Source organism: Topomyia yanbarensis, chromosome 1 (genome assembly GCF_030247195.1).
Source record: "Topomyia yanbarensis strain Yona2022 chromosome 1, ASM3024719v1, whole genome shotgun sequence".
Taxonomy (NCBI): domain Eukaryota; kingdom Metazoa; phylum Arthropoda; class Insecta; order Diptera; family Culicidae; genus Topomyia; species Topomyia yanbarensis.
In genome coordinates, this window is record NC_080670.1 from 99,183,363 (window position 1) to 99,254,054 (window position 70,692).

Consider the following 70,692-nt stretch of genomic DNA (forward strand, 5'->3'; position numbering starts at 1 on the left):
ATCGAAAAAAATCATTTTGATTGACTCCTGAGGTCACTCCACATATAAATGGCCTTGACTAGCTACACCAGGACACGTTGGCAGGATCATAAGGATCTGTTCTGTATATTGGTTGTATCTAGAATTTACTTCAGAATCCCATCCTCCAGGATTTTTTGTGCTTGGGTTAATAAAAATCGAAAAAAATCATTTTGATTGACTCCTGAGAGCACTCCACATATAAATGGCCTTGACTAGCTACATAAGGACTCGTTGGCAGGATCATAAGGATCTGTTTTGTATATTGGTTGTATCTAGAATTTACTTCAGAGTCCCATCCTCCGGGATTTTTTGTGCTTGGGTCAATAAAAATCGAAAAAAATCATTTTGATTGACTCCTGAGGTCACTCCACATATAAATGGCCTTGACTAGCTACACCAGGACACGTTGGCAGGATCATAAGGATCTGTTCTGTATATTGGTTGTATCTAGAATTTACTTCAGAGTCCCATACTCCAGGATTTTTTGTGTTTGGGTTAATAAAAATCGAAAAAAATCATTTTGATTGACTCCTGAGGTCACTCCACATATAAATGGCTTTGACTAGCTGCATCAGGACTCGTTTGCAGTATTATATGGATCTTTCTGTATATTGGTTGTATCTAGACTTTACTTCAGAGTCCCATCCTCCAGGATTTTTTGTGCTTGGGTTAATAAAAATCGAAAAAAAATCATTTTGATTGACTCTTGAGGTCATTCCACATATAAATGGCCTTGACTAGCTATATAAGGACTCGTTGGCAGGATTATAAGGATCTGTTCTGTATATTGGTTGTATCTAGAATTTACTTCAGAGTCCCATCCTCCAGGATTTTTTGTGCTTGGGTCAATAAAAATCGAAAAAAATCATTTTGATTGACTCCTGAGGTCACTCCACATATAAATGGCTTTGACTAGCTGCATCAGGACTCGTTGCCAGGATCATAAGGATCTGTTATGTATATTGGTTTTTATCTATAATTTACTTCCGAGTCCCATCCTCCAGGATTTTTTGTGCTTGGGGTAATAAAAATCGAAAAAAAAATCATTTTGATTGACTCCTGAGGTCACTCCACATATAAATGGCCTTGACTAGCTACATAAGGACTCGTTGGCAGGATCATAAGGATCTGTTCTGTATATTGGTTGTATCTAGAATTTACTTCAGAGTCCCATCCTCCAGGATTTTTTGTGCTTGGGTTAATAAAAATCGAAAAAAATCATTTTGATTGACTCCTGAGGTCATTCCACATATAAATGGCCTTGACTAGCTGCATCAGGACTCGTTGGCAGGATCATAAGGATCTGATCTGTATATTGGTTGTATCTAGATTTTACTTGAGAGTCCCATTCTCCAGGATTTTTTGTGCTTGGGTCAATAAAAATCGAAAAAAATTATTTTGATTGACTCCTGAGGTCACTCCACATATAAATGGCCTTGACTAGCTATGTAAGGACTCGTTGGCAGGATCATAAGGATCTGTTCTGCATATTGTTTGTATCTAGAATTTACTTCAGAGTCCCATCCTCCAGGATTTTTTGTGCTTGGGTTAATAAAAATCGAAAAAAATCATTTTGATTGACTCCTGAGGTCACTCCACATATAAATGGCCTTGATTAGCTGCATCAGGACACGTTGCCAGGATCATAAGGATCTGTTCTGTATATTGGTTGTATCTAGAATTTACTTGAGAGTCCCATTCTCCAGGATTTTTTGTGCTTGGGTTAATAAAAATCGAAAAAAATCATTTTGATTGACTCCTGAGGTCACTCCACATATAAATGGCCTTGACTAGCTACATAAGGACTCGTTGGCAGGATCATAAGGATCTGTTCTGTATATTGGTTGTATCTAGAATTTACTTCAGAGTCCCATCCTCCAGGATTTTTTGTGCTTGGGTTAATAAAAATCGAAAAAAATCATTTTGATTTGATTGACTCCTGAGGTCACTTCACATATAAATGGCCTAGACTAGCTGCATCAGGACACGTTGCCCGGATCATAAGGATCTGTTCTGTATATTGGTTGTATCTAGAATTTACTTCAGAGTCCCATCCTCCAGGATTTTTTGTGCTTGGGTTAATAAAAATCGAAAAAAATCATTTTGATTGACTCCTGAGATCACTCCACATATAAATGGCCTTGACTAGCTGCATCAGGACACGTTGCCAGGATCATAAGGATCTGTTCTGTATATTGGTTGTATCTAGAATTTACTTCAGAGTCCCATCCTCCAGGATTTTTTGTGCTTCGGTTAATAAAAATCGAAAAAAATCATTTTGATTGATTCCTGAGGTCACTCCACATATAAATGGCCTTGACTAGCTGCATCAGGACTCGTTTGCAGGATTATAAGGATCTGTTCTGTATATTGGTTGTATCTAGAATTTACTTCAGAGTCCCATCCTCCAGGATTTTTTGTGCTTGGGTTAATAAAAATCGAAAAAAATCATTTTGATTGACTCCTGAGATCACTCCACATATAAATGGCCTTGACTAGCTGCATCAGGACACGTTGCCAGGATCATAAGGATCTGTTCTGTATATTGGTTGTATCTAGAATTTACTTCAGAGTCCCATCCTCCAGGATTTTTTGTGCTTGGGTTAATAAAAATCGAAAAAAAATTTGATTTTGATTGATTCCTGAGGTCACTCCACATATAAATGGCCTTGACTAGCTGCATCAGGACTCGTTTGCAGTATTATAAGGATCAGTTCTGTATATTGGTTGTATCTAGAATTTACTTCAGAGTCCCATCCTCCAGGATTTTTTGTGCTTGGGTTAATAAAAATCGAAAAAAATCATTTTGATTGACTCCTGAGGTCATTCTACATATAAATGACCTTGACTAGCTATATAAGGACTCGTTTGCAGTATTATATGGATCTGTTCTGTATATTGGTTGTATCTAGAATTTACTTCAGAGTCCCATCCTCCAGGATTTTTTGTGCTTGGGTTAATAAAAATCGAAAAAAAATCATTTTGATTGACTCCTGAGCCTTGACTAGCTACATAAGGACTCGTTGGCAGGACCATAAGGATCTGTTCTTTATATTGGTTGTATCTAGAATTTACTTCAGAGTCCCATCCTCCAGGATTTTTTGTGCTTGGGTTAATAAAAATTGAAAAAAATCATTTTGATTGACTCCTGAGGTCACTCCACATAAAAATGGCCTTGACTAGCTACATCAGGACTCGTTGGCAGGATCATAAGGATCTGTTCTGTATATTGGTTGTATCTAGAATTTACTTCAGAGTCCCATCCTCCAGGATTTTTTGTGCTTGGGTCAATAAAAATCGAAAAAAATCATCAATCATTGACTCCTGAGGTCACTCCACATATAAATGGCCTTGACTAGCTATATAAGGACTCGTTGGCAGGATCATAAGGATCTGTTCTATATATTGGTTGTATCTAGAATTTAGTTGAGCGTCCCATTCTCCAGGATTTTTTGTGCTTGGGTTAATAAAAATCGAAAAAAATCATTTTGATTGACTCCTGAGGTCACTCCACATATAAATGGCCTTGATTAGCTGCATCAGAACACGTTGCCAGGATCATAAGGATATGTTCTGTATATTGGTTGTATCTAGAATTTACTTCAGAGTCCCATCCTCCAGGATTTTTTGTGCTTGGGTTAATAAAAATCGAAAAAAATCATTTTGATTGATTCCTGAGGTCACTCCACATATAATTGGCCTTTACTAGCTGCATCAGGACTCGTTTGCAGGATTATAAGGATCTGTTCTGTATATTGGTTGTATCTAGAATTTACTTCAGAGTCCCATCCTCCAGGATTTTTTGTGCTTGGGTTAATAAAAATCGAAAAAAATCATTTTGATTGACTCCTGAGGTCATTCTACATATAAATGACCTTGACTAGCTATATAAGGACTCGTTGGCAGGATCATGAGGATCTGTTCTGTATATTGGTTGTATCTAGAATTTACTTCAGAGTCCCATCCTCCGGGATTTATTGTGTTTGGGTTAATAAAAATCTAAAAAAATCATTTTGATTAACTCCTGAGGTCACTCCACATATAAATGGCCTTGACTAGCTGCATCAGGACTCGTTTGCAGTATTATATGGATCTGTTCTGTATATTGGTTGTATCTAGAATTTACTTCAGAGTCCCATCCTCCAGGATTTTTTGTGCTTGGGTTAATAAAAATCGAAAAAAATCATTTTGATTGACTCCTGAGCCTTGACTAGCTTCATAAGGACTCGTTGGCAGGACCATAAGGATCTGTTCTGTATATTGGTTGTATCTAGAATTTACTTCAGAGTCCCATCCTCCAGGATTTTTTGTGCTTGGGTTAATAAAAATTGAAAAAAATCATTTTGATTGACTCCTGAGGTCACTCCACATAAAAATGGCCTTAACTAGCTACATCAGGACTCGTTGGCAGGATCATAAGGATCTGTTCTGTATATTGGTTGTATCTAGAATTTACTTCAGAGTCCCATCCTCCAGGATTTTTTGTGCTTGGGTCAATAAAAATCGAAAAAAATCATTTTGATTGATTCCTGAGGTCACTCCACATATAAATGGCCTTGACTAGCTATATAAGGACTCGTTGGCAGGATCATAAGGATCTGTTCTATATATTGGTTGTATCTAGAATTTAGTTGAGCGTCCCATTCTCCAGGATTTTTTGTGCTTGGGTTAATAAAAATCGAAAAAAATCATTTTGATTGACTCCTGAGGTCACTCCACTTATAAATGGCCTTGATTAGCTGCATCAGAACACGTTGCCAGGATCATAAGGATATGTTCTGTATATTGGTTGTATCTAGAATTTACTTCAGAGTCCCATCCTCCAGGATTTTTTGTGCTTGGGTTAATAAAAATCGAAAAAAATCATTTTGGTTGACTCCTGAGGTCACTCCACATATAAATGGCCTTGAGTAGCTACATAAGGACTCGTTGGCAGGATCATAAGGATCTGTTCTGTATATTGGTTGTATCTAGAATTTACTTCAGAGTCCCATCCTGCAGGATTTTTTGTGCTTGGGTTAATAAAGATCGAAAAAAATCATTTTGATTGACTCCTGAGGTCATTCCACATATAAATGGCCTTGACTAGCTGCATCAGGACTCGTTGGCAGGATCATAAGGATCTGATCTGTATATTGGTTGTATCTAGATTTTACTTGAGAGTCCCATTCTCCAGGATTTTTTGTGCTTGGGTCAATAAAAATCGAAAAAAATTATTTTGATTGACTCCTGAGGTCACTCCACATATAAATGGCCTTGACTAGCTATGTAAGGACTCGTTGGCAGGATCATAAGGATCTCTTCTGCATATTGGTTGTATCTAGAATTTACTTCAGAGTCCCATCCTCCAGGATTTTTTGTGCTTGGGTTAATAAAAATCGAAAAAAATCATTTTGATTGACTCCTGAGGTCACTCCACATATAAATGGCCTTGATTAGCTGCATCAGGACACGTTGCCAGGATCATAAGGATCTGTTCTGTATATTGGTTGTATCTAGAATTTACTTGAGAGTCCCATTCTCCAGGATTTTTTGTGCTTGGGTTAATAAAAATCGAAAAAAATCATTTTGATTGACTCCTGAGGTCACTCCACATATAAATGGCCTTGACTAGCTACATAAGGACTCGTTGGCAGGATCATAAGGATCTGTTCTGTATATTGGTTGTATCTAGAATTTACTTCAGAGTCCCATCCTCCAGGATTTTTTGTGCTTGGGTTAATAAAAATCGAAAAAAATCATTTTGATTTGATTGACTCCTGAGGTCACTCCACATATAAATGGCCTTGACTAGCTGCATCAGGACACGTTGCCCGGATCATGAGGATCTGTTCTGTATATTGGTTGTATCTAGAATTTACTTCAGAGTCCCATCCTCCAGGATTTTTTGTGCTTGGGTTAATAAAAATCGAAAAAAATCATTTTGATTGACTCCTGAGATCACTCCACATATAAATGGCCTTGACTAGCTGCATCAGGACACGTTGCCAGGATCATAACGATCTGTTCTGTATATTGGTTGTATCTAGAATTTACTTCAGAGTCCCATCCTCCAGGATTTTTTGTGCTAGGGTTAATAAAAATCGAAAAAAATCATTTTGATTGATTCCTGAGGTCACTCCACATATAAATGGCCTTGACTAGCTGCATCAGGACTCGTTGGCAGGATCATAAGGATCTGTTCTGTATATTGGTTGTATCTAGAATTTACTTCAGAGTCCCATCCTCCAGGATTTTTTGTGCTTGGGTCAATAAAAATCGAAAAAAATCATCAATCATTGACTCCTGAGGTCACTCCACATATAAATGGCCTTGACTAGCTATATAAGGACTCGTTGGCAGGATCATAAGGATCTGTTCTATATATTGGTTGTATCTAGAATTTAGTTGAGCGTCCCATTCTCCAGGATTTTTTGTGCTTGGGTTAATAAAAATCGAAAAAAATCATTTTGATTGACTCCTGAGGTCACTCCACATATAAATGGCCTTGATTAGCTGCATCAGAACACGTTGCCAGGATCATAAGGATATGTTCTGTATATTGGTTGTATCTAGAATTTACTTCAGAGTCCCATCCTCCAGGATTTTTTGTGCTTGGGTTAATAAAAATCGAAAAAAATCATTTTGGTTGACTCCTGAGGTCACTCCACATATAAATGGCCTTGAGTAGCTACATAAGGACTCGTTGGCAGGATCATAAGGATCTGTTCTATATATTGGTTGTAGCTAGAATTTACTTCAGAGTCCCATCCTCCAGGATTTTTTGTGCTTGGGTTAATAAAGATCGAAAAAAATCATTTTGATTGACTCCTGAGGTCACTCCACATATAAATGGCCTTGACTAGCTACACCAGGACACGTTGGCAGGATCATAAGGATCTGTTCTGTATATTGGTTGTATCTAGAATTTACTTCAGAATCCCATCCTCCAGGATTTTTTGTGCTTGGGTTAATAAAAATCGAAAAAAATCATTTTGATTGACTCCACATATAAATGGCCTTGACTAGCTACATAAGGACTCGTTGGCAGGATCATAAGGATATGTTCTGTATATTGGTTGTATCTAGAATTTACTTCAGAGTCCCATCCTCCAGGATTTTTTGTGCTTGGGTCAATAAAAATCGAAAAAAATCATTTTTATTGACTCCTGAGGTCACTCCACATATAAATGGCCTTGACTAGCTATATAAGGACTCGTTGGCAGGATCATAAGGATCTGTTCTATATATTGGTTGTATCTAGAATTTACTTGAGTGTCCCATTCTCCAGAATTTTTTGTGCTTGGGTTAATAAAAATCGATAAAAATCATTTTGATTGACTCCTGAGGTCACTTCACCTATAAATGGCCTTGACTAGCTGCATCAGGACACGTTGCGCGGATCATGAGGATCTGTTCTGTATATTGGTTGTATCTAGAATTTACTTCAGAGTCCCATCCTCCAGGATTTTTTGTGCTTGGGTTAATAAAAATCGAAAAAAATCATTTTGATTGACTCCTGAGATCACTCCACATATAAATGGCCTTGACTAGCTGCATCAGGACACGTTGGCAGGATCATAAGGATCTGTTCTGTATATTGGTTGTATCTAGAATTTACTTCAGAGTCCCATCCTCCAGGATTGGGTTAATAAAAATCGAAAAAAATCATTTTGATTGATTCCTGAGGTCACTCCACATATAAATGGCCTTTACTAGCTGCATCAGGACTCGTTTGCAGGATTATAAGGATCTGTTCTGTATATTGGTTGTATCTAGAATTTACTTCAGAGTCCCATCCTCCAGGATTTTTTGTGCTTGGGTTAATAAAAATCGAAAAAAATCATTTTGATTGACTCCTGAGGTCATTCTACATATAAATGACCTTGACTAGCTATATAAGGACTCGTTGGCAGGATCATGAGGATCTGTTCTGTATATTGGTTGTATCTAGAATTTACTTCAGAGTCCCATCCTCCGGGATTTATTGTGTTTGGGTTAATAAAAATCTAAAAAAATCATTTTGATTAACTCCTGAGGTCACTCCACATATAAATGGCCTTGACCAGCTGCATCAGGACTCGTTTGCAGTATTATATGGATCTGTTCTGTATATTGGTTGTATCTAGAATTTACTTCAGAGTCCCATCCTCCAGGATTTTTTGTGCTTGGGTTAATAAAAATCGAAAAAAATCATTTTGATTGACTCCTGAGCCTTGACTAGCTACATAAGGACTCGTTGGCAGGACCATAAGGATCTGTTCTGTATATTGGTTGTATCTAGAATTTACTTCAGAGTCCCATCCTCCAGGATTTTTTGTGCTTGGGTTAATAAAAATTGAAAAAAATCATTTTGATTGACTCCTGAGGTCACTCCACATAAAATTGGCCTTGACTAGCTACATCAGGACTCGTTGGCAGGATCATAAGGATCTGTTCTGTATATTGGTTGTATCTAGAATTTACTTCAGAGTCCCATCCTCCAGGATTTTTTGTGCTTGGGTCAATAAAAATCGAAAAAAATCATTTTGATTGATTCCTGAGGTCACTCCACATATAAATGGCCTTGACTAGCTATATAAGGACTCGTTGGCAGGATCATAAGGATCTGTTCTATATATTGGTTGTATCTAGAATTTAGTTGAGCGTCCCATTCTCCAGGATTTTTTGTGCTTGGGTTAATAAAAATCGAAAAAAATCATTTTGATTGACTCCTGAGGTCACTCCACATATAAATGGCCTTGATTAGCTGCATCAGAACACGTTGCCAGGATCATAAGGATATGTTCTGTATATTGGTTGTATCTAGAATTTACTTCAGAGTCCCATCCTCCAGGATTTTTTGTGCTTGGGTTAATAAAAATCGAAAAAAATCATTTTGGTTGACTCCTGAGGTCACTCCACATATAAATGGCCTTGAGTAGCTACATAAGGACTCGTTGGCAGGATCATAAGGATCTGTTCTGTATATTGGTTGTATCTAGAATTTACTTCAGAGTCCCATCCTCCAGGATTTTTTGTGCTTGGGTTAATAAAGATCGATAAAAATCATTTTGATTGACTCCTGAGGTCACTCCACATATAAATGGCCTTGACTAGCTACACCAGGACACGTTGCCAGGATCATAAGGATCTGTTCTGTATATTGGTTGTATCTAGAATTTACTTCAGAATCCCATCCTCCAGGATTTTTTGTGCTTGGGTTAATAAAAATCGAAAAAAATCATTTTGATTGACTCCTGAGAGCACTCCACATATAAATGGCCTTGACTAGCTACATAAGGACTCGTTGGCAGGATCATAAGGATCTGTTCTGTATATTGGTTGTATCTAGAATTTACTTCAGAGTCCCATCCTCCAGGATTTTTTGTGCTTGGGTCAATAAAAATCGAAAAAAATCATTTTGATTGACTCCTGAGGTCACTCCACATATAAATGGCCTTGACTAGCTATATAAGTACGCGTTGGCAGGATCATAAGGATCTGTTCTATATATTGGTTGTATCTAGAATTTACTTGAGTGTCCCATTCTCCAGGATTTTTTGTGCTTGGGTTAATAAAAATCGATAAAAATCATTTTGATTGACTCCTGAGGTCACTTCACCTATAAATGGCCTTGACTAGCTGCATCAGGACACGTTGCCCGGATCATAAGGATCTGTTCTGTATATTGGTTGTATCTAGAATTTACTTCAGAGTCCCATCCTCCGGGATTTTTTGTGTTTGGGTTAATAAAAATCGAAAAAAATCATTTTGATTGACTCCTGAGGTCACTCCACCTATAAATGGCCTTGACTAGCTGCATCAGAACACGTTGCCAGGTTCATAATGATCTGTTCTGTATATTGGTTGTATCTAGAATTTACTTCAGAGTCCCATCCTCCAGGATTTTTTGTGCTTGGGTTAATAAAAATCGAAAAAAATCATTTTGATTGACTCCTGAGGTCACTCCACATATAAATGGCCTTGACTAGCTGCATCAGGACACGTTGCCAGGATCATAAGGATCTATTCTGTATATTGGTTGTATCTAGAATTTACTTCAGAGTCCCATTCTCCAGGATTTTTTGTGCTTGGGTTAATAAAAATCGAAAAAAATCATTTTGATTGACTCCTGAGGTCACTCCACATATAAATGGCCTTGATTAGCTGCATCAGGACACGTTGCCAGGATCATAAGGATCTGTTCTGTATATTGGTTGAATCTAGAATTTACTTCAGAGTCCCATCCTCCAGGATTTTTTGTGCTTGGGTCAATAAAAATCGAAAAAAATCATTTTGATTGACTCCTGAGGTCACTCCACATATAAATGGCCTTGACTAGCTATATAAGGACTCGTTGGCAGGATCATAAGGATCTGTTCTGTGTATTGGTTGTATCTAGAATTTACTTGAGAGTCCCATTCTCCAGGATTTTTTGTGCTTGGGTCAATAAAAATCGAAAAAAAATCATTTTGATTGACTCCTGAGGTCACTCCACATATAAATGGCCTTGACTAGCTGCATCAGGACACGTTGCCAGGATCATAAGGATCTGTTATGTATATTGGTTGTATCTGGAATTTACTTCAGAGTCCCATCCTCCAGGATTTTTAGCGCTTGGGTTAATAAAAATCGAAAAAAATCATTTTGATTGACTCCTGAGGTCACTCCACCTATAAATGACCTTGACTAGCTGCATCAGGACACGTTGCCAGGATCATAAGGATCTGTTCTGTATATTGGTTGTATCTAGAATTTACTTCAGAGTCTCATCCTCCAGGATTTTTTGTGCTTGGGTTAATAAAAATCGAAAAAAATCATTTTGATTGACTCCTGAGGTCACTCCACATATAAATGGCCTTGACTAGCTGCATCAGGACACGTTGCCAGGATCATAAGGATCTGTTCTGTATATTGGTTGTATCTAGAATTTACTTCAGAGCCCTATCCTCCAGGATTTTTTATGGTTGAGTCGAATCAAATCGAGGTAAAATCACACCAATTCTGTTTTAGTCACATTTCAAATTTAAATCGAAACGACTTCTCCATATCAGCATTATTATACAAAAACCGGTTTGTTTCGAGCTACGCAATGTCAGAAATAGATACAATTACGCCTATAGTTGGGTAGAAGTGATGTCCCTTGGTGAATGGGCCTTGGTGGATAACTAATCGTACTAAAAATTTAGAACAATTTTGCTTGGAGGATGAAACTTGGTGGATAACAAAACCGATCGCGATTCCAAGAAAACAATAGAATAGACCTTTCTCGTCAAAAAATTTTATATGCTAGAATGCTTCCTTTTTTATCCCCGATTCGTTACTGCATATTGCCGCGATGATTTGGTACCTCTAACTATTGAAAAAATCAAAAATAGTGCGAACTGCTCATTTAACCCCATATTCCTATCTTGCCTCGTTTCCCCGTATTTTTACACCATTTGGATGAATTTCCTGTGGGGAATAGTAAAAGGATGCCAAATCTGCATATATATTAGTAAATCTGCAGATTTTGAAATTTCGCTGCAGATCTTTTGCAGATTACAAATATTTTGCAGAACAAAGCCTGTGCCAGCTAATTTTAACCAGCCTTTAACATTTTTGATCATTTAAACTATCAACACACTACATTTCTATGTCAAATTTATTGAAGATTTTTGTGGCAATCTGCAGACTTTTATATTTTTACTGTAGGCTATTGCTTAATAGACCTGGCAGGTGCGGAAAACTCGCTCACCGCCATGAGCGTATATGAATTTGTTTCCTTATAAGGGCCCCTTACACGGGGTGCTAGTAATGTCATTACTGAGCAGTAATGTCACTTTTAATGATCGTGTAAGGTGAGTAATGATGGATTTTCCATACAATTTTAGTAATGTCATTACTTAGTAATGACACTTTTATTGTACGTGTAAGGGGCCCTATACATCGTCGGGGGTTTACGCTCTCGTTAAAAAGATACAGACCCACACAACTCGTTCCGCATCACACCGTATGCGATTACGAAGGGAGAGAGAATCGAAAATCTCAAAATTTTTTAACGCGTTCCGCATTGCCGATGCAGTGAGGTAATGAGTGCCATCGAACATATTCGGCAGCGAACATGTTCGTTCGGAAAAATGATCCAAATCTTCGTGTGCAATCCTGAAACTAAACGATTGAAATATATAGCTGGCAATATCGGTAGGAGTCAGTGTCCGCCTGGACACCGCACGGAGTGGCAATTTCTGCTATGTAGGTTCAACTCGCAGTCATTTCCTTGCTGCGTGTTAATTTTATCATGCGCTATACATGTTATCGCTCGAGTTGAACTCTACCATTGTATGTACAAATGCCGTACTTGCGATGTAGACAAGATGTGTGGTAATGTACCGTAAACCGGGGTGACATTGATCACTTTTCGAAGTAATCATTACATATTTCTAGACGCAACACATTTTTTTCAAGTTTAATATTTTTAAACCATGTACTGATGTATGGAGAATAAGATTGGATGGTTTTACCTAAAATTGTCCGCTTACAGCTGTTTTTCCAAAAATGATTTCAAGTTGAAATCCGTTTTCGTATTCCGGGGTGACTTTGATAACTTGCATGTTCACCCACATTAAGTTAGCATTGTCAATTTTTTTCATTGAAATGCTTGTTTAAACTGATTCTGGAAAGATATTCATTGTTAAATAGATGTTAATTGGTATTATACAAAGTATTTCAATGTACTGTAAAATTCGAGTAACCAGAATTCCTATAATTCGTGTCCAACTAGAATAAAAGATTCTGAAAACCTTTAAAGCTGCTAAAATTGTTTTATTTCAGTGCTTTATCGATGTACAAAAAGTTTCATCCATTCTAACACGTTGGAATATTGAACAATAAAAACAATAAAAAAAATGAATTTTAGCTTAAAATAATTTGAAATAATTGCCGACTAGTTTTACAAAAAATGTATTTAAAATAAACAAACTCTTAAAACTAAAGTTGGTACATCCCAATCTAAAGGAAAATAAAAACTCGCTTGTAATTTATTACTTTTGCTCAAATCTGAGATTTATTTGTTTTATAAAAAATAGACACTTTACGAAGCTTCGTAAAAATAAGGTAAAGTCAAATTTCGGTTTTTTGTAATTTTTGTACCCAAAAACCGAACAATATACTCAAAAAGTATAACAAATCAGTATTTTATAAGTTTAGAGTAAAAATCAGTTCAAATTAAAATGAATCGGTAGATTATTCTGGTTTAATAACCGATCTAGGAAAAAAGTTTCGAGTGATCAAAGTCACCCCGCTGATCAAAGTCACCCCGGTTTACGGTACATTGGTTTAGATTTATTTGTTTGGATTTAGTTTAATTTTCAATGTTCAGGCGCGTTCGGCTCCTTCCATGCGCTACATTCGAGAGGAAACTTAGATTTGTTTTCTTTTCTATGCCAATAAATAATCTCGAAAGTTGTGCGTTTTATAGCGTATCATTGCGAGAATATAGCTCACTACTTCCGATGATATGCATTTGCATAGAATTGACAAAATATCGATCAATTTTCTTGTTTTTAACTGTAATGATAATATCTTTTACTTCAATCATATGATTATCCACGTTTGGCTTGAGACGAAGCTGGCCCAGGTTATAACTCAAATTGATGTCAAAATAAATTAAGTGATAACAGTTTCGGTTGAAACCTGACTCAGTTTCAAGATCAAACAAAAACACATTCGTGCTAGGGCATACGAGTCCGGCGCATAAAATTCATACCTTTTTGTGTGCATGAAATTAGGTGTGAATAAACAGATAGAAAGGGAATCATATGTATCAACTAATAACAATATAATAACAATATAATAAAATATAATAGATAAATCGAAATTTTAAAAACAGTTTACCAAACGAAATTTTCACTGAAATGCTGTTAAGTTTATTAAGTGTCTTGGAACTAATAATTGGAATGTGGATTGCGTGAAATTTAGTAACAAGGATCACCGTTCTGGCGGAGTAACTATTGGTGTTTGTTTCACGCAACGTTCACAAAAATAGATAAGGCTAGTAACTGGGACTATAACCATTCATGTATGCGCTTACAGTTGTATTATCTATGGCATTGCAGTTATTGATATTAGTCTGAAAGGATTCCGCTGGAGCAGTGCTTCCAGGGACATTTTCAGTTAGCAGTGAACATGAAATTTGTAGATATTTTCGTTATTGCATTATTATTGAAAACTGATAAAAGCACATAAATGTAGACTATCTTTGTCTATCTTTCCTGTGCTATGGGCTATTGAACAATTGGGTAGGCCATAGCACTCTGATAGAAGCATCACTCTTGATAATCAGAGGTTTTTAGTGTTTTTTGATACAAACAAATCAAAAAAAAAGTTTAGCATGAAAGGTTTCGAGTGATCGGTGTGAATGCATTTGTTCATAGACATCATTCAAAAACCGGGGATGGAAAACGTGTGCAACTTTCGTAGCCATATATTTTTCCAATCATAATAACTGGCCAACAACATTTCGATCCGCCTCAAATTGTTTAAAATCACAGTCACAGTATTTTCATATCGATTGGAATTTCTGAATCGGACAAGATCAGTTGAGTTTGAATCGAATATTAATAATAGACCCCATGTTATATAATACTTTCAGAGAAAATTGGTTAAAGATACTTTCCTAAGATTCAAATTTGAAAAATGTTACATGGTTAATTTTACGAAGATGCGAATTTTAATCCAGGTCGCAATTCTATGATTGTGAGTATTGTGTGAATTATATTAGAATTTAAACTAAACTGTTCTCATTAGGGTCAGACCCAAAAGAATGTGAAAAGCCTTCAGACAATACAGAAAAGCTGTTAGGAAAACTTGGGGTCTCAAACCGAATTACATGTTTGAGTTTATATAAAAAATTGTTTAATAATGTTCTTGTGTGGTGTCAGATGGAAGAAGTGATGACAATCCTGTAAAAGCTTAGCTATCTGCTGAGAATGGTGTTCATTGCGATAGCTGGGGCACTTACGACACAGAAATGCGTAGAACTGAAGAACTTATAAATACTATCAATTTGGACAGTCTTCGGCTATCTTTTCCAAGCAACTTGATTTTTGCAAAGATTCTAGAGGAATTCTATTGTGCTTCGGAAAGTAAACATTAAGTAGTAGCTTATTACTGAAAGAGAAGCACATACCACAGAGAACAGACGTCCATCTTTAGCGTTCAACAAAAATCACTAACGTTGTCGAAGCTAATTGGGATATCTCCACCCGGTGCGTTACTGTCGTCATGTTTTTAGTGACCGAGTTCGATAGATTGAAAATCGAATTGTAATGCCTGAAGATATTTAGGTTTGAAGAAAACCATTTTTGTTGTAAAAATCACTGTCCAAACAAAAGGTTCTTTTGAAAATTTTCTCCAGAAATAGTCTTGTTATCCAGTGTAGCGCATTGCGTATTTGACTCCTAAAGTGCACAGACTTTGGTTCTTACTATAAAAATTGATTCCGTCAGACACTAGTTACACTGTTACCAGTTATATTATACATAAATAATACATTTCTATGCATTGTGATAAAAAAATATAACACGTATAGCATAAAATATAGTTAACCCTTAACGCTGTTTTAAAACAATATTACGCAAAACATCTCAAAATTATCACAGTAATGTATTGAAACTATGAAACAATTTTCACAAAAGTTTAAAAAAAATTATTTGCGCCTTTGAGGGTAATCCCATGTTTGGAAATAAAGTAAAATGTGATATCAATTGATACAAAAATATCTATTGCACATTTTTAAAAGACCTTTTATGTACAACAATAATGTTGCCAAAAACGGAACCCATTTGTTGCCAAAATCTGAGTGTACCGAAAAGGGAGCATGCAAAAATCGGAACGTGCCAAAAACGGAATCTTACTGTACTATCATTGAACAGCCACCAAGAAACATAAAAAACACATATCGTCAATACTTCCACCATTCCATTACACGCTGAAAAACCTTGTCAATACGCTCCAGTATTGACAAAACAACTGAACGTGTAAAGACCGCTAATATGGAACACAAACAAGATCAAACATTCTTTACTAGTATATATGATGATTGACAGCAGGAAAAACAAAAAGCACCACAAAAAGTATAAGCAATCAAAACATCGGGAAAACAATATTTAGAATAGATGGATAAATCGTCGTACCCGGAACATCACGTTCCAAATCCATTCTTGACCGCTCGTCATTCCGAATTAGATCCACATGACATCACTGTGAACAGCCTAGTGAAAGAAACCGATTCCACGCACCCCGGCTTGGCCAAAAAGTCAACTTACTGTACTATCATACTACAAATTATGCAAAACATCAAACTGTCTTGAAAACAAAAACTCCAAAGTCTGTTAATGATTAGCGGCTCTTAAGCGTTCAATAATCCATTGTGGTATAACAAAATATTGAACGCGTAAAGTTCGCTATTTATTTTTACCTATGTGGAATATGAACGATATACAAAGGGACAATCTGCTCGCTTAGCAAATTACAAACACGCACATGCACTCGACTGGCACTACACCACTCCATCGATACAAAACACCGCGGCAGCGTCAATGCAAACAATCGCAAGCACCGCTCCCGCTCGCATGCGGTGGGAATCGAATCGATTTTCGATTTAGGCGAACATAGATCGCGATCCAAATTTTTGAGGAAGAATCGCATTGCCGAACGGATCCGATCATCATAGTTCGGATACAATTCCGAACATGTATCGGAAAGAACCTAAATTGAAGCGATCCAAGGTGAGTAAGATTGAAAAAATACGAACATGTGAGATACCATATTCACTTGGCTTTGGCCGATCGGGCGCTCAACAGATGCACACTCATAAACAAGAAAAACAGAATAAAGCATCGGAGGTAGGTGAGTGCGCATGAGCTTTGAGTGAGCGAAAAACGATGCGATTCTTCCTATCCTTGCCTGGCATCACTGATGCTAAAATAATTCATTCATATATCTGTCAAAAACATTATTTTTCGCTTGAGTGAATACTTTCGATGCTCCTTGAAAGAAAATCAACATACTTTACACTTGTCCGTTGCTTCGATAGCGCACTAGTTTGGATTCACGGAGATATATTGAGTTCTGAGCAACAATTTCAATCACTTCCGACCGGAAATACCATCGGTGAACGGATCTTTTTATTTCTATTACTGTTTCCCCCTGATAAGCTGAACGTATACGCTACGAATGTCCTTAAGTTTGGTTTACAGTTCGAGAAATGGGTCACAGGATTTGATCAGGGAAAATTTCCCGTCGAGATCTCCAAACTGTCAAACCAAAACTCTGCTCCTTAAAAATACAAACAGTATCAAACTTGCGGCAAATTGCAAACCTTATAAAAATACTATTTTCCCCGTCGGAAACAATTTGTGTTGAAATTGTTCCCGGCCGGATTTCTTTGTGAAGAGTTTTAAAATCCCGTGATGTTTCCCGCGGTTGGGTTTACACTTCAGGAAAACTCATTTTAATGACTCATTTCCCGTCATGGGATCCCTAGCTGCATTTTAAATACACAGCGACCCAAATCCCGTGACACGTTTTAATAACTGTAAACTAGCCTTTAGTCGTTGCCAATCAACCGGAAAGTTAACCTTTGCGTTATCGATTATCCTCGGTTCCAAACAGTGCGCATCACTTTTTATCGATTCAAAGGTAAATAAAATGTAAAATCTGCCAGATTATACTTGAATGTTACCTACCCTGCTAAATCACTGAAGAATTGGTCGGAAAAATATTTTTTGAGAGAAGTGTGTTTAATGTTCGGACACTGCTTAGCACCGGTGTTAAGAAGCAGAAAATTTGGACGTTTTAGTATGTGATGATCGCTTTGTTTATTTATTTACCTTGCATGAATGATTTTTCATGGTAGTCAAGTATTAGCAATAAGTAAATAGATTTTTTTTATCGAGGTGGACGTCCGCTTCACCGGACCACTGCCGACGCTAAACTCCGATGACGAGGTGAAACCGCCACCGCCACCTCGGTGCGCCATTGGATCCAGGTTGAAGTTCACGAAGGGTGGCGTAAAAGGCGATCTGATTACGTTCTGCGTGTGTGAAAGTCGCGGTCCATTGCTGATTTCATTCGACCGATGCCCATTATGGTGGTATGTTACCCTGAAAAACTCCTCAAACGGTTAGCCACCGAAGAACTTCCTAAACACCTCCTCTGGGTTGCGGAACGTAAACGGGAATCTGTCAAAGATATCAAACTCGTCGTTGATACCACCGCCACTGTACCGCCAGTGCCATGTGTTATGGTGGTACCGCTCGGAACCGTTGGCCATCAGACCCTCCTTGCCGTACTGGTCATAGATTCGACGTTTTTTCTCATCTGATAGCGCCTCATATGCTTCGGGGATCTCCTTAAATCACCGATTCGATTCTGCTGGATTGTTTGGATTTTTATCTGAGTGCCATTGTAGCGCTAGTTTTTTTTCCTTTTTGATTTCCACATCGGTGGTGGTTCAGGTCACATCCGGCAGTTTGTAATAGTCTACCATTGTTAACCGATATTTGTTATAACTTAACGCACTCTACTTCACTTTGGGATACGCAAAACCGCTGCGAGATTTCGACTTCCTGGTTGCCAGGACCAGGTTACCAGTCTCTCTCTCTCTCTCTCTCTCTCTCTCTCTCGACTGATGACTACAATTTCGGTTGACTAAATTCCGCTACGAAAATTTTGAGGAATTACGCTGCGTTCTGTATATTGCTTCTCTGCATGTGATGATGTATGATACTTCGCTTCGGCTGCCAGCTCTTATTCTTTGCTTAATTTTGCTATGTATCTTATTCTGCGGGACTCTGTTACTTATACCTGAGCGCCTCGTTGAAACCTTCGCGCAGGGTCAAATCGGCCTGTCCTTAGGCACAGGAGCAGAACCGTTTTATCTCCCTCGAGCATGGTCTTGTCAGAGTGTTAGCCTCGTCACAAACCGGAGGGTATTGCAGAATCGAAGACAGGCTGCTACTGGAACTGCCTCCTTCGAATCGGAACCGCCGAATATTCCGCCAAAGGCATGTCCAACGTTGTGACCATTACAACACCACCGGCCGTGGCTGACGTTTTAGTCTTTAATCCAAGTCTCTGGTTGGTGGTTGCCATTGAGGTACCGACAGCCGAGGCTGGACCATCGCCGGACGGGGCGAAACAGCTGCAACTGGTGCGCACCTAGAATGGGGTGTAAAGGTCATCAATTTCCATATATTATCAAAATGCTTTGTAACTAACCTTGTAATTCAGCAACAAAACAAACCAAATTAAACTGATCGCAACAACAGGTTACCGTGTACAATAGTTGACAATAAATTAACAAATTAACAACGAAAACATAAACTGAATTCTACTCAAACAATTGAAAAAGGCCTAACTGCCAAACGTAAACATAGAGAAAAAAGACAAAAGAAGTTTTGGTCAAATTCGTTATGATCCTATTTAAAAAGCTGATACTGCTTTATTTCGCTTGATTGCAAAAAAATTGTTTTAAGGTCTGATATTTCACCAAAAGTTATAAAAGTTAAATCTGATTTTATGACCATATTGCCCTTATTGAACTTTATAAAATCAGATTGGCTCTGTATGTAAATTATGGAAAAGTTAGGCCTAAAGCAGTTGTAGTTTCGATTAATGGGGGAGTCTGTTGTAGTGAGTAAAAAAATTGGTGGCCACGAACTTCTTTTGTTTTAAACAGCCATGCATTCCTCGCGCGTATTTGCTGCAATTTCAATCAATCGACAATTTAACAGGGGTTTGTTTCGAAACCGCATTTTTTAAATTGGCAGACATTACTCATAAACTATTCAGCGGATTGACATCATATTTTAATGAGTATGCATAATATGTGTAGCCAGTCGATGAACCACGGAAAACTGAATAAAAAAGTTTTCTCCACATTATTTTGAAAAAAAGTGAGCGATGGTTACATTAATATATAAGCTATTTCAGTTTTTATGATGCCTTTTTCCGAAATTCAAATTATTTTCTTTTTGTTTTTTTTGGTTCATCGAAGAACTACAAGTCGAAACTTTATAAATCTTACTAAATTTCCTGTTTCAGACAATAGGGATCTTTAATTTGGAAAAATTGTGCCAGTTTATCATATGTATTGATAGCGGGTGTTACGAGTACACTCATATCATTCTTAAAGCTTAATTATTCTTTTATGATTTTTAAATTTAAAAAAAAACAAATTAAATTCAACCAGCAAACTGACAGTTGTCCTACTAAATGACGTATCTGCAAATATCTCGTTCGCCTCATTGTTAACCGGGACAGCACCCCACACAGCATGGTCTGGTACTTTTCCAATCCGCTAGCAGCCTGCCATCCCAAGTTTCATCTGCAAACTATAGTAGATCTGATAAGGCAACCTATAGAGTCGTGCAAGTCGCATGGTTTTGGATGTGTTATTGTCCTAAAAGGAAACAAACTAAAAAAATGTTTTTTCAATAGTTTCGGGCCAAAAAATTGAAAAAGGACTGAGATATTAACTCACGGTACTAACCTGCATCAGAATATGCCTTAACCCGCACACTCCTAAAGATCCCTATTTTATGGAAAGTTATCATGTCCGCCGTGGCGCTCCGCGTGGAAATGGTTTGACATCTACTCTTGTAACGCTCGTATGTGTAACTCTGCGTGACTGAAAAATACTGTTTTTATACATTACACAAGAGGTCCATTGTTGCCTTGCCTTCAAAACCGTAAAACAAAATTACCTTCGGTTTGAGCACTTTACATCACCTCTTAATTCATTGAGTAGGTATCCCTAATAAACATCTTATGATTCAAGAGCCTAACGACCTGTTCAGGGTATCATCCAAACAATATGTGGAATCATTGCACTATATGGGTTAAAGTTCGTGTATTATATTTTTTTTATTAGGGATTCCACTGCTTTTATATTTTTTTTTGTAATCAGTTATAATGATCCTTTATAATCATTTTATAATAAATGTATTGCTAGTTAGGACTTTTATATGAGCCAGGCCCTTTTATAAAGTGTGATAGAATCGTTATCAAAACTCTTCATAATCCATTGTTGCGTTATGTACATGATCGGATAGATAGTTTTTAATTGAGACGGGACGTGCGGATATGAAAAAACCTAACGTCAAATGCAGCCAGGGGGAACTGTGAAATGCAGCCAGTCCATTTGAAATATGTGAGGCAGAAAGAGTGGCTATGCGAGACAAAACATAAAATGAACAAAAAATGAAGAAGACAACATCTTTCTGCAGGTTCTGTCCCTGGATTTAATGGAGAACATAAAAATTCGATTTGTATGCATTTGGCAGTAGGCCTTTTTCAAATGTTTGGCTAGAAATTGCTTACTTCAACGAATCATGCGTAAGAAGTAAGCTGAGCTGAGTTTTTCATACCATGATCGAATTAAAAAAATTCCAAGACCATGTAAACAAGCTCTCCGAACTGTCAAAAAAGTAAAATCATCAAAAAATCACGATAGCTCCTAAATGTCTCATTTTAGCGGAAATATTATTAAAACCGATTTAATCCACCTATCAGTGAGATGAGACATTTCTTACACATATCACTGTTGTATTATTCATTAGCTTGCCGATCACACGCTAAATTTACAAGCAACTAGATGTGAGATGTGCACGAATAACGCTTCGAATAAACTGAATAAATTAAAGAAAACTAATAAAACAAAATTTAAAATAAAAAAGTTATTCATAAAATGGATAGAAAGATTAACATAAATCAAATTAATAAAATAAATAAATCAAATTAGCTCAAATTAAAATTAGACGATATTAAAACGTAATGAAATTAAGAGAGCAAATTAAATTGTTTCAGGATAACAAGCTATCATACAATAACATAAAGGACTGGCTAAACCGAATTGATAAAATTAAGAAACTGAATAAAATATGTGAACTGGGAAAAACTAACCATTTAATAAAATGATTGAAATAAATAATATGAATGAAACCATAAAAAATTGGAATAATAAAATAAATAGGGTAAGGTGGGGCAAATCCGACCTAGTAAATGGTTTTGGCTGTAAAATGCTCATTTTACATCGGATCAAGTCGTTTTATATACCAAATTAAAGGTTAGACTTCTGGACAACTTTCAATGTATAGTATTTTATTCCTATCTTGGGAAAACTTTGAGATACAAGTGTTTTACGAAAACGTTCATTTTTGCTGTTTTCAAAAATGGTGGGGTAAACCCGACCGCCTATGTTTTTGGTTGATTTAGTATAGATACTACCCAAATTATATGGATTTATCATTGAAAATAAATCAATGAATGTTATGTTATTGAATTGTAGCATGAAGAAAATGGAATTCAATGTCCATCTTGGAATGTCCAAATCACGAGCAGTAGTACGTAAAGATATTCCCATTTTTCTCGGAGCAATTACTAGACGAATACTATATTCATCACGTTTTTGTATCTTTCGTTTGTAATTATGAACCATTGTGAAAAATAATAAAAAAAAACAATACAAATATATTCCAATTTTATAAATAATCATTTTCTTAGCAAGAAAGCGGTCGGATTTATCTTACTATTTAGAGATCGGATTTGCCCCACCGCGTCATTTTTCATTACGATGCAATTAAAAAAAAGATGAAAAAGGTGGACTAAATTTATCTATTCACTTTGTAGGCCTTTAATCAAAGAATTTAAATCCACTTACACTTTTTATGCGTTCACTTTAACAATAAGAAATATACTGTAGTCAATGATACACAACAATCAAATCAAAAGTTGTAAAAACAACAATAAGGTTTGAGCATCTCAATGTAGACTAATAAAATGTTGTCATACCACCATTATAATTATTTTCGATGCTCTACATGACAATATTGATATTAGTTCGCTTAGTGCTTTCGATTTTCGATAACAGAGGGTAACAGAGGAGGTCGGGTTTACCCAACGGTCGGATTTGCCCCACCTTACCCTAATATGAATAATATGGATTAAATTAACTCTTTCATACCTAATTATTTTGTCGCATATATAGGGTTCCAAAGCCGTTTTTCTTAAATGTGTTAGAGCAAAGAAACACGTAAAACCTGTTTTGATCAAGATAGATGCTTCTCTAGCAGTGTTAGAAGCTGCTGAATTTTTACATAAAAATAAAATAATAAAATCAATAAAATGAATGGAATGAATAATATAAACAAAATAAAGAATTTTTATCACAATAAAAATGTTTTCTGTATTTTTATCATTTTTTCATTTTGTTTGTTTTTAAGCAGCTAAATTATTAAAATGAAAGAATCAGCTATATTAAAAAGTAATAGAATTAATAGAAGAAATTATATTGTATCTAATTAATGTTCTAGATGAAATGAATAAAGTGAATGACTGAACAAAATTAGTCAGATTATTAAAATGAATAAAAGTGTGAACCGGAAAAAAATATTAGAAAAAAGTGAATAAAATAAATTAATTGAATAATTCGAATAAGATACATAAGATAATAAACTGATCGGAATGCATACAAAGAACTAAATGAATACAATAGACAAAATTAGGTCACATAAACAAAATAAATAAAAGCAATGCTAAATTAAAAAAATCTTTAAAATGAAATGATCATATATTTATTATTAGTAAAATATTTAAAATGCAAAAAATAAACCAATCGAATATAATACATTAAAGGAATGAGCCGGAAAAAATTAAAATATATAATAATATTTTAAGAAAGTTGTTGAAATGAAGTAAATGAATAAAACGAATTTCACGAATTCCAAAACCATTGTTTCAGAATATTCTGAAATGTTTGTGAAAATTCCATTGCAAAGAGCACGTTTTCGTTCTTCTTTTCTTGACGGAATTTTTAGGATTATCTGGTGTTTCTACTTTATTGATGGTCCTTAATTAGTCATCAGAAAATCTAGAAATCAGGAATTTGTTTTGGAATTAAAAGATATCTTTTTGGTTATAGACATCTGAAAAATGATTTTGTATAGAATGGAATGTTCAGGTCCAGTATTTTAACGCGTAATTAGAAATAGTAAACTGAGAAAAGGCCACCTGTAAATAGTATTCATTAGCATTGAAATATCTAGAAAAGAGTGTTAAGTGTCCAGGCTATGTTGGCAATTATATTATTGTCGATGGCATAAAACTCATACATGCAGTCGATTACAATGCAGTCTTTCCACCCATCCTTATTACTTGCGAATTGTTTCGTTCGGAACTCTCGTTCTGGAGATATGGGTAAATGAGTCCTATACAAAGCAATACCATTGCAAAGAAATGGTTCAAACTACCAGAATAAGTACTTAAATTCATCGAAAAGCCAGTTAGTATTGAAAGTGCCACTGGACTGCTTTTAGACACGAACATTCTTGAAATTATATGTCGTTTTTTTCGCAAATAAATATGCTTTTAGTCACATTGATCATGAAAAATGTATATTGGGGTTTTCAGTACAACTCAGTGTCAGTTCTGAGGAATGGTAAATTATGGTTAGAGCTGTGACATTATTTTTGTTTATAGTGCGAAATTTTGATTCCTTAAATCTTTATTTTCAATAATGCAACTGATAAATTTTCACTACAATTTTGTTATTCAAAAATACAGTTGCTCTTGGTGATGCTACGAGTATAATATGAATATGAATTATATTAGAAATCTGTTTTCTCACTACTAGGAGGATTACTTGATGTATTCATATACTATCCAACGTTTATCTCACGAGTGAACGCATTGCTGAATCCAACGGGTAAATTCATCAACTCTGGACAATGAGGGTGGATGTAGCGTAGTTGGTAAATCGATTGCCTTGTACGCAGCGCACCTGGGTTCGAGTCCCGACCCCGCACATAGGGTTAGTAATTTTTCATAGGAGATTTTTCTAACCCGAAGAGGCGAATGACCTTAAAGTTAAAACTTCTATAATCGAAATTAAAAAACTCTGGACAAATTTGCACACTGAAGTGAATTTACACATTATTTTGTCTTTGGAATGAACTTGCTTATTAATTTTTGAGAAATAGGTAATTGATTATTAAGTAAATTCACAAAATGTTTTCGGAATCAAAATCCTTGAATCACGCAGATGTGTTTGCATACCCGGATATTCAAAATCGGTTTAGCTTTGACCCTAAAAAACCAGTAAAGCAATACTCTGTATGGAACGGTCTCGTTTTTAGTTAGTGGAAATTGATAAGCGAAGAATGAAAATACAAAATGTTTAATATCTCCGCCGCTCGTGAACGGATTTTGACAATCTATAGCTTGTTGGAAAGGTATTTTCATAAGCTTTTTGTTTCTGTTTATTATATGGTTGCCTAGTTCGAATGTTATTCGCTTCAAACCAGCCCTGTTTTGACAAAATTACCCATATCTCAGAAAGTAAACAACATATCGACACAGAGAACAGACGTCCATCTTCAGCATTAAACTTGTGTAAAATCTATAACGGTTTCGAAGGTAGTTAGGATATCCAAAACAGGTGCGCTACTGTCGTCATGTTTTTTTGTGGCTGAGTTCGACAGAATTGACAGCGGTTATTCCTCTACCCAGTCAAACTAGTCCGGAACCGGTTCGGACTTCCAGCATGAATTCCAGATCAAATGCATCAACCGATAGAGTCGGAATCGGTTGTTTTTTTTTAGCAAGATTCCATACTGAATACATTCAGGATTTCGAACCGGTTCCGGAATGGATTTGACTGATAGTTGGGATAGGTTGGTGTGGCGGCGCTAGTGTTTATCGTATATTAATTCAAATGATTACACACGTTTTTTAAATATTTTTGTTCGATTATGGATGTCTGTGCTCTGTGATATCGAAAAACAAAAATAATAGTGTCAAATGGGAGCGTTAGGCCTCTCATTTGAAACTAGTTTCATTAAGATCGGTTCAGCCATTGCTGAGATAATTACATGACATTTTGTACATACATACATACACACACACACACATACAGACATTGTCTCAATTTGTCGAGCTGAGTCGATTGGTACATAAGACTAGGCCCTCCGGGCCTCGGAAAAAGTTTTCAAAGTTTGAGCGAATCCTATACATTTCTTTTGTAAGAAATGTAAAAATGTGCAATCTTTCGATTAAAAATAAGAAAAAATGGGCTTAGGTCGGACGAGAAAGGTCTATTCGAGTAATGGGGCTCAGAGTGTCATTGTTTACATCTGCAATAACTACTTCGATTTCTTTGACAGAACGTATGGGCTACCACACAAAGCGATGAATTTTATTAGCTAGATTGATGCTACATATGCCCAGCCACAATCTGATCTTATGGCGATTCTAAGAAAATAATAGCATTCGAGTAATGGGGCTCAGAGTGCCATTGTTTACATCTGCAATAACTGCTTCGATTTCGTTGACAGAACGTATGGGCTACCACACAAAGCGTTGAATTTTATTAGCTAGACTGATTCTACATATGCCCAGCCACAATCTGATCTTATGGCGATTCCAAGAAAACAATAGAATTCGAGTAATGGGGCTCAGAGTACCATTGTTTACATCTGCAATAACTGCTTCGATTTCTTTGACAGAATGTATGGACTACCACACAAAGCGATGAATTTTATTAGCTAGATTGATTCTACATATGCCCAGCCACAATCTGATCTTATGGCGATTCCAAGAAAACAATAGAATTCGAGTAATGGGGCTCAGAGTGCCATTGTTTACATCTGCAATAACTGCTTCGATTTCTTTGACAGAATGTATGGACTACCACACAAAGCGATGAATTTTATTAGCTAGATTGATTCTACATATGCCCAGCCACAATCTGATCTTATGGCGATTCCAAGAAAACAATAGAATTCGAGTAATGGGGCTCAGAGTGCCATTGTTTACATCTGCAATAACTGCTTCGATTTCTTTGACAGAACGTATGGGCCACCACACAAAGCGTTGAATTTTATTAGCTAGACTGATTCTACACATGCCCAGCCACAATCTGACCTCATGGCGATTCCAAGAAAACCATAGAATTCGAAATGGGGCTCAGAGTGTCATTGTTTACATCTGAAATAACTGCTTCGATTTCTTTGACAGAACGTATGGGCTAACACACAAAGCGTTGAATTTTATTAGCTATATTGATTCTACATATGCACAGCCACAGTCTGACCTGATGGCGATTCCAAGAAAACAATAGAATTCGAGTAATGGGACTCAGAGTGTCATTGTTTACATCTGAAATAACTGCTTCGATTTCTTTGACAGGACGTATGGGCTACCACACAAAGCGATGAATTTTATTAGCTAGATTGATTCTACATATGCCCAACCACAATCCGACCTTATGGCGATTCTAAGAAAACAATAGAATTCGAGTAATGGGGCTCAGAGTGCCATTGTTTACATCTGCAATAACTGCTTCGATTTCGTTGACAGAACGTATGGGCTACCACACAAAGCGTTGAATTTTATTAGCTAGACTGATTCTACATATGCCCAGCCACAATCTGACCTTATGGCGATTCCAAGAAAACAATAGAATTCGAGTAATGGGGTCAGAGTGTCATTGTTTACATCTGCAATAACTGCTTCGATTTCTTTGACAGAACGTATGGGCTACCACACAAAGCGTTGAATTTCATTAGCTAGACTGATTCTACACATGCCCAGCGACAATCTGACCTTATGGCGATTCTTAGAAAACAATAGAATTCGAGTAATGGGGCTCAGAGTGTCATTGTTTACATCTGCAATAACTACTTCGATTTATTTGACAGAACGTATGGGCTAACACACAAAGCGTTGAATTTGATTCTACATATGCCCAGCCACAATCTGACCTTATGGCGATTCCAAGAAAATAGAATTCGAGTAATGGGGCTCAGAGTGTCATTGTTTACATTTGCAATAGCAGCTTCGATTTCTTTGACAGAACGTATAGGCTACCACACAATGCGTTGAATTTTATTAGCTAGATTGATTCTACATATGTCAAGCCACAATCTGACCTTATGGCGATTCCAAGAAAATAGCATTCGAGTAAGGGGGCTCAGAGTGTCATTGTTTACATCTGCAATAACTACTTCGATTTCTTTGACAGAACGTATAGGCTACCACACGAAGTGTTGAATTTTATTAGCTAAACTGATTCTACATATGCCCAGCCACAATCTGACCTTATGGCGATTCCAAGAAAACAATAGAATTCGAGTAATGGGGCTCAGAGTGTCATTGTTTACATCTGCAATAACTGCTTCGATTTCTTTGACAGAACGTATGGGCTACCACACAAAGCGTTGAATTTCATTAGCTAGACTGATTCTACACATGCCCAGCCACAATCTGACCTTATGGCGATTCTAAGAAAACAATAGAATTTGAGTAATGGGGCTCAGAGTGTCATTGTTTACATCTGAAATAACTGCTTCGATTCCTTCGACAGAACGTATGGGTTATCACACAAAGCGTTGAATTTCATTAGCTAGACTGATTCTACATATGCCCAGCCACAATCTGACCTTATGGCGATTCCAAGAAAACAATGGAATTCGAGTAATGGGGCTCAGAGTGTCATTGTTTACATCTGCAATAACTGCTTCGATTTCTTTGACAGAACGTATGGGCTACCACACAAAGCGTTGAATTTTATTAGCTAGACTGATTCTACATATGCCCAGCCACAATCTAACCTTATGGCGATTCCAAAGAAACAATAGAATTCGAGTAATGGGCTCAGAGTGTCATTGTTTACATATGCAATAACTGCTTCGATTTCTTTGACAGAACGTATGGGCTACCACACAAACGTTGAATTTTATTAGCTATATTGATGCTACATATGCACAGCCACAATCTGACCTCATGGCGATTCCAAGAAAACAATAGAATTCGAGTAATGGGGCTCAGAGTGTCATTGTTTACATCTGAAATAACTGCTTCGATTTCGTTGACAGAACGTATGGGCTACCACACAAAGCGTTGAATTTTATTAGCTAGACTGATTCTACATATGCCCAGCCACAATCTGACCTTATGGCGATTCCAAGAAAACAATAGAATTCGAGTAATGGGGCTCAGAGCGTCATTGTTTACATCTGCAATAACTGCTTCGATTTCTTTGACAGGACGTATGGGCTACCACACAAAGCGTTGAATTTTATTAGCTAGATTGATTCTACATATGCCCAACCACAATCTGACCTTATGGCGATTCTTAGGAAACAATTGAATTCGAGTAATGGGGCTCAGAGTGTCATTGTTTACATCTGCAATAACTGCTTCGATTTCTTTGACAGAACGTATGGGCTACCACAAAAAGCGTTGAATTTCATTAGCTAGACTGATTCTACACATGCCCAGCCACAATCTGACCTTATGGCGATTCTAAGAAAACAATAGAATTTGAGTAATGGGGCTCAGAGTGTCATTGTTTACATCTGAAATAACTGCTTCGATTTCTTCGACAGAACGTATGGGTTATCACACAAAGCGTTGAATTTTATTAGCTAGATTGATTCTACATATGCCCAGCCACAATCTGACCTTATGGCGATTCCAAGAAAACAATGGAATTCGAGTAATGGGGCTCAGAGTGTCATTGTTTACATCTGCAATAACTGCTTCGATTTATTTGACAGAACGTATGGGCTAACACACAAAGCGTTGAATTTGATTCTACATATGCCCAGCCACAATCTGACCTTATGGCGATTCCAAAAAAATAGAATTCGAGTAATGGGGCTCAGAGTGTCATTGTTAACATCTGCAATAACAGCTTCGATTTCTTTTACAGAACGTATAGGCTACCACACAAAGCGTTGAATTTTATTAGCTAGATTGATTCTACATATGTCAAGCCACAATCTGACCTTATGGCGATTCCAAGAAAATAGCATTCGAGTAAGGGGGCTCAGAGTGTCATTGTTTACATCTGCAATAACTACTTCGATTTCTTTGACAGAACGTATAGGCTACCACACGAAGTGTTGAATTTTATTAGCTAAACTGATTCTACATATGCCCAGCCACAATCTGACCTTATGGCGATTCCAAGAAAACAATAGAATTCGAGTAACGTATGGGCTACCACACAAAGCGATGAATTTTATTAGCTATATTGATTCTACATATGCCCAGCCACAATCTGACCTTATGGCGATTCCAAGAAAATAGAATTCGAGTAATGGGGCTCAGAGTGTCATTGTTAACATCTGCAATAACAGCTTCGATTTCTTTGACAGAACGTATAGGCTACCACACAATGCGTTGAATTTTATTAGCTAGATTGATTCTACATATGTCAAGCCACAATCTGACCTTATGGCGATTCCAAGAAAATAGCATTCGAGTAAGGGGGCTCAGAGTGTCATTGTTTACATCTGCAATAACTACTTCGATTTCTTTGACAGAACGTATAGGCTACCACACGAAGTGTTGAATTTTATTAGCTAAACTGATTCTACATATGCCCAGCCACAATCTGACCTTATGGCGATTCCAAGAAAACAATAGAATTCGAGTAATGGGGCTCAGAGTGTCATTGTTTACATCTGCAATAACTACTTCGATTTCTTTGACAGAACGTATGGGCTACCACACAAAGCGATGAATTTTATTAGCTAGATTGATTCTACATATGCCCAGCCACAATCTGACCTTATGGCGATTCCAAGGAAACAATAGAATTCGAGTAATGGGTTCAGAGTGTCCTTGTTTACATATGCAATAACTGCTTCGATTTCTTTGACAGAACGTATGGGCTACCACACAAACGTTGTATTTTATTAGCTATATTGATTCTACATATGCACAGCCACAATCTGACCTCATGGCGATTCCAAGAAAACAATAGAATTCGAGTAATGGGGCTCAGAGTGTCATTGTTTACATCTGCAATAACTGCTTCGATTTCTTTGACAGGACGTATGGGCTACCACACAAAGCGTTGAATTTTATTAGCTAGATTGACCTTATGGCGATTCTAAGAAAACAATAGAATTCGAGTAATGGGGCTCAGAGTGTCATTGTTTACATCTGAAATAACTGCTTCGATTTCGTTGACAGAACGTATGGGCTACCACACAAAGCGTTGAATTTTATTAGCTAGACTGATTCTACATATGCCCAGCCACAATCTGACCTTATGGCGATTCCAAGAAAACAATAGAATTCGAGTAATGGGGCTCAGAGTGTCATTGTTTACATCTGCAATAACTGCTTCGATTTCTTTGACAGAATGTATGGACTACCACACAAAGCGATGAATTTTATTAGCTAGATTGATTCTACATACGCCCAGCCACAATCTGATCTTATGGCGATTCCAAGAAAACAATAGAATTCGAGTAATGGGGCTCAGAGTGTCATTGTTTACATCTGCAAGAACTGCTTCGATTTCTTTGACAGAACGTATGGGCTACCACACAAAACGTTGAATTTTATTAGCTAGACTGATTCTACACATGCCCAGCCACAATCTGACCTTATGGCGATTCTAAGAAAACAATAGAATTCGAGTAATGGAGCACAGAGTGTCATTATTTACATCTGAAATAACTGCTTCGATTTCTTTGACAGAACGTATGGGCTAACACACAAAGCGTTGAATTTTATTAGCTATATTGATTCTACATATGCCCAGCCATAATCTGACCTCATGGCGATTCCAAGAAAACAATAGAATTCGAGTAATGGGGCTCAGAGTGTCATTGTTTACATCTGCAATAACTAGGGTGGACGTGCCCTTATTCATCTCATTAGTCAGTATGTCACATTATTCAATTGATAACTCGACTTATAGTGACTGGATTGCGCTTAAATAGGTATCATCATCTTTGCTACGTACCTAAGAAGAAGTACAGTTAAAAAATTTGCCTGTAAAATGTAAAATGCTCCCGTTTGAGCGAAGCGAAAAGTCGAGTACAACGTACCCTTATTCATCCTACCATTTAAGCTAATGCGTTGAATAGAGATAGCAGATACTGCTCTAACTAACGTGTTCAAATGGGTGAGATGAATAAAGGAGCTAAGATGAATTAGGGAGCAGTAACCCTACTTCGATTTCTTTGACAGAACGTATAGGCTACCACACAAAGCGTTGAATTTTATTAGCTAGATTGATTCTACATATGTCAAGCCACAATCTGACCTTATGGCGATTCCAAGAAAATAGAATTCGAGTAATGGGGCTCAGAGTGTCATTGTTTACATCTGCAATAACTACTTCGATTTCTTTGACAGAACGTATAGGCTACCACACGAAGTGTTGAATTTTATTAGCTAAACTGATTCTACATATGCCCAGCCACAATCTGACCTTATGGCGATTCCAAGAAAACAATAGAATTCTAGTAATGGGGCTCAGAGTGTCATTGTTTACATCTGCAATAACTACTTCGATTTCTTTGACAGAACGTATGGGCTACCACACAAAGCGATGAATTTTATTAGCTATATTGATTCTACATATGCCCAACCACAATCTGACCTTATGGCGATTCCAAGAAAACAATAGAATTCGAGTAATGGGGCTCAGAGTGTCATTGTTTACATCTGCAATAACTACTTCGATTTCTTTGACAGAACGTATGGGCTACCACACAAAGCGTTGAATTTTATTAGCTAGATTGATTCTACATATGCCCAGCCACAATCTGACCTTATGGCGATTCCAAGAAAACAATAGAATTCGAGTAATGGGGCACAGAGTGTCATTATTTACATCTGAAATAACTGCTTCGATTTCTTTGACAGAACGTATGGGCTACCACACAAAACGTTGAATTTTATTAGCTAGACTGATTCTACACATGCCCAGCCACAATCTGACCTTATGGCGATTCCAAGAAAACAATGGAATTCGAGTAATGGGGCTCAGAGTGTCATTGTTTACATCTGCAATAACTGCTTCGATTTCTTTGACAGAACGTATGGGCTACCACACAAAGCGTTGAATTTTATTAGCTATACTGATTCTACATATGCCCAGCCACAATCTGACCTTATGGCGATTCCAAGGAAAGAATAGAATTTGAGTAATGGGGCTCAGAGTGTCATTGTTTACATCTGCAATAACTCCCAGTAAATTTTGTAGAGCTCAATCGGCCCGATTATCAGGCCGATGATCGGGCCGACTAAGCCCGATAACGGGCCGATCAGAGCAGGATATCGGGTTTATATCCTGCAATTTTGCACCATTTGCATGAACCGCGTCAACCTTCAAATATGCCAAACGCATCGACGTAATCGGACCGACGTGAGCCCGATGTAGAACTATAGAAAATCGGGCGATCGTCGTGCTCATTATTTTCGTTTTCTTCTTCTTATTTTAAACGTTTGGGTTTTCTTTTTTTTCAAATAAAAACAAAAACAGCAATATTTTTTTGATTCAAAATTTTTATTAGCGTCAGGCTTTTTAAAATATTAGTTGCAAAGTATATAATTTTTTGATGTAGGCGTGTGATTAATACCTCGAATCGCATTATTTCCCGATAAAATGGTATCGGCGATAAATGCCGTCCGATTCCGTACGTATCGAAATCCAAGCACAGGAAAACGATACGTGGTATTTCCGATGATTTGATTTTAGCAGTAACCGGTTAAGTGGGCGTCCCAAATGCAAATTATGTATCGGTTTGATGTGCTGTAACCGGAGCCTAGCTGACGGTAGCAGTTGTACATCCGAAAGCAAATCCCGTGGGTTACTTCGGTTGCTCTATCGTTTTTACATTTTCCACCGGTTTCGATGGATCAATTTTACCTAGGCCAGGATCCTTGATCGGGCAATAGTTAATACTATTGCTGAAATACCGCTCATTATCGGGACGGAAGCCGTTTCTTCTCTGCAACCTTCGGTGGTGCATCCGTGGTGTCTATCGTATAAAATGAACCCTGCGATGGCCTAACTATAGGCGATTCCTCGTCTTCATCAAAATCATCACTCAAGCAGCTCAGAATCAACGATGATTTCGAGCGCTCGAACGTCTTCAGGACAACCTTGGCATTGCTCATAATAGGCGATTTATCCTTTGGCTTAATGAAACTGATTCGTCCGCCTACTTTATCATCATCATCCTTCACTGTCTGTAGACGGGGGTCGAACCACCGTTTCGTCATGTCATGGACGTTATATTTCTTGTTAAACGTTAGTTTTAGTGGCGGATATTTCATCAGATGCAGTTGAAACTCCGGAAAAATTCTCGTAATCTGTGGCAAAGGAGCGGAATCAATCCTACTTAATTTTGCCGGCTTGCTCGATTCAATCATGCTAACTGGAACCGTCGCATTCAATGTTGCCGGCGTCGAGAAAGACATCCACATTTAATCGTGCCGGTCGGTGCGCTACGTGTTCCACTTTCGGAGTGTTCATCACTAGGCTCGAGCTAAGTGAACTTGAGATATTATTTTTACTACATAATTTCTTCGTCTGCAGCTGCTGATTCGCCGACCTTCGACACGGGGGCGAAGCCGTGTATGTAATTTCCCGAGCTTGCTTCGTACCAGCTTCGCCTGAATCAACCTCCTTACATTGTTTCTTAATCCAATCGGCATCCAGTTCTGTTGAAGGCGCAATCACACTATTTTCCGCATCAATCTCATCCTCGTGTCTATGTGTTTGGACCATCTTCAGATGAGGTTCCGCCGGAATGAGCAACGATCCCTCCCGTAAAATGTTCCACCTTGTGTCAGCCTGAAACACGGACTTCTCTGACGGGGAAATCCGAACCAATGGTATCGAAGAATTGTTTCTCCTCCACCACACAGGAAATTGACCCGGCTTCGAGTACAGGCTAGTCATCGATTGACTCTTATTTAACGGCGATTGCGTTTCATCGTGGTACTTTACCAACCGGTTAACCAATCCTCGGCTCTGAACATCCGCGTAAATCCTGCAAAATTAAACTTGAATTAGAACCTATAAAGGACGTGTAAACTTGCCAACTCACTTAGGATCAATCAATCGATCCATACTGGACCCGGACGCCGTTCAGCTGCTTCTAAAATTTGTCCTGCTATTTTGCAACGGAGAGGTAGGCTTCTTTTCCCAACTCCAACCTGTCGTACCGGACTGTCGTAAAGATTCCCCCGAATACCGCTGCTGTCCAGCTGTGTCGACTCTGCCATCGGACTACTCAGCTTTCTGCTCAAATTTCCACTGCTCAGTTCCCCTCGGGCACCGCCTCTGCCAGCGATCCCTCCACTAGCAAAGGCGAACGACGTGTATCGGCTGCCGTAGTGGTTCATTTCCTGGAAAGAAAAAAAAGTTTGGTAATTGGGGATCCAGGAATCAGAAATGTAAACAAACCACACAAATTAACCACGAAATAATTGTGCAACGATTAGATTATTAGTGGTTCAATAGGAGCTCCGGAGTAACACTTGCATTTTTCGACCACTACCAATTGTCATATAGCTCGGTGCTGGTCGTATCCTGCCGAATTTTGCACAATTTCCATAATGCAAGGATATAAAATGACGACGGTTTGTGCTATTCAAGGAAGTCAGATTGCCAGGTGATACAGACTATTACTATACTGAAAGTTTTTCTATCCGACAAAGTTTATCGTTACCATTAATTTGAAATATTTAGACGATCGCAAAACTTTGAAACTCGGAAAGCATTTGGACCCGAACGAGTTCTGACATGGATCATGTGTCCTGGGATTAGTGTCCAGGTGTGGACATCAGGTGATATCAGACAATTCTACCAAAAAAGTCCTGAATAGTGCCACGAAAACAAATAAAATTACCGAACTCCATGATCACGTTCAACACCTGAAAAAAACGAATCTGTGAATAAATTTGAATAGATTATACGAATAATACGGTACACTGTTTTGGCTGTTTATCTAAGGGATCAGATTGGATTGACCTAGATTATCGGGGTCTGATGGGGTGGTAGTCTGATGGGACTGGTGGAGAGGGATCTGAGGGGGTTTAACGAGTTGGGGTTAGGACATGGTTGTGCGATATGTGGGGGAGTAACCCTTCGCCGCACACTCCAGTTAAAACCCAGAGTACATTTTTCTCGAGAGTTGTCCTACTGGAGCAGTAGAGCTAGGGTCTCGACAGGACTCCTAACAATACAATTGAAAACGAGACGGGAGATGTTACCCACTAAACTGCTAAAGGCCAATTGCAGTGGGTCGTGATTCTGAATGTGATATTCATTTTACGGTTCAGATATGTGCGGGCGTAGGGAGTTCGCGATTGCGTGTATCATAGTGAAGGGTTTAGGCGTTTGTACATTAACGTTTTCGATCGCGTGTGAGTTTCTATGTCGCGTATGTTAACGTGTATGTAACTTCGCGTGTATAAATTATATTTTATGACCGTGTGCCTTTCGCATATTCGCATGTGTTCTTGGATGATCGCGGACCGTGAATCAGATACGTAATTTTTGGTGTACGGTTCAGATGCAAGAAGAAAGTGAGTTTTTCCATATCACTAGAGTTCACTAGTGTCGCCATGGAACGTGTTGTCTAGTGGATATGAGCGACCCAAAATAAAATCGCAAGGACAGAACATGCTTCGTAAAACCTGCTTCAAATGTTTTGAATGTATAATTCTGATATAAACTTCAAGCATAAAAATCGAACTGAGGTTCTCCTCTGTAAGAGTCGGATTAAATAACCTTCAGTATAAAAACCGGAAAAATTAACCGATTCTTACAAAGTAGTTTTTTAACCGACTTTTTATCTTGAACGTCGCGGTATACGGATACTCTTGCATACGAATTATTTAATTTTAACCGGTTTTTAAACTGGAGGTTCATCCATGTCGAGTATGGGCATTATTTTTTGATTGGTCCAACTAAATGTAGGAAGTTAAGGGACCCACGTAGACCGAAATTTGAGATTTTTTGAACCCAGCATCCCCTCTCCCTAGTAGACATAAGTAGACTTTTGCCAACCCCCTCCGCCTCTAAAGGCTAAGTAGACTTTTCGATTTTTTTATTTGTGGAAAATATGAAAATAGCAAGAAGCACATTATACGGTCAAATAAAAATTTAACCTGAGTCGTTCAGATTTCTTTCAAGCTTTTCAAATATTAAGAACAAAAACAAACATTGATGAATAAAGCTTTTGACATTGGTTTTTTGTGTACTACTGCTCAAATCAATGAGTATCAATTTAAGGAAATATAAAATCAAAATAATTTTCTCCGAAATACAAGACTTGTATGTCGAATTTTATAAATTTCTTACAGTTTTGAGAAAGGTTTCCGTTTTAATTTCACTATACTATAAGTTGGACTTATAAGAACACCGTGTAGTATGTAATATAATACAAGTGTGAATTTAAAAGTGCTTTCAAATATTTTTATAGCGAAATACTTCTTTTCTAAGTAAGTCACACAAGAATGTTTCAAAAGATATACCTATTGCTATAACTAATTCAAGTTTAGCTGAAATGCTACTTTTACCAACAGTGCATGATTGCTAAGCTAGCAAGTACTTTTTGAGCATTAGTGGAGCGTAAAAATTGATAAACTTTAGCTAACAATTTGAAATTATACTGTCGATGTTAAGTATTATCTAGAATGAAATATTTAACTAAACATGCACGCAAAATTTCAATTTTCGTGAACAAGTTTCAATATTTCTAAGATAATGGGATAATCTGAATTGTCTTATTCGATTAAGGGGACGAAACTATCCAAATCTTTCCGAAAATATCTATTTTTCTTATGTAATCAATAGTCATATCACCTAAGTAAGTATTATCGCTAAGTATTAAACCTTAACTGCGAATATTTATATAGTAGAATCGGATTGCCAGGATTTGCGCCGGGCCAAAACGTAAAATTTAACGGGTGTTTCAAGATTTTGAAATTAGTGTAAACGATTTCAAAAGAAATTTCAAACTGATCAACTCGAGTGAACGCTTTGTTGTAGAAGTTTAACTACACAGCTTGAGTCACCGAAATTATTAAATTAAAAATTTAAAAAATTAGACTACCTCAAAATCAAAAATCGGGCGTTTCTTGTTATCATGGTGGTTTTAATGCTTAACTTTGACCATTTTTGAACTTTAACTGGTTCATACATTTAATGGTCCATGCGTGTCTGCTAGTGGTGTCTGAGATGATAATTCACGACTGCAGGATTTTACAGTCAAAATCTTTTACGGAGAGGAATTTTGGGAGATCGTCTTTAGAACTGTCATTTTGTGTTATTCCTAGAATTCTACAACAAAGCGTTCACTGGAGTTAATCAGTTTGAATTTTACTATATCTAAATATACTCAAGAAAGGTTGTTGCTTTGTCCAATTACGTGGGTTCTGGGTTGAGTGGTTGCCTAAAGAGAAGTTACTTCAATAGTGTACTAGCTTCGAAGTGTCTGCATAAATACATCTAGCTGAATCGACTAGTATGTTGAACCCAATTCGCTTTAAATCCCATTAGTAATACGAAAATTACAAAAAAAATCAAAATCTGCGCATATTTTTGCAAATAGACCCCCCGTCTCCACCCTCGTAGACAAACGTTAATTTTTGCTAGACCACCCGTCCACCCTATGAGTCCACGTTTATGAACGGCCCCTAAGTTGCTAGGACGGAGGATAAAGATTTCCGGACGAGACCGATTCATGCTCGCGCGAACACGGCCGTTTGTGTGTTCGCGTTTGTAACTTCATAAATACTAACACGTTCATCTTATTACCGGGATATTATCAAGTTTGCGCGATCGCGAACGTAGGTGTGCGTATATTATCGCGAAGGGCGTAAGTGTTCGTATGTTAATGTATTTGTCGCATGTGCTTGCATGCATAAATTCTTTTTTTTCGAGAGTTGTCCTACTGGAGCTATAGAGCTAGATTCTCGGAAGGGCTCCCCGTCAAAATCACATGCTACAATTTGCAGACGAGACAGGCAATGGCGCCCAATAAAACACTGCTTTAGACCAATTGTAGCGAGCCGTGATTCTGAATGTGATATTCATTGTACGGTTCAGGTATGTCGGGCGTAGGGACTTCGCGATCGCGTGTATCATCGCGAAGAACTCGAGCATTTGTACGTTAACGTGTTCGATCGCGTGTGCGTTTGTATGTAACTTAGCGTGTATAAATTGTTTTTTAAAACCGTGTGCCTTTCGCACATTCGCATGTGTTCTTGAATGATCGCGCGCGGACCGTGAATCCAATACTTTATTTTTGATGTACGGCTCAGATGCTAGAAGAAAGTTAGGTCTTCCATATCACTAGAGTTCCCGGACATGTCGCCGTAGAACGTGTTGTCTAGTGGATATGAGCGTTATTTTTTGATTGGTCCTACTGAATGTATTGACCTAAGTTATTAGGACAGAGGGTAATGGTTTCCGGACGTAATCGCAACGGACGTTTGTAACTTCGTAAGTGCTTAAACGTTCATCTTATTACCGGGGTGTTATGTTGTTTGCGTGATCGCGGGCGTAGGTGTGCGTTATTAATCGCAAAGGGCTTAAGCATAAACTCTGCAATGAATGTATAAAGGTAAAACATTTTCCAAAATATGACTACAACTGCTTCGATTTGTAGTATTAGGTCATTAACAGCCATTCAAAGTCTCTTTGGCCACATTGGTCACTATCATCGGTTCTGGAAGCCCCGACGGAAGTATCCAAATTCAGAATAACAGTCACATCGGTTTCTCGGAGACGGCTAAACCGATTCAACCAAACTTAGTCTCAAATGAAAGGTGTTGCGCCCTCGTAAATGGCTATTTAATTTCATCACGATCCGACTTCCGGTTCCGGAGTTACAGGTTGTGGCGTGCGATCACATAGCAAATTCCGATTCAAACCGATATTCCGATGAAAGCAAAAAAGGTAAAAATTTCGCTATAATGTCTTTCAAACAACTTAAATTTGCAGTTCTAGGTCACCGACGGCCAACCAAACTTTCGTTGACTACATTGACCACCATAGACGGTTACGGAAGTGCCCGGGAAAAGCGGCAATATTTGAAAATTAACGAACTCACATCAGTTTCCCGGAAATGGTTGGGCCGATTTTCACGAACTTTGTCCCAAATGATAGCTATAATATTCCCCTATAATCCCCACATATGTCTATAAAATTTCGTATGGATCGCTTATATGGGTCCGGAAATATAGATTAAATCGTCCGGTCATATATCATATGAGCCGGAACTCGAAATTTTTTCAAAGGGAAATTTCAGAAATCGAATTCGTATTTTTGATGCCAAACATCTTTAAAATGCATGAAACGTCGAAATTTCATGTTACCTCGAATTTTTTTTTATAAAAATCGACTTTTTGGGACTTTGCCGATTTCGCACCTTTTTTCAATGCAATATTACAGTGGCTGTTTTTTCTTTTGCAAAATTTTAGAACTCGAATAATGATTTCTTTTTTTTTTGTATATAGTTGTCATATCGTGTATAATAAAAATGTAATATGTACATTTGTAAGCTTTTAATGAACATAAACAACGCAAAAATTCTCGTGTTCATGATTGAGAAAGGCACAATTGCATCTAGGTGAAAACCTGTTTTAGTTTTTTAATTGTCAATTAAAGGCATGGACCTAGTCTGCTGATATCAAGGATAGAAACATCCGAAAGTGATCAATTCATGATCGTGCGAGCGGAGTTTTTAGGTTTACGCTTGACCCCGCGTTTGAAAATGTATAGGAGCTGATACATTCACTTTATCACCGGGATGTTATCATGTTTACGAGATCGCGGGTGTAGGTGGCGGGGATGGTCGCGAAGGGCTCATGCATTTGCATATTAACGTGTTTGTCACGTGTATAATTTTAATTTTATAATGATGTAGCGTGTATTCTTGTTTGATCGCGCGCGGACCGTGAATCTGATGCTTAATTTTTAGTGTATGGTACAGATTGTAGAATAGAGTCCGTTTCCCCAGGAGTTCCAGGTCATGTCACCATGGAACGTGTTGTTTAGTAAATATGAGCGTCACTTTTTCATTGGTTCAACTGAAGGTATTAGTCCAGACTGCTAGGACCGAGGTAAGACTTCCGGACGTGACCGTTTCATGATCGCGCGAGTGGTGGGTTAATGTCTGAGACCGCCTTTGGAAGTTTAAAGATGCTACGTTTACTTAACTACCGGGATGTTTTCATATTGGCGAAATCGTGGGTGTAATTATGTGTGGATTATTGCAATTGCATGGTCGCTTTGTGACCAAGTTTGTGTTATCGCGAATGCCACGAGCGTTTGTACCTGTATGAGTATAGATAGCGTATAGTAGGTATATACTAATAAAAGGAATCATACCATCCCGAATAAAGAAAAAAAAGATACAAGCAAACTAATACAAGTACAAAAGAAAGAGACCAATGAAGTAGAATAGGAAAACACATGTAACATGCAATCAAACTCGTCTAAATGCAGCAAATGTTGTATATTTACCATTAACGACGATCGCATTTTGTTAGACTTTCATCATGCTGTGCTGACCGGAATGGATGATTCACGTGCGTCGGTAAATTCATTATACCCTAATTTATCCAATCTAACCTCGAAAGAATAGAACCAAATGCACAAATTGAATACCAGAAGTATTATATGCTAGTTCCGCATCCATTCCCTGACCCAAATGTCACAAATACTAAGACGAACACATACACACGACTAGTACATAGCAATTATACACTAGTACGAAAAACTACGATTATTACAAAACGACAACTAATAGGTTTCTACTTATATATTTATTAAATTAATTTAAGTATTAAATTAATTTAATTAGTCCATGCACGATGACGAAGTCGACCGATAAAAAAAGGCGCTTAAGGTTCAAGTTACCTTTTTTAAGCATGTGTTAGAATTGAACGCTTGGTAGTGTGCGTAGGAAAATTTGTGTTCAGCTTTGCCACCGGATTATCCATTTAAACCTTTTTAAAACTCTAAAAGAAGAATATCAGTCGATTTATTAGATCATCACGATTCAATTCATGCAAAATACCTGCTAGAAAAACCATCGGCTTAGCTAAATGGTGCTTTTGAAAAAGTGGCTGTGGTTTTTTCATTGCGCAGTTGCGTTGCGTACCCCAGCTTGGTGTGGTAGTGTGATAAAAAATCACAGCCACTTTTTCAAAAGCACCATCCAGCTAAGGTATTTTGCATGGTTTTTCCAGCAGGTATTTTGCATGAATTGAATCGTGATGATCTAATAAATCGACTGATATTCTTCTTTTAGAGTTTTGAAAAGGTTTAAATGGATAATCTGGTGGCAAAGCTGAACACGATTTTTCTTACGCATACTACCAAGCCTTGAGGTAACTTGAGCCTTAAGCCCTCTCGGTCGCCTATGCACCACTATCGAGGCGTAAATTTTAAAGCAATTGGCTGTCAAAGGTTCTGTAGCACTAACGCACGCGATATGCTTGATGATGTTTGCAATAGCGTCAAACCCCTCAACCTTGGGGAGGGATGTGCTCGCGTGTATAAATTCGATTTTAAAATTGTGGTTCCATTCACATATTCGCTTGTGTTCTGGGATGGTCACACGGACCGCCATTCTGATATTTAGTTTTCGGTGCATTCTGACAGGGAGTGAGTGCATTCTGACAGAGAGTGAGTTACCCCATATCACTAGAGTTCTCGGTCATATCGCCATGGAACTTGTTGTCTAGTGGATATGAGAGGATTCTTTTTTAATTGGTCCAATTGAAGGCATGGACCTTAGATTGGTTCAATTTTTGACTTTTAGCTCCACCAGGCTCTATTGGCCCTTAGTAATTGTGCAAATTTTGGTACCGATCGGTTGTCTACGGAACCTCCAAAAATTTCAAAGTTTATATGGAAATTAGTATGGAAAATCGGTTAAAATTCAAAAAAAATCCTTAAAAAATCACCTTATCAATGAATTCATGAGAGCACTATATATTTCTAAAGGGATTTTTCAACTGAACACATTCGTGGAACATTGTAAGTTTGTGAAAATTCGCTGAGAAAAGTTATTAACTAAAGAAGCAGCATGACTTCAAAACAAGTGGATTTTATTATTAATCATAGCAACCCTATTTGAATAGCTCCGTGCGAGAACGCGAGTGTAAGTGGCGTGGATTACCGCGAAGGTTGAAGCATTTGTATGTTAACGTGTTGGTCGCGTGTATGTGAATTCGTGTGTATATATTCGGTTTTTTTGACGCCATGAGACGTGTTGTTTAGTGGATGTGAGCGTCATTTTTTTGTTTGGTTCACCTGAAGGCGTTGGATCTATGCTACTAGAGACTTCCGGACGTAATCGATTAATAATCGCGCGAATACGGGCGTTTGTACGTTCACTCCTGAGACCACATTTGTGAAGTTATAAGTGCTAAAACAATATTTTTCAACAGTAGGTGAAATTCACCCCCGGGGGTACGTGAAATTATGAATTATTCCGGGTAAATTTCGACTTATTATCCTAATATTTCCATCGAATTATTGTCTATATTATAGTCAATAATTCGATGGAAATATTAGAATAACAAGTTGAAAAATTCTAAAATTCCAAAAATCCTAAAATTTTAAAATTCCAAAATTCTAATATACTAAAATCCTAAAATTCTAAAATTCTAAAATCCTAAAATTTTAAAATTCCAAAATTCTAATATACTAAAATTCTAAAATCCTAAAATTCTAAAATTCTAAAATTCTAAAATTCTAAAATTCTAAAATTCTAAAATTCTAAAATTCTACAATTCTAAAATTCTAAAATTCTAAAATTCTAAAATTTTAAAATTCTAAAATCCTGAAATTCTAAAATTTTGAAATTCTAAAATTCTAAGATTCTAAGATTCTAAGATTCTAAGATTCTAAGATTCTAAGATTCTAAGATTCTAAGATTCTAAGATACTAAGATTCTAAGATTCTAAGATTCTAAGATTCTAAGATTCTAAGATTCTAAGATTCTAAGATTCTAAGATTCTAAGATTCTAAGATTCTAAGATTCTAAGATTCTAAGATTCTAAGATTCTAAGATTCTAAGATTCTAAGATTCTAAGATTCTAAGATTCTAAGATTCTAAGATTCTAAGATTCTAAGATTCTAAGATTCTAAGATTCTAAGATTCTAAGATTCTAAGATTCTAAGATTCTAAGATTCTAAGATTCTAAGATTCTAAGATTCTAAGATTCTAAGATTCTAAGATTCTGAGATTCTAAGATTCTAAGATTCTAAGATTCTAAGATTCTAAGATTCTAAGATTCTAAGATTCTAAGATTCTAAGATTCTAAGATTCTAAGATTCTAAGATTCTAAGATTCTAAGATTCTAAGATTCTAAGATTCTAAGATTCTGAGATTCTAAGATTCTAAGATTCTAAGATTCTAAGATTCTAAGATTCTAAGATTCTAAGATTCTAAGATTCTAAGATTCTAAGATTCTAAGATTCTAAGATTCTAAGATTCTAAGATTCTAAGATTCTAAGATTCTAAGATTCTAAGATTCTAAGATTCTAAGATTCTAAGATTCTAAGATTCTAAGATTCTAAGATTCTAAGATTCTAAGATTCTAAGATTCTAAGATTCTAAGATTCTAAGATTCTAAGATTCTAAGATTCTAAGATTCTAAGATTCTAAGATTCTAAGATTCTAAGATTCTAAGATTCTAAGATTCTAAGATTCTAAGATTCTAAGATTCTAAGATTCTAAGATTCTAAGATTCTAAGATTCTAAGATTCTAAGATTCTAAGATTCTAAGATTCTAAGATTCTAAGATTCTAAGATTCTAAGATTCTAAGATTCTAAGATTCTAAGATTCTAAGATTCTAAGATTCTAAGATTCTAAGATTCTAAGATTCTAAGATTCTAAGATTCTAAGATTCTAAGATTCTAAGATTCTAAGATTCTAAGATTCTAAGATTCTAAGATTCTAAGATTCTAAGATTCTAAGATTCTAAGATTCTAAGATTCTAAGATTCTAAGATTCTAAGATTCTAAGATTCTAAAATTCTAAGATTCTAAGATTCTAAGATTCTAAGATTCTAAGATTCTAAGATTCTAAGATTCTAAGATTCTAAGATTCTAAGATTCTAAGATTCTAAGATTCTAAGATTCTAAGATTCTAAGATTCTAAGATTCTTAGATTCTAAGATTCTAAGATTCTAAGATTCTAAGATTCTAAGATTCTAAGATTCTAAGATTCTAAGATTCTAAGATTCTAAGATTCTAAGATTCTAAGATTCTAAGATTCTAAGATTCTAAGATTCTAAGATTCTAAGATTCTAAGATTCTAAGATTCTAAGATTCTAAGATTCTAAGATTCTAAGATTCTAAGATTCTAAGATTCTAAGATTCTAAGATTCTAAGATTCTAAGATTCTAAGATTCTAAGATTCTAAGATTCTAAGATTCTAAGATTCTAAGATTCTAAGATTCTAAGATTCTAAGATTCTAAGATTCTAAGATTCTAAGATTCTAAGATTCTAAGATTCTAAGATTCTAAGATTCTAAGATTCTAAGATTCTAAGATTCTAAGATTCTAAAATTCTAAAATTCTAAAATTCTAAAATTCTAAAATTCTAAAATTCTAAAATTCTAAAATTCTAAAATTCTAAAATTCTAAAATTCTAAAATTCTAAAATTCTAAAATTCTAAAATTCTAAAATTCTAAAATTCTAAAATTCTAAAATTCTAAAATTCTAAAATTCTAAAATTCTAAAATTCTAAAATTCTAAAATTCTAAAATTCTAAAATTCTAAAATTCTAAAATTCTAAAATTCTAAAATTCTAAAATTCTAAAATTCTAAAATTCTAAAATTCTAAAATTCTAAAATTCTAAAATTCTAAAATTCTAAAATTCTAAAATTCTAAAATTCTAAAATTCTAAAATTCTAAAATTCTAAAATTCTAAAATTCTAAAATTCTAAAATTCTAAAATTCTAAAATTCTAAAATTCTAAAATTCTAAAATTCTAAAATTCTAAAATTCTAAAATTCTAAAATTCTAAAATTCTAAAATTCTAAAATTCTAAAATTCTAAAATTCTAAAATTCTAAAATTCTAAAATTCTAAAATTCTAAAATTCTAAAATTCTAAAATTCTAAAATTCTAAAATTCTAAAATTCTAAAATTCTAAAATTCTAAAATTCTAAAATTCTAAAATTCTAAAATTCTAAAATTCTAAAATTCTAAAATTCTAAAATTCTAAAATTCTAAAATTCTAAAATTCTAAAATTCTAAAATTCTAAAATTCTGAAATTCTAAAATTCTAAAATTCTAAAATTCTAAAATTCTAAAATTCTAAAATTCTAAAATTCTAAAATTCTAAAATTCTAAAATTCTAAAATTCTAAAATTCTAAAATTCTAAAATTCTAAAATTCTAAAATTCTAAAATTCTAAAATTCTAAAATTCTAAAATTCTAAAATTCTAAAATTCTAAAATTCTAAAATTCTAAAATTCTAAAATTCTAAAATTCTAAAATTCTAAAATTCTAAAATTCTAAAATTCTAAAATTCTAAAATTCTAAAATTCTAAAATTCTAAAATTCTAAAATTCTAAAATTCTAAAATTCTAAAATTCTAAAATTCTAAAATTCTAAAATTCTAAAATTCTAAAATTCTAAAATTCTAAAATTCTAAAATTCTAAAATTCTAAAATTCTAAAATTCTAAAATTCTAAAATTCTAAAATTCTAAAATTCTAAAATTCTAAAATTCTAAAATTCTAAAATTCTAAAATTCTAAAATTCTAAAATTCTAAAATTCTAAAATTCTAAAATTCTAAAATTCTAAAATTCTAAAATTCTAAAATTCTAAAATTCTAAAATTCTAAAATTCTAAAATTCTAAAATTCTAAAATTCTAAAATTCTAAAATTCTAAAATTCTAAAATTCTAAAATTCTAAAATTCTAAAATTCTAAAATTCTAAAATTCTAAAATTCTAAAATTCTAAAATTCTAAAATTCTAAAATTCTAAAATTCTAAAATTCTAAAATTCTAAAATTCTAAAATTCTAAAATTCTAAAATTCTAAAATTCTAAAATTCTAAAATTCTAAAATTCTAAAATTCTAAAATTCTAAAATTCTAAAATTCTAAAATTCTAAAATTCTAAAATTCTAAAATTCTAAAATTCTAAAATTCTAAAATTCTAAAATTCTAAAATTCTAAAATTCTAAAATTCTAAAATTCTAAAATTCTAAAATTCTAAAATTCTAAAATTCTAAAATTCTAAAATTCTAAAATTCTAAAATTCTAAAATTCTAAAATTCTAAAATTCTAAAATTCTAAAATTCTAAAATTCTAAAATTCTAAAATTCTAAAATTCTAAAATTCTAAAATTCTAAAATTCTAAAATTCTAAAATTCTAAAATTCTAAAATTCTAAAATTCTAAAATTCTAAAATTCTAAAATTCTAAAATTCTAAAATTCTAAAATTCTAAAATTCTAAAATTCTAAAATTCTAAAATTCTAAAATTCTAAAATTCTAAAATTCTAAAATTCTAAAATTCTAAAATTCTAAAATTCTAAAATTCTAAAATTCTAAAATTCTAAAATTCTAAAATTCTAAAATTCTAAAATTCTAAAATTCTAAAATTCTAAAATTCTAAAATTCTAAAATTCTAAAATTCTAAAATTCTAAAATTCTAAAATTCTAAAATTCTAAAATTCTAAAATTCTAAAATTCTAAAATTCTAAAATTCTAAAATTCTAAAATTCTAAAATTCTAAAATTCTAAAATTCTAAAATTCTAAAATTCTAAAATTCTAAAATTCTAAAATTCTAAAATTCTAAAATTCTAAAATTCTAAAATTCTAAAATTCTAAAATTCTAAAATTCTAAAATTCTAAAATTCTAAAATTCTAAAATTCTAAAATTCTAAAATTCTAAAATTCTAAAATTCTAAAATTCTAAAATTCTAAAATTCTAAAATTCTAAAATTCTAAAATTCTAAAATTCTAAAATTCTAAAATTCTAAAATTCTAAAATTCTAAAATTCTAAAATTCTAAAATTCTAAAATTCTAAAATTCTAAAATTCTAAAATTCTAAAATTCTAAAATTCTAAAATTCTAAAATTCTAAAATTCTAAAATTCTAAAATTCTAAAATTCTAAAATTCTAAAATTCTAAAATTCTAAAATTCTAAAATTCTAAAATTCTAAAATTCTAAAATTCTAAAATTCTAAAATTCTAAAATTCTAAAATTCTAAAATTCTAAAATTCTAAAATTCTAAAATTCTAAAATTCTAAAATTCTAAAATTCTAAAATTCTAAAATTCTAAAATTCTAAAATTCTAAAATTCTAAAATTCTAAAATTCTAAAATTCTAAAATTCTAAAATTCTAAAATTCTAAAATTCTAAAATTCTAAAATTCTAAAATTCTAAAATTCTAAAATTCTAAAATTCTAAAATTCTAAAATTCTAAAATTCTAAAATTCTAAAATTCTAAAATTCTAAAATTCTAAAATTCTAAAATTCTAAAATTCTAAAATTCTAAAATTCTAAAATTCTAAAATTCTAAAATTCTAAAATTCTAAAATTCTAAAATTCTAAAATTCTAAAATTCTAAAATTCTAAAATTCTAAAATTCTAAAATTCTAAAATTCTAAAATTCTAAAATTCTAAAATTCTAAAATTCTAAAATTCTAAAATTCTAAAATTCTAAAATTCTAAAATTCTAAAATTCTAAAATTCTAAAATTCTAAAATTCTAAAATTCTAAAATTCTAAAATTCTAAAATTCTAAAATTCTAAAATTCTAAAATTCTAAAATTCTAAAATTCTAAAATTCTAAAATTCTAAAATTCTAAAATTCTAAAATTCTAAAATTCTAAAATTCTAAAATTCTAAAATTCTAAAATTCTAAAATTCTAAAATTCTAAAATTCTAAAATTCTAAAATTCTAAAATTCTAAAATTCTAAAATTCTAAAATTCTAAAATTCTAAAATTCTAAAATTCTAAAATTCTAAAATTCTAAAATTCTAAAATTCTAAAATTCTAAAATTCTAAAATTCTAAAATTCTAAAATTCTAAAATTCTAAAATTCTAAAATTCTAAAATTCTAAAATTCTAAAATTCTAAAATTCTAAAATTCTAAAATTCTAAAATTCTAAAATTCTAAAATTCTAAAATTCTAAAATTCTAAAATTCTAAAATTCTAAAATTCTAAAATTCTAAAATTCTAAAATTCTAAAATTCTAAAATTCTAAAATTCTAAAATTCTAAAATTCTAAAATTCTAAAATTCTAAAATTCTAAAATTCTAAAATTCTAAAATTCTAAAATTCTAAAATTCTAAAATTCTAAAATTCTAAAATTCTAAAATTCTAAAATTCTAAAATTCTAAAATTCTAAAATTCTAAAATTCTAAAATTCTAAAATTCTAAAATTCTAAAATTCTAAAATTCTAAAATTCTAAAATTCTAAAATTCTAAAATTCTAAAATTCTAAAATTCTAAAATTCTAAAATTCTAAAATTCTAAAATTCTAAAATTCTAAAATTCTAAAATTCTAAAATTCTAAAATTCTAAAATTCTAAAATTCTAAAATTCTAAAATTCTAAAATTCTAAAATTCTAAAATTCTAAAATTCTAAAATTCTAAAATTCTAAAATTCTAAAATTCTAAAATTCTAAAATTCTAAAATTCTAAAATTCTAAAATTCTAAAATTCTAAAATTCTAAAATTCTAAAATTCTAAAATTCTAAAATTCTAAAATTCTAAAATTCTAAAATTCTAAAATTCTAAAATTCTAAAATTCTAAAATTCTAAAATTCTAAAATTCTAAAATTCTAAAATTCTAAAATTCTAAAATTCTAAAATTCTAAAATTCTAAAATTCTAAAATTCTAAAATTCTAAAATTCTAAAATTCTAAAATTCTAAAATTCTAAAATTCTAAAATTCTAAAATTCTAAAATTCTAAAATTCTAAAATTCTAAAATTCTAAAATTCTAAAATTCTAAAATTCTAAAATTCTAAAATTCTAAAATTCTAAAATTCTAAAATTCTAAAATTCTAAAATTCTAAAATTCTAAAATTCTAAAATTCTAAAATTCTAAAATTCTAAAATTCTAAAATTCTAAAATTCTAAAATTCTAAAATTCTAAAATTCTAAAATTCTAAAATTCTAAAATTCTAAAATTCTAAAATTCTAAAATTCTAAAATTCTAAAATTCTAAAATTCTAAAATTCTAAAATTCTAAAATTCTAAAATTCTAAAATTCTAAAATTCTAAAATTCTAAAATTCTAAAATTCTAAAATTCTAAAATTCTAAAATTCTAAAATTCTAAAATTCTAAAATTCTAAAATTCTAAAATTCTAAAATTCTAAAATTCTAAAATTCTAAAATTCTAAAATTCTAAAATTCTAAAATTCTAAAATTCTAAAATTCTAAAATTCTAAAATTCTAAAATTCTAAAATTCTAAAATTCTAAAATTCTAAAATTCTAAAATTCTAAAATTCTAAAATTCTAAAATTCTAAAATTCTAAAATTCTAAAATTCTAAAATTCTAAAATTCTAAAATTCTAAAATTCTAAAATTCTAAAATTCTAAAATTCTAAAATTCTAAAATTCTAAAATTCTAAAATTCTAAAATTCTAAAATTCTAAAATTCTAAAATTCTAAAATTCTAAAATTCTAAAATTCTAAAATTCTAAAATTCTAAAATTCTAAAATTCTAAAATTCTAAAATTCTAAAATTCTAAAATTCTAAAATTCTAAAATTCTAAAATTCTAAAATTCTAAAATTCTAAAATTCTAAAATTCTAAAATTCTAAAATTCTAAAATTCTAAAATTCTAAAATTCTAAAATTCTAAAATTCTAAAATTCTAAAATTCTAAAATTCTAAAATTCTAAAATTCTAAAATTCTAAAATTCTAAAATTCTAAAATTCTAAAATTCTAAAATTCTAAAATTCTAAAATTCTAAAATTCTAAAATTCTAAAATTCTAAAATTCTAAAATTCTAAAATTCTAAAATTCTAAAATTCTAAAATTCTAAAATTCTAAAATTCTAAAATTCTAAAATTCTAAAATTCTAAAATTCTAAAATTCTAAAATTCTAAAATTCTAAAATTCTAAAATTCTAAAATTCTAAAATTCTAAAATTCTAAAATTCTAAAATTCTAAAATTCTAAAATTCTAAAATTCTAAAATTCTAAAATTCTAAAATTCTAAAATTCTAAAATTCTAAAATTCTAAAATTCTAAAATTCTAAAATTCTAAAATTCTAAAATTCTAAAATTCTAAAATTCTAAAATTCTAAAATTCTAAAATTCTAAAATTCTAAAATTCTAAAATTCTAAAATTCTAAAATTCTAAAATTCTAAAATTCTAAAATTCTAAAATTCTAAAATTCTAAAATTCTAAAATTCTAAAATTCTAAAATTCTAAAATTCTAAAATTCTAAAATTCTAAAATTCTAAAATTCTAAAATTCTAAAATTCTAAAATTCTAAAATTCTAAAATTCTAAAATTCTAAAATTCTAAAATTCTAAAATTCTAAAATTCTAAAATTCTAAAATTCTAAAATTCTAAAATTCTAAAATTCTAAAATTCTAAAATTCTAAAATTCTAAAATTCTAAAATTCTAAAATTCTAAAATTCTAAAATTCTAAAATTCTAAAATTCTAAAATTCTAAAATTCTAAAATTCTAAAATTCTAAAATTCTAAAATTCTAAAATTCTAAAATTCTAAAATTCTAAAATTCTAAAATTCTAAAATTCTAAAATTCTAAAATTCTAAAATTCTAAAATTCTAAAATTCTAAAATTCTAAAATTCTAAAATTCTAAAATTCTAAAATTCTAAAATTCTAAAATTCTAAAATTCTAAAATTCTAAAATTCTAAAATTCTAAAATTCTAAAATTCTAAAATTCTAAAATTCTAAAATTCTAAAATTCTAAAATTCTAAAATTCTAAAATTCTAAAATTCTAAAATTCTAAAATTCTAAAATTCTAAAATTCTAAAATTCTAAAATTCTAAAATTCTAAAATTCTAAAATTCTAAAATTCTAAAATTCTAAAATTCTAAAATTCTAAAATTCTAAAATTCTAAAATTCTAAAATTCTAAAATTCTAAAATTCTAAAATTCTAAAATTCTAAAATTCTAAAATTCTAAAATTCTAAAATTCTAAAATTCTAAAATTCTAAAATTCTAAAATTCTAAAATTCTAAAATTCTAAAATTCTAAAATTCTAAAATTCTAAAATTCTAAAATTCTAAAATTCTAAAATTCTAAAATTCTAAAATTCTAAAATTCTAAAATTCTAAAATTCTAAAATTCTAAAATTCTAAAATTCTAAAATTCTAAAATTCTAAAATTCTAAAATTCTAAAATTCTAAAATTCTAAAATTCTAAAATTCTAAAATTCTAAAATTCTAAAATTCTAAAATTCTAAAATTCTAAAATTCTAAAATTCTAAAATTCTAAAATTCTAAAATTCTAAAATTCTAAAATTCTAAAATTCTAAAATTCTAAAATTCTAAAATTCTAAAATTCTAAAATTCTAAAATTCTAAAATTCTAAAATTCTAAAATTCTAAAATTCTAAAATTCTAAAATTCTAAAATTCTAAAATTCTAAAATTCTAAAATTCTAAAATTCTAAAATTCTAAAATTCTAAAATTCTAAAATTCTAAAATTCTAAAATTCTAAAATTCTAAAATTCTAAAATTCTAAAATTCTAAAATTCTAAAATTCTAAAATTCTAAAATTCTAAAATTCTAAAATTCTAAAATTCTAAAATTCTAAAATTCTAAAATTCTAAAATTCTAAAATTCTAAAATTCTAAAATTCTAAAATTCTAAAATTCTAAAATTCTAAAATTCTAAAATTCTAAAATTCTAAAATTCTAAAATTCTAAAATTCTAAAATTCTAAAATTCTAAAATTCTAAAATTCTAAAATTCTAAAATTCTAAAATTCTAAAATTCTAAAATTCTAAAATTCTAAAATTCTAAAATTCTAAAATTCTAAAATTCTAAAATTCTAAAATTCTAAAATTCTAAAATTCTAAAATTCTAAAATTCTAAAATTCTAAAATTCTAAAATTCTAAAATTCTAAAATTCTAAAATTCTAAAATTCTAAAATTCTAAAATTCTAAAATTCTAAAATTCTAAAATTCTAAAATTCTAAAATTCTAAAATTCTAAAATTCTAAAATTCTAAAATTCTAAAATTCTAAAATTCTAAAATTCTAAAATTCTAAAATTCTAAAATTCTAAAATTCTAAAATTCTAAAATTCTAAAATTCTAAAATTCTAAAATTCTAAAATTCTAAAATTCTAAAATTCTAAAATTCTAAAATTCTAAAATTCTAAAATTCTAAAATTCTAAAATTCTAAAATTCTAAAATTCTAAAATTCTAAAATTCTAAAATTCTAAAATTCTAAAATTCTAAAATTCTAAAATTCTAAAATTCTAAAATTCTAAAATTCTAAAATTCTAAAATTCTAAAATTCTAAAATTCTAAAATTCTAAAATTCTAAAATTCTAAAATTCTAAAATTCTAAAATTCTAAAATTCTAAAATTCTAAAATTCTAAAATTCTAAAATTCTAAAATTCTAAAATTCTAAAATTCTAAAATTCTAAAATTCTAAAATTCTAAAATTCTAAAATTCTAAAATTCTAAAATTCTAAAATTCTAAAATTCTAAAATTCTAAAATTCTAAAATTCTAAAATTCTAAAATTCTAAAATTCTAAAATTCTAAAATTCTAAAATTCTAAAATTCTAAAATTCTAAATTCTAAAATTCTAAAATTCTAAAATTCTAAAATTCTAAAATTCTAAAATTCTAAAATTCTAAAATTCTAAAATTCTAAAATTCTAAAATTCTAAAATTCTAAAATTCTAAAATTCTAAAATTCTAAAATTCTAAAATTCTAAAATTCTAAAATTCTAAAATTCTAAAATTCTAAAATTCTAAAATTCTAAAATTCTAAAATTCTAAAATTCTAAAATTCTAAAATTCTAAAATTCTAAAATTCTAAAATTCTAAAATTCTAAAATTCTAAAATTCTAAAATTCTAAAATTCTAAAATTCTAAAATTCTAAAATTCTAAAATTCTAAAATTCTAAAATTCTAAAATTCTAAAATTCTAAAATTCTAAAATTCTAAAATTCTAAAATTCTAAAATTCTAAAATTCTAAAATTCTAAAATTCTAAAATTCTAAAATTCTAAAATTCTAAAATTCTAAAATTCTAAAATTCTAAAATTCTAAAATTCTAAAATTCTAAAATTCTAAAATTCTAAAATTCTAAAATTCTAAAATTCTAAAATTCTAAAATTCTAAAATTCTAAAATTCTAAAATTCTAAAATTCTAAAATTCTAAAATTCTAAAATTCTAAAATTCTAAAATTCTAAAATTCTAAAATTCTAAAATTCTAAAATTCTAAAATTCTAAAATTCTAAAATTCTAAAATTCTAAAATTCTAAAATTCTAAAATTCTAAAATTCTAAAATTCTAAAATTCTAAAATTCTAAAATTCTAAAATTCTAAAATTCTAAAATTCTAAAATTCTAAAATTCTAAAATTCTAAAATTCTAAAATTCTAAAATTCTAAAATTCTAAAATTCTAAAATTCTAAAATTCTAAAATTCTAAAATTCTAAAATTCTAAAATTCTAAAATTCTAAAATTCTAAAATTCTAAAATTCTAAAATTCTAAAATTCTAAAATTCTAAAATTCTAAAATTCTAAAATTCTAAAATTCTAAAATTCTAAAATTCTAAAATTCTAAAATTCTAAAATTCTAAAATTCTAAAATTCTAAAATTCTAAAATTCTAAAATTCTAAAATTCTAAAATTCTAAAATTCTAAAATTCTAAAATTCTAAAATTCTAAAATTCTAAAATTCTAAAATTCTAAAATTCTAAAATTCTAAAATTCTAAAATTCTAAAATTCTAAAATTCTAAAATTCTAAAATTCTAAAATTCTAAAATTCTAAAATTCTAAAATTCTAAAATTCTAAAATTCTAAAATTCTAAAATTCTAAAATTCTAAAATTCTAAAATTCTAAAATTCTAAAATTCTAAAATTCTAAAATTCTAAAATTCTAAAATTCTAAAATTCTAAAATTCTAAAATTCTAAAATTCTAAAATTCTAAAATTCTAAAATTCTAAAATTCTAAAATTCTAAAATTCTAAAATTCTAAAATTCTAAAATTCTAAAATTCTAAAATTCTAAAATTCTAAAATTCTAAAATTCTAAAATTCTAAAATTCTAAAATTCTAAAATTCTAAAATTCTAAAATTCTAAAATTCTAAAATTCTAAAATTCTAAAATTCTAAAATTCTAAAATTCTAAAATTCTAAAATTCTAAAATTCTAAAATTCTAAAATTCTAAAATTCTAAAATTCTAAAATTCTAAAATTCTAAAATTCTAAAATTCTAAAATTCTAAAATTCTAAAATTCTAAAATTCTAAAATTCTAAAATTCTAAAATTCTAAAATTCTAAAATTCTAAAATTCTAAAATTCTAAAATTCTAAAATTCTAAAATTCTAAAATTCTAAAATTCTAAAATTCTAAAATTCTAAAATTCTAAAATTCTAAAATTCTAAAATTCTAAAATTCTAAAATTCTAAAATTCTAAAATTCTAAAATTCTAAAATTCTAAAATTCTAAAATTCTAAAATTCTAAAATTCTAAAATTCTAAAATTCTAAAATTCTAAAATTCTAAAATTCTAAAATTCTAAAATTCTAAAATTCTAAAATTCTAAAATTCTAAAATTCTAAAATTCTAAAATTCTAAAATTCTAAAATTCTAAAATTCTAAAATTCTAAAATTCTAAAATTCTAAAATTCTAAAATTCTAAAATTCTAAAATTCTAAAATTCTAAAATTCTAAAATTCTAAAATTCTAAAATTCTAAAATTCTAAAATTCTAAAATTCTAAAATTCTAAAATTCTAAAATTCTAAAATTCTAAAATTCTAAAATTCTAAAATTCTAAAATTCTAAAATTCTAAAATTCTAAAATTCTAAAATTCTAAAATTCTAAAATTCTAAAATTCTAAAATTCTAAAATTCTAAAATTCTAAAATTCTAAAATTCTAAAATTCTAAAATTCTAAAATTCTAAAATTCTAAAATTCTAAAATTCTAAAATTCTAAAATTCTAAAATTCTAAAATTCTAAAATTCTAAAATTCTAAAATTCTAAAATTCTAAAATTCTAAAATTCTAAAATTCTAAAATTCTAAAATTCTAAAATTCTAAAATTCTAAAATTCTAAAATTCTAAAATTCTAAAATTCTAAAATTCTAAAATTCTAAAATTCTAAAATTCTAAAATTCTAAAATTCTAAAATTCTAAAATTCTAAAATTCTAAAATTCTAAAATTCTAAAATTCTAAAATTCTAAAATTCTAAAATTCTAAAATTCTAAAATTCTAAAATTCTAAAATTCTAAAATTCTAAAATTCTAAAATTCTAAAATTCTAAAATTCTAAAATTCTAAAATTCTAAAATTCTAAAATTCTAAAATTCTAAAATTCTAAAATTCTAAAATTCTAAAATTCTAAAATTCTAAAATTCTAAAATTCTAAAATTCTAAAATTCTAAAATTCTAAAATTCTAAAATTCTAAAATTCTAAAATTCTAAAATTCTAAAATTCTAAAATTCTAAAATTCTAAAATTCTAAAATTCTAAAATTCTAAAATTCTAAAATTCTAAAATTCTAAAATTCTAAAATTCTAAAATTCTAAAATTCTAAAATTCTAAAATTCTAAAATTCTAAAATTCTAAAATTCTAAAATTCTAAAATTCTAAAATTCTAAAATTCTAAAATTCTAAAATTCTAAAATTCTAAAATTCTAAAATTCTAAAATTCTAAAATTCTAAAATTCTAAAATTCTAAAATTCTAAAATTCTAAAATTCTAAAATTCTAAAATTCTAAAATTCTAAAATTCTAAAATTCTAAAATTCTAAAATTCTAAAATTCTAAAATTCTAAAATTCTAAAATTCTAAAATTCTAAAATTCTAAAATTCTAAAATTCTAAAATTCTAAAATTCTAAAATTCTAAAATTCTAAAATTCTAAAATTCTAAAATTCTAAAATTCTAAAATTCTAAAATTCTAAAATTCTAAAATTCTAAAATTCTAAAATTCTAAAATTCTAAAATTCTAAAATTCTAAAATTCTAAAATTCTAAAATTCTAAAATTCTAAAATTCTAAAATTCTAAAATTCTAAAATTCTAAAATTCTAAAATTCTAAAATTCTAAAATTCTAAAATTCTAAAATTCTAAAATTCTAAAATTCTAAAATTCTAAAATTCTAAAATTCTAAAATTCTAAAATTCTAAAATTCTAAAATTCTAAAATTCTAAAATTCTAAAATTCTAAAATTCTAAAATTCTAAAATTCTAAAATTCTAAAATTCTAAAATTCTAAAATTCTAAAATTCTAAAATTCTAAAATTCTAAAATTCTAAAATTCTAAAATTCTAAAATTCTAAAATTCTAAAATTCTAAAATTCTAAAATTCTAAAATTCTAAAATTCTAAAATTCTAAAATTCTAAAATTCTAAAATTCTAAAATTCTAAAATTCTAAAATTCTAAAATTCTAAAATTCTAAAATTCTAAAATTCTAAAATTCTAAAATTCTAAAATTCTAAAATTCTAAAATTCTAAAATTCTAAAATTCTAAAATTCTAAAATTCTAAAATTCTAAAATTCTAAAATTCTAAAATTCTAAAATTCTAAAATTCTAAAATTCTAAAATTCTAAAATTCTAAAATTCTAAAATTCTAAAATTCTAAAATTCTAAAATTCTAAAATTCTAAAATTCTAAAATTCTAAAATTCTAAAATTCTAAAATTCTAAAATTCTAAAATTCTAAAATTCTAAAATTCTAAAATTCTAAAATTCTAAAATTCTAAAATTCTAAAATTCTAAAATTCTAAAATTCTAAAATTCTAAAATTCTAAAATTCTAAAATTCTAAAATTCTAAAATTCTAAAATTCTAAAATTCTAAAATTCTAAAATTCTAAAATTCTAAAATTCTAAAATTCTAAAATTCTAAAATTCTAAAATTCTAAAATTCTAAAATTCTAAAATTCTAAAATTCTAAAATTCTAAAATTCTAAAATTCTAAAATTCTAAAATTCTAAAATTCTAAAATTCTAAAATTCTAAAATTCTAAAATTCTAAAATTCTAAAATTCTAAAATTCTAAAATTCTAAAATTCTAAAATTCTAAAATTCTAAAATTCTAAAATTCTAAAATTCTAAAATTCTAAAATTCTAAAATTCTAAAATTCTAAAATTCTAAAATTCTAAAATTCTAAAATTCTAAAATTCTAAAATTCTAAAATTCTAAAATTCTAAAATTCTAAAATTCTAAAATTCTAAAATTCTAAAATTCTAAAATTCTAAAATTCTAAAATTCTAAAATTCTAAAATTCTAAAATTCTAAAATTCTAAAATTCTAAAATTCTAAAATTCTAAAATTCTAAAATTCTAAAATTCTAAAATTCTAAAATTCTAAAATTCTAAAATTCTAAAATTCTAAAATTCTAAAATTCTAAAATTCTAAAATTCTAAAATTCTAAAATTCTAAAATTCTAAAATTCTAAAATTCTAAAATTCTAAAATTCTAAAATTCTAAAATTCTAAAATTCTAAAATTCTAAAATTCTAAAATTCTAAAATTCTAAAATTCTAAAATTCTAAAATTCTAAAATTCTAAAATTCTAAAATTCTAAAATTCTAAAATTCTAAAATTCTAAAATTCTAAAATTCTAAAATTCTAAAATTCTAAAATTCTAAAATTCTAAAATTCTAAAATTCTAAAATTCTAAAATTCTAAAATTCTAAAATTCTAAAATTCTAAAATTCTAAAATTCTAAAATTCTAAAATTCTAAAATTCTAAAATTCTAAAATTCTAAAATTCTAAAATTCTAAAATTCTAAAATTCTAAAATTCTAAAATTCTAAAATTCTAAAATTCTAAAATTCTAAAATTCTAAAATTCTAAAATTCTAAAATTCTAAAATTCTAAAATTCTAAAATTCTAAAATTCTAAAATTCTAAAATTCTAAAATTCTAAAATTCTAAAATTCTAAAATTCTAAAATTCTAAAATTCTAAAATTCTAAAATTCTAAAATTCTAAAATTCTAAAATTCTAAAATTCTAAAATTCTAAAATTCTAAAATTCTAAAATTCTAAAATTCTAAAATTCTAAAATTCTAAAATTCTAAAATTCTAAAATTCTAAAATTCTAAAATTCTAAAATTCTAAAATTCTAAAATTCTAAAATTCTAAAATTCTAAAATTCTAAAATTCTAAAATTCTAAAATTCTAAAATTCTAAAATTCTAAAATTCTAAAATTCTAAAATTCTAAAATTCTAAAATTCTAAAATTCTAAAATTCTAAAATTCTAAAATTCTAAAATTCTAAAATTCTAAAATTCTAAAATTCTAAAATTCTAAAATTCTAAAATTCTAAAATTCTAAAATTCTAAAATTCTAAAATTCTAAAATTCTAAAATTCTAAAATTCTAAAATTCTAAAATTCTAAAATTCTAAAATTCTAAAATTCTAAAATTCTAAAATTCTAAAATTCTAAAATTCTAAAATTCTAAAATTCTAAAATTCTAAAATTCTAAAATTCTAAAATTCTAAAATTCTAAAATTCTAAAATTCTAAAATTCTAAAATTCTAAAATTCTAAAATTCTAAAATTCTAAAATTCTAAAATTCTAAAATTCTAAAATTCTAAAATTCTAAAATTCTAAAATTCTAAAATTCTAAAATTCTAAAATTCTAAAATTCTAAAATTCTAAAATTCTAAAATTCTAAAATTCTAAAATTCTAAAATTCTAAAATTCTAAAATTCTAAAATTCTAAAATTCTAAAATTCTAAAATTCTAAAATTCTAAAATTCTAAAATTCTAAAATTCTAAAATTCTAAAATTCTTAAATTCTAAAATTCTAAAATTCTAAAATTCTAAAATTCTAAAATTCTAAAATTCTAAAATTCTAAAATTCTAAAATTCTAAAATTCTAAAATTCTAAAATTCTAAAATTCTAAAATTCTAAAATTCTAAAATTCTAAAATTCTAAAATTCTAAAATTCTAAAATTCTAAAATTCTAAAATTCTAAAATTCTAAAATTCTAAAATTCTAAAATTCTAAAATTCTAAAATTCTAAAATTCTAAAATTCTAAAATTCTAAAATTCTAAAATTCTAAAATTCTAAAATTCTAAAATTCTAAAATTCTAAAATTCTAAAATTCTAAAATTCTAGAATTCTAAAATTCTAAAATTCTAAAATTCTAAAATTCTAAAATTCTAAAATTCTAAAATTCTAAAATTCTAAAATTCTACAATTCTAGAATTCTAAAATTCTAAAATTCTAAAATTCTAAGACTCTAAAATTCTAAAATTCTAAAATTCTAAAATTCTAAAATTCTAAAATTCTAAAATTCTAAAATTCTAAAATTCTAAAATTCTAAAATTCTAAAATTCTAAAATTCTAAAATTCTAAAATTCTAAAATTCTAAAATTCTAAAATTCTAAAATTCTAAAATTCTAAAATTCTAAAATTCTAAAATTCTAAAATTCTAAAATTCTAAAATTCTAAAATTCTAAAATTCTAAAATTCTAAAATTCTAATATTCTAAAATTCTAAAATTCTAAAATTCTAAAATTCTAAAATTCTAAAATTCTAAAATTCTAAAATTCTAAAATTCTAAAATTCTAAAATTCTAAAATTCTAAAATTCTAAAATTCTAAAATTCTAAAATTCTAAAATTCTAAAATTCTAAAATTCTAAAATTCTAAAATTCTAAAATTCTAAAATTCTAAAATTCTAAAATTCTAAAATTTTAAAAGTCTAAAATACTAAAATTCTAAATCAGTTTATATATTTTGACACCAGTTGGGGTAGAACCTGACTCGGTTTCACTTCACCCAAAAACGACATTAGTGACTTGAAGGATATTTTGTTCTAGTAAAGGACGATTCAGACGATACATCAGCTTCCGTCAAAGTCAACGGAACGTCACCACTTTTCTCTTGTGCCCGTTCACACGTGCCGTACGTCAAAACGTTCCGTTCCGTTGATGTTGTGTGTGAATGCTTCCATTTAACTGCATGTAACTAATCTTGATATTCCGTTACGGTGACGGAAGCCTGATGTATGGTGTGAATCGTACTTAACTCGGTGACGCGACTGATAAAGGGCCCAGACTTGTCGCTTTTAGTTCAAACAGAATATCAACGTTGACGATACCGAAGGTCAACGTCACGTCACCGTTCTGTTCGGATAAAGTACGATTCACACGATACATCAGGCTTCCGTCACCGGTACGGAACGTTGAGATTAGTTACATGCAATTATATGGAGGCATTCACGCACAACATCAACGGCACGAAACGTTTTGACGTACGGTACGTGTGAACGTGCACACGAGAAATGCGTGACTGCGAGCTTATCGTGACGGAACGGCGACGTTCCGCCGACGTTGACGGAAGCTGATGTATCGTCTGAATCGTCCTTAAGTTAAATGTATTCGCATGTACATTCACGCCTTCCGTACGTTAACACTCTCCTTGCCGTTGATACTGTGTGTGAACTTCTTTATAGGGACATCATCCCGGTCAAACCATTCGGAACACTGAATTGATTCCAGCTCAAATGTAACAACCGGTTGAGTCGCATTTGATCTGGAATCCATTCAGAATTACAAATCGGTTCCGGAATGTGTTCGACTGAGATGCAACTAATTTTGACGTTCCGGTACCGATGACGGATCGGATAAATGGTACTCTATTTTTCACACAAGCAAATAGGTAGAAATGAAAGGTTTCTGTCAGTACGAGTATCGAAACCACGGCTCGTGTTTAATAAAAAATAAAGGACTCGTGCAATTTCATGTAAAAACATGTCCTAAATTAATTTCAAAACTCTTACCTGTGCAGACCCCTTGTTGGTGTTTTGCACAAATCCTGCCAGATTTGCCGGAACCGGCGTTTTCCGTAGTCATTGCAATGCAATACAGTCGTGTCCGCCGTGGAAACTGCTTTCGACAGAAAATCCGTACTGAATTTAAAACAAAAGAAAAATATAAAATGCTGTACTATTTCTAGGATTTTTTTTGCAATTTCTAAGCAGTACACGGCAAAACACATGAACGGTTACTGTCAGCTGAGTATTTAAACCGTGACGCGTGTCCAACAAAAAATAAGGGACAACTTAGGAGATGTAAAAACTTTCCCTATATTTTTTTACCTGTGCACAAATCCATCCAGATTCACCGAAACTTGCGTTCTCCGGGTCCGTATCAGTCGGAGAAACTGCTTCCGACAAGAAATCATTTCCATTCTAATAAAGGTAAAACATGAAACCGTGTGGTTTTCCAGGAATTTTTTCCTATTTCGCGACAGTCGACACCACACATGCACGCGCGATCACGAGTAAAACTGAACTAAACGCAACTCAAGGACGTCAATCAACGAATTGGAAAGTGTAAAAGCGAGAGAAACAATCAATTTGACCACCAGAAACGCACACTCGAATGATTCTCTCTTTCGCTCTAATGGCTTGATAGAGCAATGACAAATGCAATCCACTGTGGTAGAGCAGGATTGGCCTGCGTTTTGGCGCACTGGGCTACTTCGATTTCTTTGACAGAACGTATGGGCTACCACACAAAACGTTGAATTTTATTAGCTAGACTGATTCTACACATGCCCAGCCACAATCTGACCTTATGGCGATTCCAAGAAAACAATAGAATTCGAGTAATGGAACACAGAGTGTCATTATTTACATCTGAAATAACTGCTTCGATTTCTTTGACAGAACGTATGGGCTAACACACAAAGCGTTGAATTTTATTAGCTATATTGATTCTACATATGCCCAGCCACAATCTGACCTCATGGCGATTCCAAGAAAACAATAGAATTCGAGTAATGGGGCTCAGAGTGTCATTGTTTACATCTGCAATAACTACTTCGATTTCTTTGACAGAACGTATAGGGGCTACCACACAAAGCGTTGAATTTTATTTACTAGATTGATTCTACATATGTCAAGCCACAATCTGACCTTATGGTGATTCCAAGAAAATAGAATTCGAGTAATGGGGCTCAGAGTGTCATTGTTTACATCTGCAATAACTACTTCGATTTCTTTGACAGAACGTATAGGCTACCACACGAAGTGTTGAATTTTATTAGCTAAACTGATTCTACATATGCCCAGCCACAATCTGACCTTATGGCAATTCCAAGAAAACAATAGAATTCGAGTAATGGGACTCAGAGTGTCATTGTTTACATCTGCAATAACTACTTCGATTTCTTTGACAGAACGTATGGGCTACCACACAAAGCGATGAATTTTATTAGCTATATTGATTCTACATATGCCCAGCCACAATCTGACCTTATGGCGATTCCAAGAAAACAATAGAGTTCGAGTAATGGGGCTCAGAGTGTCATTGTTTACATCTGCAATAACTACTTCGATTTCTTTGACAGAACGTATGGGCTACCACTTAAAGCGATGAATTTTATTAGCTAGATTGATTCTACATATGCCCAGCCACAATCTGACCTTATGGCGATTCCAAGAAAACAATAGAATTCGAGTAATGGGGCTCAGAGTGTCATTGTTTACATCTGCAATAACTGCTTCGATTTCTTTGACAGAACGTATGGGCTACCACAAAAAGCGTTGAATTTCATTAGTTAGACTGATTCTACACATGCCCAGCCACAATCTGACCTTATGGCGATTCTAAGAAAACAATATAATTTGAGTAATGGGGCTCAGATCTTATGGCGATTCCAAGGCTCTGATCTTATGGCGATTCCAAGAAAACAATAGAATTCGAGTAATGGGGCTCAGAGTGTCATTGTTTACATCTGCAAGAACTGCTTCGATTTCTTTGACAGAACGTATGGGCTACCACACAAAACGTTGAATTTTATTAGCTAGACTGATTCTACACATGCCCAGCCACAATCTGACCTTATGGCGATTCTAAGAAAACAATAGAATTCGAGTAATGGAGCACAGAGTGTCATTATTTACATCTGAAATAACTGCTTCGATTTCTTTGACAGAACGTATGGGCTAACACACAAAGCGTTGAATTTTATTAGCTATATTGATTCTACATATGCCCAGCCACAATCTGACCTCATGGCGATTCCAAGAAAACAATAGAATTCGAGTAATGGGGCTCAGAGTGTCATTGCTTACATCTGCAATAACTACTTCGATTTCTTTGACAGAACGTATAGGCTACCACACAAAGCGTTGAATTTTATTAGCTAGATTGATTCTACATATGTCAAGCCACAATCTGACCTTATGGCGATTCCAAGAAAATAGAATTCGAGTAATGGGGCTCAGAGTGTCATTGTTTACATCTGCAATAACTACTTCGATTTCTTTGACAGAACGTATAGGCTACCACACGAAGTGTTGAATTTTATTAGCTAAACTGATTCTACATATGCCCAGCCACAATCTGACCTTATGGCGATTCCAAGAAAACAATAGAATTCTAGTAATGGGGCTCAGAGTGTCATTGTTTACATCTGCAATAACTACTTCGATTTCTTTGACAGAACGTATGGGCTACCACACAAAGCGATGAATTTTATTAGCTCTATTGATTCTACATATGCCCAACCACAATCTGACCTTATGGCGATTCCAAGAAAACAATAGAATTCGAGTAATGGGGCTCAGAGTGTCATTGTTTACATCTGCAATAACTACTTCGATTTCTTTGACAGAACGTATGGGCTACCACACAAAGCGATGAATTTTATTAGCTAGATTGATTCTACATATGCCCAGCCACAATCTGACCTTATGGCGATTCCAAGAAAACAATAGAATTCGAGTAATGGGGCACAGAGTGTCATTATTTACATCTGAAATAACTGCTTCGATTTCTTTGACAGAACGTATGGGCTACCACACAAAACGTTGAATTTTATTAGCTAGACTGATTCTACACATGCCCAGCCACAATCTGACCTTATGGCGATTCCAAGAAAACAATGGAATTCGAGTAATGGGGCTCAGAGTGTCATTGTTTACATCTGCAATAACTGCTTCGATTTCTTTGACAGAACGTATGGGCTACCACACAAAGCGTTGAATTTTATTAGCTAGACTGATTCTACATATGCCCAGCCACAATCTGACCTTATGGCGATTCCAAGGAAAGAATAGAATTTGAGTAATGGGGCTCAGAGTGTCATTGTTTACATCTGCAATAACTACTTCGATTTCTTTGACAGAACGTATGGGCTACCACACAAAACGTTGAATTTTATTAGCTAGACTGATTCTACACATGCCCAGCCACAATCTGACCTTATGGCGATTCCAAGAAAACAATAGAATTCGAGTAATGGAGCACAGAGTGTCATTATTTACATCTGAAATAACTGCTTCGATTTCTTTGACAGAACGTATGGGCTAACACACAAAGCGTTGAATTTTATTAGCTATATTGATTCTACATATGCCCAGCCACAATCTGACCTCATGGCGATTCCAAGAAAACAATAGAATTCGAGTAATGGGGCTCAGAGTGTCATTGTTTACATCTGCAATAACTACTTCGATTTCTTTGACAGAACGTATAGGGGCTACCACACAAAGCGTTGAATTTTATTTACTAGATTGATTCTACATATGTCAAGCCACAATCTGACCTTATGGCGATTCCAAGAAAATAGAATTCGAGTAATGGGGCTCAGAGTGTCATTGTTTACATCTGCAACAACTACTTCGATTTCTTTGACAGAACGTATAGGCTACCACACGAAGTGTTGAATTTTATTAGCTAAACTGATTCTACATATGCCCAGCCACAATCTGACCTTATGGCAATTCCAAGAAAACAATAGAATTCGAGTAATGGGGCTCAGAGTGTCATTGTTTACATCTGCAATAACTACTTCGATTTCTTTGACAGAACGTATGGGCTACCACACAAAGCGATGAATTTTATTAGCTATATTGATTCTACATATGCCCAGCCACAATCTGACCTTATGGCGATTCCAAGAAAACAATAGAGTTCGAGTAATGGGGCTCAGAGTGTCATTGTTTACATCTGCAATAACTACTTCGATTTCTTTGACAGAACGTATGGGCTACCACTTAAAGCGATGAATTTTATTAGCTAGATTGATTCTACATATGCCCAGCCACAATCTGACCTTATGGCGATTCCAAGAAAACAATAGAATTCGAGTAATGGGGCTCAGAGTGTCATTGTTTACATCTGCAATAACTGCTTCGATTTCTTTGACAGAACGTATGGGCTACCACAAAAAGCGTTGAATTTCATTAGTTAGACTGATTCTACACATGCCCAGCCACAATCTGACCTTATGGCGATTCTAAGAAAACAATAGAATTTGAGTAATGGGGCTCAGAGTGTCATTGTGTACATCTGAAATAACTGCTTCGATTTCTTCGACAGAACGTATGGATTATCACACAAAGCGTTGAATTTTATTAGCTAGATTGATTCTACATATGCCCAGCCACAATCTGACCTTATGGCGATTCTAAGAAAACAATAGAATTCGAGTAATGGGGCTCAGAGTGTCATTGTTTACATCTGAAATAACTGCTTCGATTTCGTTGACAGAATGTATGGGCTACCACACAAAGCGTTGAATTTTATTAGCTAGACTGATTCTACATATGCCCAGCCACAATCTGACCTTATGGCGATTCCAAGGAAACAATAGAATTCGAGTAATGGGCTCAGAGTGTCATTGTTTACATATGCAATAACTGCTTCGATTTCTTTGACAGAACGTATGGGCTACCACACAAACGTTGAATTTTATTAGCTATATTGATTCTACATATGCACAGCCACAATCTGACCTCATGGCGATTCCAAGAAAACAATAGAATTCGAGTAATGGGGCTCAGAGTGTCATTGTTTACATCTGCAATAACTGCTTCGATTTCTTTGACAGGACGTATGGGCTACCACACAAAGCGATGAATTTTATTAGCTAGATTGATTCTACATATGACCAGCCACAATCTGACCTTATGACGATTCCAAGAAAACAATAGAATTCGAGTAATGGGGCTCAGAGTGTCATTGTTTACATCTGCAATAACTGCTTCGATTTCTTTGACAGAACGTATGGGCTACCACACAAAGCGTTGAATTTTATTAGCTAGACTGATTCTACATATGCCTAGCCACAATCTGACCTTATGGCGATTCCAAGAAAACAATAGAATTCGACTAATGGGGCTCAGAGTGTCATTGTTTACATCTGCAATAACTGCTTCGATTTCTTTGACAGAACGTATGGGCTACCACACAAAGCGATGAATTTTATTAGCTAGATTGATTCTACATATGCCCAGCCACAATCTGACCTTATGGCGATTCCAAGAAAATAATAGAATTCGAGTACAGTCGTGATTCGCTGGTTGGGCCACAGCCTTGTCCAACTAACGAATTTTATTCGCTAGTTGGACCGACTGATAAATGTTAAAAACTCTCCAAAAGAGATGTTGGCAGTGTAAATACATCTGTTCATATCTCTAAATACTGTCAGATTGATTGTCAAAGTAAATTTGACACGAAATTTGGACGTTCAGATGCTTTTTAGTTGGACAATGGTCCAACTAGCGGAGGTCCAACTAAAAAGCGGTTCAGTTAAAAAGTGTCCAACCAGCGAATCACGACTGTAATGGGGCTCAGAGTGTCATTGTTTACATCTGCAATAACTGCTTCGATTTCTTTGACAGAACGTATGGGCTAACACACAAAGCGTTGAATTTTATTAGCTAGACTGATTCTACACATGCCCAGCCACCCACATTACCACGGCAGATGGATAGCTAACCGGTGGCGAGATGCCCAACCTGCCAACACCGATCGCCTCAATACATGCCGACAAGTGACGGGCGAACGAAATGCAGGCTCAGATGCAACTACCAGGCGGATGGCTGCATTCTTTGCTATGAATATTAGCCCCGTCATTCGCATGCCTTTTGTCTGCCGTTCGCCCGCCATCCAGTCGCCAGCATGCCTGCCGGCGGATGGTACCTTCAGGTGGGGCATCCTGCCTCCCATAGAGTAACAAATAATTCAAAGTTGTTCTAAATCGATGAAACGTGTAAAAGCTGTCTGTAAACGTCAAAATTTGACGTTTAATGACAGCTCATACTCCTTTCATCGATTTAGAAATATTATTCAAGAAAAATTGAAAATGTTTTACAAAGTACATTTCTCGACAAACATATGATTACGGCCTAAAAGCCAACTGTCAAAATCCACTTTGAATGGAAATTCCAGACAAACCGTTACTAGTCGAGCACAGTTCACAACAGTTTATGAAAGAGAAAACTTTTCTCTTTCGTTTACTACCAACATCTGTGATTGACGTGTAACGGTTTGTCCGGAATTTCCATTCAAAGTGGATTTTGACAGTTGGCTTTTAGGCCGTAATCATATGTTTGTCGAGATTTAATATTAGTTAATCTGAAAAAAAAAGTTCTTAAAGTTTTGTATTTCTGGATTTGTGTGGATAATTTCTGCATAATTTGTTTCGGAATTTTGGACTGCAGTTTTTGAATTTTCTAGTTGTTTAATTGTTTGATTTTTCAGTTGTACTTATTAACATTAGTAACAGTTATACAATGCTCTGCCAAGTGATGTTATACAGCAAAGTTAGTGTGATGCAGCTTGGCCACACAGCTGAGGCCAAGTTTCCGCTGGAGAACGTGTTTGTAAATCATCCGTCGGAAATGCAATCAAATATGTGATCCACTCGTTCGTCTGGTTTACTCAAACATGGGTTATGGCTAGTTTAAAGCCGACTAAGCGGCAGTGAAGATGGCTAACGCACATAAATGCAATGTAACGTTGCTACGGATGTAGTACTTTGATATTTTGTATAAATTATATGCTTAGGCACAATCACAGTGCGTTTTTGTGGATACCAAGTTACTACAGATCAAATCGATACCGCTCAGTCGGCTTACCCGGTACCTGGTCAAACCATTCGCAATTTGATTCGAAATCCTGAATGAATTCAATATGGAATCCAGTTGAAAGGCAACAACCGATTCCGAAACCTCAGAAGGTCAGAATAGGTTATTGCATTTGAGCTAAGTCGAAATCCTTATTGAATTCATTCAAGATACCGAACCGGTTTCGGAATCGATTTGACTGAGTATATTTGAGTAAACCGAAGGCGTTAGTACCCTCTAAGAACGGGTGGTTTCAAAATCGTCCAATAAAGGACGTTCGTTGGACCAATTTGTACAACGTCCAAATAACCGTTCAACAAACGTCCATCGTTGGACCCGTGTTGAACGGTTTTGCAACAATTTTTTGGACGTCTTAGTGGGTATAAAGGGGCGCAAATAGTGTGCAGAGAGTGAAGCCAAAAAAGTCTACTTATCGAGCAAAATTGCTACAAAGACGGATTCCAATTGTGCACGTTAGGTAGACTTTTTTGACTTCACTCTTTGCGCAATTGTTCTCTATAAACTGTGGAGTAAACCGGACAAATAAGTGAATCACAGGTTGGTTTGCACATCCGCCGGCGGATTTGATAACACCTCTTCAGGTGGACCGTCAGCGGCTTTATGCAGCTTGGTATCCTTCGATGCGACTATGTGGTCCAGCCACACAACGCTAGCTTTGCTGCATAACATAACTGGCAGAGCACCACGTCACTGTTACTAGTGTTATTAAGCACAACTGAGGAATGATAAATTCTATAATTTGTAAATTCAAAAACTGAACGAAATTCTAAAACAGGATAAATTATGTACATTAGAAATACAAGACGTTGAGGGCGAAAAATTTATAGTTTTTTGAAAATAAATGACAGAAGTAACAAAAATATATAAATTGCTTGCTAAAAATATCTAAAATTCAAGATATCTGTAATCAAAATTTTAAAAATTTTGAGATTAGAGAATTCCAATAACAACAACAAACATCCACAAAAATTAAAAAAATTGAATATTCCAAAATTAAACAATGTTATAATTAAAAAAGTCTAAAATTAAAAAATCAAATCTTCAAAAATTCAGGAAAGTTGAAGAATTCAAATGTTAAAAATTATAAACTTCAAAAATCGAAATGTTCAAAAAGTAAGACCCAAAAATTCAGGAACACAATGATACAAAAATTCATGTAATGCAATTCAAGTATTACAAATTCAATAGTTCAATAGTTCTAAAATACAAAGATGCAAAAATTCCAAATCAAATTAATACAACCACAATAAAAATACAAATACAAAAAGAAAAAATCAAAAATACAGAATAACTAAAATTCAAAAGCACTAAAAATACAAAAAATGATAAGCCCTTTTAGCACAAAATTCTCAAATTCAAAAGATCAAAAATTGAAGACATCAAAAATTCAGAAATTCGAAAATTCAAGAATTCGAAGATTTTTAAATCCAAAAATTGAAAAAGAAATAAAAATTCAAAGATCCGGTATTTCAAAGGTTCAGAAATTCAAAAACTCGAAAAATCAATGATTAAAGCATGCAAAAATTTGAAAATTCTGGTATCAAAAATTCAATAACTCCAATATTCAATTATTAAAAGTTCCAAAATTCGAAGAGCAAAGAATTCAAAAATTCTGTAATTCAGAAATTCAAATTCAAACATTCAAATATTAAAAAAATATCAAGAATTCAGCAATTAAAAAATTCTTGTATTCTAAAATTAAAAACTGCAATTCAACGCAACAACAACACAAATTTACAAACACAAAAATACAACAAAAACAAAACACAAAAATATATAAATGCAAACATGCAAAGGATCAATAAATTAAAAATTCAAGATAACAAAA

General features: G+C 31.8%; 1 protein-coding gene and 1 pseudogene across 2 annotated transcripts; both read right to left on the reverse strand.

The window, feature by feature from the left end:
• Nucleotides 1–17,839: 17,839 nt before the first annotated feature.
• LOC131676346 (dnaJ homolog subfamily B member 3-like) lies at nucleotides 17,840–18,914 on the reverse strand (annotated as a pseudogene).
• A 14,413-nt stretch (nucleotides 18,915–33,327) lies between these two features.
• Nucleotides 33,328–35,582, reverse strand: LOC131684332 (uncharacterized). 2 transcript variants are annotated; one of them, XM_058968378.1, is made up of 4 exons: nucleotides 35,514–35,582; nucleotides 35,249–35,431; nucleotides 34,890–35,190; nucleotides 33,328–34,832 (listed from the first exon to the last, which is right to left on the reverse strand). In XM_058968378.1, exons 3-4 carry the CDS (start codon nucleotides 34,910–34,912, stop codon nucleotides 34,211–34,213), a joined length of 645 nt encoding a protein of 214 aa, XP_058824361.1. In that variant the 5' UTR covers nucleotides 34,913–35,190; nucleotides 35,249–35,431; nucleotides 35,514–35,582; the 3' UTR covers nucleotides 33,328–34,210. The 2 variants fall into 2 exon arrangements, with proteins under 2 accessions (XP_058824361.1, XP_058823526.1); XM_058967543.1 differs by having other exon boundaries at nucleotides 35,249–35,575.
• Between the last annotated feature and the right edge of the window lie 35,110 nt (nucleotides 35,583–70,692).

Coding starts and splice junctions, on each gene's coding strand:
- LOC131684332 (XM_058968378.1), bottom strand. CDS start 34,912: ATGGATCGATTGATTGATCCTAA. Junction 34,833..34,889: donor GATCGATTGATTGATCCTAA/GTGAGTTGGCAA, acceptor TTAATTTTGCAG/GATTTACGCGGATGTTCAGA.